The sequence below is a fragment of the Hydra vulgaris genome, chromosome 04 (genome assembly GCF_038396675.1).
Source record: "Hydra vulgaris chromosome 04, alternate assembly HydraT2T_AEP".
NCBI lineage: Eukaryota > Metazoa > Cnidaria > Hydrozoa > Anthoathecata > Hydridae > Hydra > Hydra vulgaris.
The window spans coordinates 4793366-4865454 of record NC_088923.1 but is presented as its reverse complement, the minus strand read 5'-3'; the positions used below and the strand labels follow the sequence as shown (position 1 = coordinate 4865454).

Below are 72089 nucleotides of genomic sequence, written 5' to 3'. Positions count from 1 at the left end.
ACTCTAATACGTCAAGACATTTCAATAATTAAAGTTAATAATTGAAGTATTTTCTCTGCGAAATACATATTTTTTCATGTTTTCTGGCAAAAGTCTGTTTCTTTCATTTGAAAGAATTTCTCCAGTTAAAAACAACCTTTTAACTTCGGCAGATGTTGGTGGAGGTCTAAGGAATCTCTTTGCTACTTTTGCCAAACCAAACTTTGCTTTTAATGTTGTTTTCTAATATAAACCTATGAAACTTTTTTTTATTGTTATTTAGGTGCCCCAAGAAGACCTATAGGTCTTGTCACAGAGCACTGCGGAAGTGCATTTAACCAGGAAGTTCACGCCTCCTTCATTACCGTGACGCAAAAATATATCCGAAGCTCGTTTTGAGCCTGGATCTCCTGCTTAAAAGGCAAACGCTCTAACCACTGCGCCACGGTCGAACAAGAAACTGCAGACCTTCTTTGAACTTTGAATCAATTTTTGAAATTTATAAGACAGCTGGTATTGTTTTTTCAGTTAAGAAATTTTTTAGAGTAAACCACTTCTTAAATGTGATGAAAGTCCGCTAAGTGATTGAAGTTTTGGATTGCGCGATCCACGAGATATTTTCAAATTGCAAGTTCCATATTTGAAATCACTAACTGTCACGGTAAAATGATTCCATAAACCAGTTTTCATCGATTATTTTCCGTTGTTAAATTTAGCACTGAGAAACTTTTGATGAAACTATTGGTTTGGGTTGCTTTACTTAAATGTTAATTTATTTTAAGAATGATTTGAGAATAGTAACTTAAAACTATTATGTAACGTGATTTCAATTAAAATTTTTACAATTGTTATAATTAAAAATTGATTTACAACAAACGATTACATTAAGGAAACTGTCATGATCCCACTCTATATTAAAACTTAAAAAAAATCTTTTAAAAGTTTCGGTTCATTTCGGTTGCGGTTTGAACCGAAATTTCGGCCGAAACAGGAAAAGTAAAAAAATTGTTGAAACAGAAATTTCGGTTTCGGTTTCGGTCGAAGCCGAAAGTTTCCGTTCAATTTTAAATCCAAATTTATGGAATCACGGTGAAGAAGTTATGGCAGATAGAGGTTTAACTAAAAGCTCTTCCAAATTGATTCCATTAATTTGGATTTAAAGTCACTTAATGTTAATTCTTTATCTGATATAATCCTAGGGTAAGCAGCAGATATAAAAGTAAAACCACCTCCTAGGGCAATGCCAACTAAAATCTTTACAGTTGTGTGACTTTTATAGTCAGAATTGAGCAATTTATGTACAATCAATGATTGAGGCACGGCTACTTTTATTTCGACACAATCAATGATACATTTAACATTGGGAAATTTATCCTTCATTGACTGAGGCATATTTTGTTTTATTTGAGTTAACGAAGGCCATATGCTAAGGCTACCCAGCTTTATGTACATAAAGTTCAGCTTTATGTACATAAAGTTATAACAGTGTTACTTACAGTTCCTTCACTTATTGAAAAAAGAAATGCTAAATGTCTAATACCATAATTTTTTCTTAATCGCACTAATGTTAATAAATATGCTTCTAAAGGTAACATAATTCGATTTCTCTAGAACCTGGTGATTTTCTTTCTTTTTCACTAGCTTTGAAATTATTCCAGCTATGAAGTGATGGTTTAGCACCTTTTCTTAAACTGCATCTAGTACCTCCAGCAGCTTTTAAAATGTCCTGCGCTTTAAAATGAGAGCAGCATACATATGATGAGCTAGTAACATTAAAACTATCTAAACCATTTTTACGCCTTATCAAGTTGCACCAAAGAGAAATTTCATTTTTATCTTTCGGAAAATGAAAGAATTTAATGCCAGAAGCCTTTCGTTCTCCAAATTCGATAATATAGCTTCGATTGAAGCAATTATAGGCAGCACATTGTTTGCCAGATGATTTTCTTAAAGGTTTTTTATTAGAAGACATTTTTTGTTTACAAACGGTACAACGTAAGCCTCGTTTTGGAATTATGCGGACATTTATTTATGAAAAGGTCTATTACATATTTTATTATTAAAATTATTGAAATATTGGCTTGAGTCCCATCATGAAATTTGTCGCTTGGCCTTAGCCCAACCCGGGAAAATTCAATAAGCGTTTAAAAATACTAAAAAAAAAAAAAATCTTAACAAAAAAAAAATATCCTTAATATAAGTATAAAAAAAAAATAATAATAAAAATTTAAATACATAAACAATAATTAATATAATAATTTATAAACTATAGAAAGATTTCGAATATTTTAAGTACTTATGATCTTTTTCAAGAGTTTAAAGTTCGTTTGAAAGTTATTTTGTCGAACTTCAGAAATTCCACGCTTATGATGAGTCTCAAGGAAGTTTGAGATCGGTAAAAACGTTTTAAAAAGCAAACAAACGCAACTACAAAAACTAAAGAATGGATTGTTTTGTGAACGTTCGCTTAGTTTTTTTTTCTTGCGTTCAGAATTGATAACTTTGGCAGTACTATTTTTATTAATTATTTATAAGTCTTTTCCATCAATTAAAAAAATTAAAATTTTAAAGAAACTTAATTTGTTCGACAGCACATTGACTTTTAAGTAGTAATAGGTATGTGACATGAAATTTTCGAACTAATCACTAGATTGTTATCAGGGCCGTTCCGAAGTAGTCTCACATGGGGGAGGGGGTGTTGTATGTATATTTTGCCAACTAGAGACACACACACACACACAATCCTCAATATTTGCAATTTGCCAACTATAGTTCAAAACTTGCTAAATGTGCCAACTCTAATGCTTATATGAAAGCTTTAGGTAGGGGGGGGGGGGAAGGGGCACCTCCTACACCCCCTGTTTGGGACGGCTCTGATTGTTATATATATTTTTGGTTAAAATATGAAGTTAAAAACAATCTTTTTTATTTAAAATACTATTTATAGAACACAAACACAAACTTTATTTACAAACACAAACTTAATTTAGAAACCAATTATAAAACAAATTAATGTAAATGTTATAAAACAAATAAACAACTAAATAAAAAAATTTAATATGCAAAATAGCTATATACAAATACAAACTTAAAAAAAAAACTATACATATACACATTATGCATACACCTACCAATAGGTGTATCTAGATACACCTTTAAGTGTATCTAGATACACCTACCAGTAGGTGTATCTAGATACACCTACCAATAGGTGTATCTAGATACACCTACCAATAGGTGTATCTAGATACACCTACCAATAGGTGTATCTAGATACACCTTTAAGTGTATACAACTGCTATTAAGTGTATGTATAGTAGTTTACAACAAGGTTCGTTCTCTTGTCTCTTCTTCTACCCCTTCTGCCACCAGGAGGCTGAAATTTAAAATAAAGTAAGTCTTTGCCTCTATTCTGGGCTCATATACAAAAGGCCAGATTTGATTTAGGCCCGGGTGGCTTTGGTGCCAAATAAGAAAATCACTCTTCGACAAATCTATATTTTATAAAAAAAAAATTAAGTAAATAATCAAAAAAAGGAAATAAATAAAAAATTTACTTTGGAGATTTTCTTCATAATTGTTGGCGCCAGATGGCAGTGATGGTGATGGCGCCATTGAAGCTGGTAAATCTAAAAAAAGTCAGTAACTTTAGTAAAATTACTAAAATTTCAAAATGACCTGTCTATATGTCTATTTTAAAAAACAAATAAAGTAAGATACTAATTAAATACCGCAACTATTTTTTTCTGCAGCAGCTAAATTAAACAAAGTTTTTTTAGCTCTATTAAAAACTTATCATTCTAATGAATTCAATTAAATTATTAAAATTCTACCGAGTACTTCTTTTCTTTAGCTCAAAATAAAAGTTCCTATTTTAAACTATTTTTATTTTGTGTAATGCAAGAAAATCAGTGTTATAATTTTATAAAGATATATCGACCAAGTTCCCTTTTGCGAGCTAAAATATATATACTTTTATAAAACATTACAGCATGTCACAGCTTTTTAATTGCAAATTAATTTTAAAGTAAATTAAATAATTTATACCAATCTCCTCCTTTATACCAACCTCCTCCTTTATCTTCACTAATAAAAAATTACTTTAACTAATTCAAATATCTTTTTATCATTAAAAATTTAGAAGTATTTAGTTATAGCATTCTTGTTAAATAATTTTTGAACAAATTGAAGTAACTTTTTTTAATTCCAACTCCTTTTTTTTTGTTAAATGATGAACATGTATTTCAATAAGTTTCATAAAAAACGTTTTTAAAAATGTAAAGCAAATTTTTAAATTTGATTTATAGTATAAACCAAATTAAAAAATCTGCTTTAGATTTTTAAAAAAATGTTTTTTATGAAAGTTATTGAAATACTTGTTTATGAAACTATGTTAGTGTATTCTACAAACAGTGTGCTCAAAGTTCTAAAAGAACAGAGCAATAATAGTAGTAAAAACACTTATCTAATTTTTGATTACTTCTACACTGTGTTTCACCATCAGTAGGTTCATCAGGAAGAGTGTCTAAATATAAAAAAGTTTTCAAATTATAGAAAAGTTATTTCACAGGAAGTTGGGAATTGTTAGAATTAATTATGTAATAACTGTAGTATTTTGCAACCAGGAAGTTGCAAAATACTACAGTTGCTAAAACAATACTAAATACTAAATTGCTAAAACAATTAATTTAGATGCTAGAATTGAATCAGTCGCACCAGCGTAAGCGTTTATCACACTAAAAGATCATAAACCAAATTTTCAAAATAAACTCCCTTGTAGGCTACTAGTACCTTCAAAAAGTAAACTAGGGCACGTTAGTAAAATTAAATTAAACGAAACAAATAATATTATTTGAAAAAAATTAAATTTGCAACAGTGGAAAAACACCACTGATGTTATAAATTGGTTTTCTAAAATTAGTAATAAAAATGAATGCACATTTATACAATTTGATATTAATGATTTTTACCCCTCAATTACAGCAGAAATTTTAGATAAATCAATAGAATTTAGAAAAACCACACCAAAATTACAGACGACACTATTCGTCTAATTAAACATTGCAGAAAAACTTTACTCTATTTTAATAACGAGACGTGGAAGAGAGAAACCTTGCACGAATGCTTTGATGTAACAATGGGAAGTACGACGGAGCAGAAATTTGCGAATTTGTAGGCTTATATATTATAAATTCCCTAGCTAAAATAGTTAATTTTAATCAATTAGGCTTGTACCGCGATGATGGCTTAATAATGCAAAAAAAAAATCAGAGCCTCAACTTGACAAAGTCAGAAAAAACATTATAGAAATTTTCAAAAACATTGGCTTCCAAATTGAGATAAACATTAATTTAAAAATTGTGAATTTTCTTGATGTCACATTTAACCTCTCGGAAAAATCTTAAAGGCCTTATAAAAAACCTAATGATGAATTATCGTATATTAATATAAATTCGAATCATCCCCTTCAAATCTTAAAACAAGTTCCCATTTCAATTAACAATAGACTTAATCAAAACTCCTCTAATGAAAATTTTTTTAACTCTTCCAAACGCGTGTATGAAGATGCTCTTATAAAAAGCGAATTTAAAAATTTCGAGCTAAAATTTGAAACTATAATTGCAAAAAAGCGAAATAGAAATAGAAATATAATTTGGTTCAACCCTCCATACAGCATAAATGTTTCAACAAACATTGGAAAAACGTTTTTAAAATTAGTTGACAAACATTTCCCTCCCTCTAATAAATTGCACAAAATTTTTAACAGAAACACTATTTAAGTAAGCTATAGCTGTACAAAAAATATTGAAAGAATTTTAAAAGGCCATAATTTTGCAATGATTAATAAAAATGAATTTCTAAAAGAAAAAAATGCTGAAAATTGTAACTGCAAGCAAAAGCTTGACTGCCCTATGAATGACAAATGCTTATCAAAAATTTTTATTTACAAATGCATTGTTTCCTCGCAAAACAACCTTGATAAACATTATATTGGCTTAACCGAGGGCAAATGGAAAAAAACGTTATGCCAATCACAAACAATCTTTTAAACATAAAAAATACTCAAAAGAGACTATACTGTCTAAATATATATGGCAACTAAAAGAAAAAAATATTAATTTTAAATTAAACTGGTCTATCCTAAAAACTGCACCTGCCTATAATAACATTTCCAAAAAATATATACTATGTTTACAAGAAAAGTTTGAAATTATTAATCATATAGATCAAGAAAATTTACTGAATAAAAAATCAGAATTAGTTTCTAAATGCAGACATGAAAATAAGTTACTTTTAAAAATTATAAAAACAAATGACCAGTCCAAATTTATCCTAATTCTAAAGAATTCTTTTCATGATTTTTTAATTATCTAATGTAGTTGATGCAACTTCCTGGTTGCAAAATACTACAGTTATTACATAATTAATTCTAACAATTCCCAACTACCTGTGAAATAACTTTTCTATAATTTGAAAACTTTTTTATGTTTAGACACTCTTCCTGATGAACCTACTGATGGTGAAACACAGTGTAGAAGTAATCAAAAATTAGATAAGTGTTTTTACTACTATTATTGCTCTGTTCTTTTAGAACTTTGAGCACACTGTTTGAAGAATACACTATCATAGTTTATATATATATATATATATATATATATATATATATATATATATATATATATATATATATATATATATATATATATATATATATATATATATATATATATATATATATATATATATATATATACTTATCAAATTTAAAATACAACAGAAACTATAATTAAAATTATAAAAAACTATTAGGGTCACCTTCTAAAAAATTCACTATCCGCATCATTATCTACGAGGTCATTAAAAAAAGTTATTTTCAATTTGAAACCAACTTTTTTTTAGGAAACAAATTTAGATAAAGCTTGATAAAATATTTTTAAAAAAATGAAAAATTTACCCACAAAATAAAGAGAATTAAAAAAAAAATGTCTTAGATAAAACAACTCAGTAACTATATATATAACCTTATTAATAGCTTTCTGATATATAATAAAATGACAGTTAGTAGGTAACATTTTTTTTTTCCTTATCTAATCTAAATTTAATTTCAACATCAAATATTTTAACATAAACAATATAACTTGGGCAATCTATACTGCGTCTGCTGCATAATATGTGTTTGTGTATGCGTGTGTGTGTGTTTGTGTGTGTGTGTGTAGTAATGTAATGTGTGTGTGGGTGTGTTTAACATGTACACATAATATGTGTGAGTGTGTGCGTAAAACTAATCCTTCCTATATCAACAAATTGATTTTATATTGCAACTGATGATCAATTGTTAACTTTAAAAAACCCATTAATTTTTCTTTTTTTATTTATACTGGTTTATCTACACTGGTTTACATGAAAAAAAACTACAAGCAAAGCAATATGAATTTCTGATAAAATGATAAACTTTGATGTGCTTGGTTTGTGTGTGTTACGTCAGGTTTCTGATAAAATGATAAACTTTGATGTGCTTGGTTTGTGTGTGTGTTACGTTAAGTTTTTGAGAAAATCTCAAACGTTTGTTTACTAAGTTTATGCTTATATCATAAGTTTGCTTTTGTCCTTATTTTATCATGAAAATGTTGTATGACTAATTTTGTCGCAATCCTGGACATGGAGTGTAGCCAATATTTAGTAAAAGTATACAATATAAACACCGAACATGATATGCGATTATATCAATATGTGGTATGTCATGGGCGGACGCAGGTTTTTAATTTACCCCGTCAAAAAAAGCGCCATGCGCCATGTTATAAGTGACGCAACTACGTCTATACGGCAAATGGATAAAAAAAAGGAACGGGGGGCCGAGAGCCAGGGCGGATCCGGACCAGGTGTAAAGGAGGAAAGGGGCAACTTTTTGATTCGGGCGATCCAGACCGTCTATTAAAGTGAGATTTGCAGGTTTAATAATTTAAAAAAAGGCGTATAAAGCAGGCAAGCCCAAAAAATAGAATTTGCACTTCACAAAAAATAGAATTTGAAAAAATAAAATCACTACACAAAGAATAGAATTTCAATTTTCATGCTACTTTGAAACAGCCTCCCAAATTTACTTACGTTTTTAAACAATGTGTTCAATATTTCAAAGGACATCTAGAGGGCGGGGGAGGGTAATCGCCCTAATAGCTTCCCCCCTTTGTATCCATTTAAATCGAGCATTTAAAAAGGATTTTCTTTCTATTGCAGTGAGAAGCTCGTATCTTTTAGTTGGAAACTTTTTTTAACAAAATTTGTTTCTTATTAAAAGAGCTGTAGATTCTTTTCTACCATTTTGGCTCAATACATTACAATAATAAATAAATAAAACAACAAATGATTGTTTCGCCCAATATTAGGGCTCATCAGCATGTCAAGGAACAAATTTTTTTCCAGACATGGACAATCGGAAAAAATTAAGAACAGAAAGAGAAAGACACAAATACAAACAGATTTATATACATAGTCAAAGAAAAGGTTATATGTATTTTTATATTACAAGATTTTATAAAAAAAGTTAAACCAAGTTAAACCTTAACAACAAGATCATTTTTAATCAAACGAAAAGAAAGGTAATGGTTTTTGACAATTACAGTAAAATAACTGATTTATATGGCACAAAAACTTGAGAGTATTGTTACGTTGATTGAGAGAAAATTTATTTAAAATTATTTTTATTGTTTTTTTTATTTTGTAGCTAAATTAGAAAATGATAGAAAAAGATTGTCAATGTCAGAAAGAGATGATCAATGTTGGCCCAAAGTATGACCACTAATCATATAGCTAATCCCAAACAAAAGTATGAGGTTCAGCGTGGAAAATAAGAAATCAAAGGCGAGCGGTCAAACTGACCGGCTAATACATAAAATTGACGGTGAGTTGTTTTTTTTGGGCGGTCAAAATTTTAATTTTTTTTTTGTTTTAAATTTTTATCGTAGCAATTATTCTGCATGACGAAACTTTGTAAATAAAACTATAACTTGATACTTTAAAATGAACGAAGTCGTATTCCTTTTTTATTTTATTCTATTTTTTAAAATAATAAAAAATACAAATTTTTATGTTATATCAAAAAAATTTAAACTGAATACTTAATCAAGTATCGTTTTATGTAATACTACTATAATAAATGCCTAAGTTACAAAAAACAAAGTTTTATATAACTTAAAAATGTTTTTTTAAAGATACGTTTCATCTGATTTATTATCCAAAGTTTCATCGAAAGACGATTTTAAATCTAAAGACTCGTCTGATGATGTTTCTAAATCAATTAATGTTTTTATAGTTGTTTTTTTTTTCGTAGAACTTGAAAAAATTTGATACCATACTTTACGGTACTCAGTTTTATCTGGTGCCAAATATTTAAAAGTGTAATCAACTAAGTTATGCGAAGCATCTAACATATTATTTAAACTCCCAGTGAAGCCAGCATAACGTAACGACATATTATAAAAACCATACAATTTTTAGATGTTATCATCAGCAAATGAATTATTAGTGTTATTTTAAAATCAGCCACCAGTGTTTAACGGGTGATGCGGAAGTTATCGGACAAAATAAAAACGTCAATAACTTATTTATAAATAAAAAAACAAACTACTATTATATTTTTTTTAAATAAAGCATTTATCTTTTAATAAAAATATATTATTTTTTATATGAAAAAACACCACCATCTGCAATTGATCTCAATTTTGCTCTGACGCCTTTCATATGCGACTGTAAAAAGTTTAAATCAATTTCTTGTAGTTTTAGTTTAATGCGATCAATCAAAACTTGCTCTGTTGAAGCTTGCCAATCTCCCTCGTAAACCTTCTGTGCCAAATGTCCCCAAAAATTTTCAATTGGTCGTGCTTGAGGTACATTTATGGGATTGGATTCTTTATCAACGTAATAGACATATTGGTCCATCCAATTTAGAGAATCTTTAGAATAATGAGAACTTGCTAAATCTGGCCAAAATAAATAGTTGAAGTCTCCATGATACTTGTGAATAAATGGAAGAAGTCGTTTTTCTAAACATTCATTAATATAGATTGATGAATTGATCGCTACAGCCTGGAAAGTGCGAAACAATGGCTCGGACATACCACGGTCAGATATGGCTATCCACATTAATAATTTTTTTGGAAATTTCTTTTTTCCTATAAAATGAACACTTTCTGGGCATGTCTTTTTGTTGTTTGTGTAGTATCCAGAATTTCGAGGCATGTTGTCCCCTGCAAAACAAAAGTATTTTTCGTCATCGATGATTAGAAGCGATTTTGTGTTATAGAGTTTGTGTTAACTAGTTTCCTGCTTCTTTTCTTTGCCTTTATTTGTTGTTCTATAATGTATTTTGGAGTCTTTTCGCGTTTTCTATATTTAATATTCATTTTTTTTAACTGACGATCAATTGTTGATTGATTTACACCGAATTTAATACCTATTTTTCTCTGACTGACCCCTTTTCGATTGTTGACAAGTCTCGTTAATTCGGCTTTCTTTTCTCTAGTCCAGGATGTCGGACGACAAGGCTGCTTTCTATCAGAAAACAATTGAACAGTTCCAAGTCTTTTTAGGTTATCATATATTGTACTTGGAGCAAATCCTTCCTTTTCAAAATGATTTACGATTTTTTTTTTTTATATTAGGTTTATTTACAAAAAACATTTTTAGTCGCTTTCGAAAAGATTCTCGTTCAGCTGCATTTGACCTCATTTTAAATAATTGTGTTTCAAATAATAAATTTTATATTTTATAGAACGTTTATGCCTACGCATAAAACCACAAAAACTAATTATTATGCTCAAATAATGAAATTAGGATTTGTCCGATAACTTCCGCATTACCCGTTAGGATTAACATTCCATACAAATCAGGAACTGTATTTTGTGTTTCCAAACGCTTTTCTATGAATTAACGCTACAATCATTGATTTCGAATTCTTAACTAAAGTTAGTGCGTTTGTAAAGTCATGAAGCTCAACATCCTGGAATGAATACTTTCCAGTGTTGTTTGTTACTTTTGCAAGGAAACGTTTGACTGTTGGTAAATCATTAAACTCTTTTTTCTTCAAGCGACTTAACTGTTTTTTAGTTTGTTCAATAAATCCAGATGATGCTACGGAAACAATTTCTTTGCTTTAAAAAGATAAAGATAACAACTTTGCTGGCGATAAAACTTCTATAAATAATGCTATATAAAGAAGTATTCGTCCATGATTCCACTGCTGATGATACCCTTTAAACTTTGCTCTTTCTGCTTGGTAAAACTTAAATCTGCAGTCATGTTTTCGAGATGTTTCATATATACTCCATATTTGTCTAAGATCATCTCAAGTGCTTGAATTTTATGTGCAATCCACCGTGTTCCTATTTATTATTGCACAAGTATTTTATTTTATAAAAAGTTTTTATTACTCAAAACACTGTTTTATAAAAAACTTTTGTACTTTTGTATAAAAATTGTATAAAAAACCAGCATGTAAAAAAGTATATTACTTTATAAAATATTTTTTATAGATAAAATGCTACCTCAAATTTTTTTCTTGTTAAATTTAGATTTTTCGTGGTCATGGTTTTCAGACCCGATAAAATATCATTTTGCCGTATTTCTTTGTTCAGGTTGCTTAATTTATCATTTCGTTCGCTTACATTCATTCCTTTACTTTTCATTGCTAATTCATAGGCTCTTTGATGTGGCAAACCATTTGCATGTTCAACTGCGGCACTATGCTGTATCCTACAACTACCTTCATCGCTTCCCCATTTTAGCGTATATCCTTTATAAATATCAATTTGTTTAGTATACCGACGACATATAGTGCATTTTAATGCTGTAACACAATTTCCATTATATAATATCTCTAGCCATTCATTTGCATTATATTTTGCTAGAGTAGTGTTTACCCATTTTTGAGCTGTTGTTAGCTGTAATTTTCTACTATTAAGTTTTTTCTTCTTTTCAACAGGTGGTTTTAATTCCGATTCGGCTTGTGTTAAAAATGAAAGTGTTGTTTGCCTCTTTTTAGTCGCCTCCATTTTGAAGTTGTGATGTTTGACGATTCTCTTACAATTTAATAATATAAAAAATGTTCAAATTGTTAATTTGAAATTTATTTAAAGTTAACTCATTTATTGCTATGACTTCAGAAATTGCGGGAAAAGGTTACGAGAAAAATAAATGAAAAAAAAGGAGAAAATGTTCTTCGTTACATACATTAATTTTAAATAATAGTTAAATAAGAACTTCAATCGTTACTGACGTTGAAAAAGAAAATGATTGCACATTTTATATCTCATTTGCATCATTTTATATCTTTCATTCATTTCATTTCATTTAAAATCATTTTATAAACTACTAATGTTAATTAGTTGATAATGATGTTAATGTCTCTCGCCGGCAGATGCTCGACTATTATTTAATAAAATCATGACAATCGTTTTATGAAATACTATCAAAATTATTTATGTTACTTAAAACGAAGCTTTATACTACAATATATATATTTTTAAGATTTCAATAGTAGAAAAAAAAAGCAAATGCGCATTTGGTAATTTTAAATTTATCTAAATATTAAAGTTAACTTCTCAGTCACTCAATGCAACTAAGCTCTGGTATACGTTTTTCCGAACAAAAATATATATTTTTTCAACTACAATATATGTAAGTTTTTTCATCAAAAAGTATGACATATTTGGTATGCATGGAAAGATTATTTTAGCCACTATTATAATCTGGTAAAAGTTATGTAACTACATCAAATTGTCAAGCGTAGTTTTATTTAGAAAAGATGTAGTTTTCAACATAAAGAGCCTTGGGGGTCGGCTATAGATAAGTCTATGGATTTGATTTTTTCATAAAAGCACGTATTGGTGTTTGTTTTTAATGAATGTAACTTGACATTTATAATCAGACATGTTTTGGAAAAATTATCCATGAAAAACCAATTTTTTATGAAAATTGAAGTTATTATTTTCAATACCACACCTAAATGAGTATGTTTAACAATAATGTCACGTTAGATTCAGATAAACTTTTGTAGTGTTAATTTTTCTACCAGAGCCGTCTTTGCATAAATAATCATAACTTTTAGCCTTATTCAAAAAACCGTTTTCGGTATCCAGTACCATTTTTTGAAATACTCTGGTCTTATTCGGCCTTATTGAAAAAATAATTTATTCCATTCAGAATGCGTAAACAATGAAAAAACAGAGGCGGTAAACTTTATAAACAAGTTACTTTCATTTTCACACTCGTTTCGTTTTTATATCAGTAGTAAACTTTAATGCTAATGGAATTTAAAAAAGTAGATTTTTTATATATATTTGTTAAAAGAACACACAGGGGAAGCCATGGTAAATAAAGCATGGAAAATAGATAAATAATGTTCAAGAAAAGTGTTTAAACCATCTATACGCTCAATCCATCTAGTTCTACAGACATCCTTCAACTTTTTTTTATTTGTTTGAGGTTCAAGCTCTAAAATGCTAGCTTCTAAAACCCTTTGTCTATTTTCTGAATAATTAAAAAATAAGAAAGTTCACAAGCTTTATCAAAAACCTCTGAGACTAATTGGACATTACACGATTCACAAACAGATAAGTTTAGTCAATGGCTATGACAATGTGTATACAGAGCCTTTGAATTTATATTTAGAACTTAAACAAAAAGACCATTTATATACCCAGAAACAAAACCAGCTCCGTCATATCTTTGACCCCTACAGTTTTTTATATCAAGATTCAAGTTGCTTACACAATTTAAAAGAACATTAAATAAATCTTTTACTTTAGTCCCTTCACTACAATAAATAAATTGAATAAAGTCTTCTCTGATATTAAAATCACTATCAACAAATCGTAAAACTAGTGACATTCGATAAGTCACAAGCTTCATCTGCAATAATTGATAAAAAAACATTTTTGCAAACTTTAGATAAAATAGATTCACTAACTTCTTCACTACAGCATTTTTTCGTTGACTCATGCTTTGAAAATGATCAAAATAGCATCAGACCATTTATTGAAAGGTTCCAAATACAAATGTGTTAACTTACGTGATCTTAGTTGAATTTATTGCCAAATAATACACAAGTTAAACAAAAAACCCCATCAGTACTTTTAGAATACCTCAGCCAAGAAAACTCTTTCAACCAAAGAAATCTAAACTGATGACCAGAATCTTTTAGTATAATCTCTATCAGGTATAAACATATTTTTAGTTAATAAAAAAAATTTATTGTCAGATAAAAATTCAATCATTTGTCTAAAGAAAGCAACATCCTTTTGCTCAAAAGATTGCACAGAATTTGGTACTTCTATAGGTGGTAAAATAACGTTTTTATTAAAATTAGGTACATTCCCGATGCTGGAAGATTGTGGGAAAAAAAAAGATTTTGATAGAACACTGTCCTTAGATGTTCTTGGGTAAGAAGAAAAATCTTTTTTTGATGTTAATGATTGAGAAGATGTTGCTGATTGAGAAGAAGACATTACTGATTGAAAAGAAAATTTGATTTTAGAATACAAGATGTATTTTGAAAAACTACACTAACAGTTTTCAAGCCTGGGTTTGTTTTATGAAAGAATCTAAGGATAGATTAAGGTAAAAAATATTTTTTATTTTTTAACACCAAAATCTGGGTAACAGGAAACAATATTACATGAAAGAACCGATGATAAACCTAGCAAACATAAAAAACCAGCCCATTTTTCTGTGCTCTTACAGTTTGCGATTGCTTCAGCTTTAATAATATTACTATTTTCAAAGCTAGAATCTAATGCAGAATGAGATACTGACATGCATAATAAACTTTTGAGATTAATAAAGTGAGAACTATTATTAAAAAATATTTCAGAAAATAAAGGATGCTTACAGTAAAAATCAGCATGTATATAAATTTAAAGGGATGTTAAAACTCTCAATACATCTATCAGTGTATTGTCAGCAACAAAAAATAATGAGGCAGAACTGTTCATACGACTTCCAGATGCTTCCGACCTAAAGACAATTCTATCAAAAAAGTATTTCTTTAAAATTTTTATGTAAATATTAAATACCTACATGTCAATATCATTTGCTGGTTTTGACGCTTTTTAATTAGTCAACGAGTCAAATTTTTTTTAGATTAATACGATATTAACATTAAATATTTTTACCAAAAAAGTATAAAATTTTAGATCAAAACAATTAACTTATTGTATTAAAATATAGTAAGATAATTATTTTTATAAAAAAAATTTAAGTGACTTATCTTAGAGCAATACAATGCTTTTTATTGTCTTTTAAGTAAGACGGTATACAAACTTCTCCACACATATTTCTTCTTAATGTGCCATCAACAAAACGACTTTAAAGATTTTCATTAGTGACCATTTTTTTTTTGTTGCTAATGAATTTATCCAATAAGGTTTCATAAAACATATTTAAACTTACAAGATCATCAGTTTTTAATCTTTTTAAACATCCTCAATTAAGTTATAAGCCATGCTAAACATTAAAATTCAAAAATCCCTCTATAATGACTAAAAGGAAATACATGTTAATGGGACGGAGTATATTTGCAACAATCAAATAACTACTGCAAATGCTGCAAAGTATAGTTTACACTTAGATTTTTAAAAAAGTTTTATTTTTTAAACGAATCAGATTTCTCTTTTTAATAGTGTGAACCTATTAGCTTATTCAATTTTCTCATATCCTGCAAAGTATAGTGTCCATTGACAATTTTTATAAAGCAATTTTTGCAACCTCTGCAAAGCATAGTTTTTACTGTAAACTTTTATCTTATTAAATTTCTAACAAAATATATCAAAAATATAAAGATCGGCAACTAGTACTAAGCGGGTGTTAGACGTCATAATATCAATATTTATATTTATTTTTTTACCCCGTCACTTGCAGCACTTTTCTGCAATCTTAGTGTATGCAGTGAAGAGCAGTGTGAAATTTTCCATCAGAAAATTTGTGCAATGGAGAGTTGATACAAAGATCAATGAAATGTCAATATGATGGTAGACTATTTCTTGTCATTGAAACATCATAATCCTGGTGCTGCTCATGGACGAAATAATAAGATTTTTTTAACTTCCAATAGTTTTCTGCATGATTGAAGTTTATTATCCATCGTATATTTTTTTGATGGTTTATTGATTTGTTCCTATATTATTAAACGTTAAACTGCAAAAAACCTTGATGTGGTACAAAAATTTAGATTACATATTTAGAATGAGCATGAAAGTTTGTGTAAGAAATACCTATTTAAATGTCTGCAGTTTTCATAAAACTGATTAGTGTTAGAAGAGAAAATCTATTCATGTTATCAAAAATTTTGACAAACTGAATGGTTTGCTTTAGACAAATCTTGAGTAACAGCGATGGTCATCGAAAAATATAGATGCTAAATTAATATCATTGATAATTTTTCTTTTTAAAATTTTTGTCAAACAACAAATAATTTTACTTTGAATTTAAAGGGAAAAATAATTAACATGCCCATGAGACGAAGATATCACTCCTTTCAAAACACTATCATATTTCTGACAAAAAAATACCACTATAAATGTCGCAAAGTGAACCATCGAAAACAGTTTTTAGCTAATCTCAATGTTATAGTAAGTCTTAATATAAATAAAAAAAATCTTAATAAACATAAAAATTCAGGTTTTTCTTTCTCAAAGATGAAAAAGGACATAATGCAAAGTGTAAGAAGTGCGCAAAAATTGTATTTCAAAACTATATGGAATAGTCTGTTAGTTCGAACTTTTTTACAAATTCAAATAATTCAAAAATCAGATATAAATTCAAAACTTAGTATAAATTTTATAGAAACCAATTTTAAAACAGTTTTAGATATTATCTCAACACTTTTGCTGGTAAAATTAGCCGTTTAGTCACTTTGTTACAAAGATGCTTTCTGCGGATGTAGCAATGAAATTTATTTTTGACATGCTGAGAGTCATCATTAAGCAAAGAATTTCTCAGTGCGTTAAAACGGAGTTGTCCGATTTAATTTATTATCTGCACAAAGGCCTAGATAATCATATTAGAAACTAAAACTTTTTAGTTTTGGTTTTCCACGCGTATCGAAAGCGAGTAATCTCAATTCACTTTTGGGTATTGTAAATCAGAAAAGACTTTGGGTTTGAAGTACTGCTGTTGAGTCTAGGAAATTTTTCACTTTTTTAGTTAGAGAAGTTGAGATTGATAAAGGAGTTAATTCTGAGAAATCAATGAAAAAAGAGAGGTACAAAGCCATTTGTAATTAAATGAACTATAAGCTTGTCGGTAAACAACAAGAATCTTTGAAAATGGCAGTGCGCAGGAACAATATCTCCAACAATTTTATGATCTTCTTTTTCGGTTCTGCCAACTAGCGTTGAATAAAAAAAAGTATTCTCTGCAGCTGGTGTTACTGTAAACAAGTTGCGGTGCAGAATAGACAAAGCTTTGCATGGTCTTTGTTTTTTTAATACCGGTTTTAATCTCGGTATTTTATAACACCGAAACATTGGTATTGATTTTTGTCTGGTATTGGATACCCAAGTCAGGATCAAACACTGTTTTGAAGTCAGTTTTTACTTTTCTCTGTTTGTTAATCTAAGAGTACAAGATTTTTGAATTTTTTTTTGCGTGCATTGACTTTTTTTATATTATAAAACTGCTCATTTTTATTTATTATTTTTTAATTAATTTTTAATTAATTTATTAGTTTGTATTGTTTGATGAATTCAGTTTTAAGATTAGGTTTATTTGATTTAGATCCTATGATCGTTGTTTTAAATAGACATTTTTAAATATATTTATTTTTTCCAACTGGATACTGATTTGGATAAGTTAAGAAAGATCTGAAAAAAGTTTTAGTTGGTACAAATCTCTTAATTAGTTGATTATAAAAGTCAATAAAAATATTGTAGCACTAGTTAGGATTTTACCATAGAAGTTCTCGATCTATTATTATTATTATTATTATTATTATTATTATTATTATTATTATTATTTTATTTTATTTTGCCGTTTAACAAATTTGACAGTTTCCATAAATTTACAAATAAGTTAATGGCCGGAGCAAGAAGAAGGCATAATTTGCCTTATCGCTAAGCACCGTGTTACAATTTATAATTTTTACAAAGTTGCTTCAAAAATATATAACATATAAGAAAAATTAAATGAATGTTTACAAAAGATATATAATAAATAAATTAAAATATCGTTTAATACATAATATAATAAATAGATTGAGTAAAAGTAAGAGTTAATATATAAAACTTTATATATATTTTAAGTAAAATATATAAAAGATAAAGTAAAATATCATAACTAGATTAGGTAAAAGTAAAAGTGAATATATAATAACTTTATATATATATAAATACGCACAAAAAATAAAATAAAAAGCGAGAAAATGTGATTTTTGATAATGATTATTGTCAAAAAATTTTAACCTTTTTTTTTTTTTTTTTTTTCTTCTTTCGGATAATTACGAAAATACGAATAATTAACTTGTTTTTCAGTTTTTAAATTATATATCTGATCTATTTTTAAAAGAAAGACTTATAATAATATAAATCAAAATCTGCGTTTAAAAAAAAACTGTTTTGAATCAGTTTTAAACTGATGAAGAGATTTTTTTTTTCCGGAAACAATGTTTGGAAAATTTTCCACAAAAGCGGTCCGCGATTCTGAATTGAGTAAGAAACTTGTTTAGAATAAGATTTTGGTATAACAAAGTTGTTAGCGGAAAATCTTGTAGCATATTTATGGTGTATTACTTTAAAATAAGTTTCAAATATTTTGGGGGACAGTCCATATTTTGTTTTATACATGAACAGTAGAACAAGATGGATATTAAGTTTGAAAATATTCAGGGCACCAATTACACGTAAAAGAGGTTCACAAGGAACCACTCTACCAGATCCAAATATGATTCTAGCAGCATGTTTTTGCTTGCTATAAAGTTTTTTTTAGCTTAGTGTAATTAGTACTTGCCCACATGATGTTGCCGTAAGTTAAGTAACTATGTATAAAGGAAAAATATAAACTTTTTAAGGACTTAAAATTTAAAAGTGGCTTAACTCTATAGATCATGCCAATGCTTTTTGAAATTTTTTTTCTATAGAATTTAAATGCACTTTCCAAGATAGCTTTTCATCAAAGTTCACACCTAAAAAATTTACAGATATTTGCCTTTTGATGTTAGTTTTATTCATCAAAAGATTGGGAAGAATAAATGGTATTTCCATTGTTTTGCTTGGTTTGTGGAAAAGAGAAAATTTAGTTTTTTGAACATTCAAAGACAATTTGTTGCATATAAACCATTCATTTACTTTTTTTAATTCTTCATTTACTACTGTAAAAAGTGTTTCAATATTTTTGTGAGAATAAAAAAGATTTGAGTCATCTGCGAATAAAATAAAATTTAATAGGTTTGATGTTGAAGACAAATCATTTATGTATAGTAAAAAAAGTATGGGTCCAAGTATAGAACCCTGTGGGACTCCGCAATTTACAGTTTTTTTGGTCGTTTCTAAATTTTCAAATTGTACATATTGTTTTCTGTTTGAAAGGTAACTTTCAAACCAGAGTAAGGTTTGTCTCCTTTATTCCGTAATATTCCAGTTTTTTTATTAGAATGGAATGATTCACCGTATCAAAAGCTTTCGACAGATCAATGAAAACTCCTAACGTATAATAGTCTTCTTTAAAAGCATTAGATAAGTGATTAACTAACTCTACTATTGCATGATCTGTTGAGTGTTGCTTTTTGAAACCAAATTGCTTACTGTATAACATGTTGTTTTCAGTTAAATGATTATACAGCTTATTGTACACTATACGTTCAAGCAATTTCGAGAAACAAGATAAAACAGATATAGGCCTGTAATTAGAGGGTTCTGACTCATCTCCAGACTTAAATACTGAAGTTACTCTAGCAATTTTTAATTTATCCGGAACTTTACCTGATTTAAGTGACTGATTGAATATATGAAACAAAGATGGTTCAATTATATCATAGACTAATTTTAATATATTAACGCTAACTTTATCCGATCCTGCACTTTTGTTACTTTTTAAGCTTAGTAATGCAGTCCGCAACTCTATATAATATCCTTAAGTGCTTCATGTAGAGCTTCATAATCACCACGTTTGTAATCTCGATAATTTCTTTCAGTGTTTTTTGAACAGGCAAAAAAACTCTAAATCGATAATCCCACAAAAATGTCTTATCAAACAAATTTAGCTCAGTAAAACCAATATGGTGATCTATTTTTACTGCATAAAAACAATCAGGATCATCAAATAAAGTTAGATCAAGAAAGTTACCATAGTAATAACCTTAATTTAATAGTAATAATAATAATGATAATAATAATGATAATAATAATGATAAAATTATATCTTAAGAAAAAGGAAGAGACTTTATGCCATCTGAGCAACCAACTCTTGGTGCTTTTCTTTTAAAGCTATACTTGTTAAAGAGTTGTCAGAAAATAAAGTCCATTGGATGATTTGGTCAGAAAACAAGATTGGAAGTTGTTAAACAATGGTAAAAAGCTAACTTAGACTTTTCATCGACTGTTAGATATACCTAGCCACAAATGTGAAAAGTCTTCGAGAGGAAGGGGAGGAAGGATGGGAAATTGACCCTGGCGCCAAGTTTGAAGCAACGCTGGACGACCAGTTGTTGTTTTTCATATACAATAGACAGATAACATTTTAATGACTGACAATGTGAAATCTACTTTTTTGTATTTCATGTTGAAACTTCAGTATTCAGAATAAAAAAGTACATAAAAAAAAATTTCAATTTTGAATTCTTTTATTATAATTTTTATAAACTATTTTTCATCATAAAAATAGGATTGTGGTTGAATTAAACAGAACTGGGTGTATTCCGTAAGCCCATGAACAATTAGCCATGCTAAATTGTGCTCATTTGCACGGAAAATGATGCGCTGCATTAATTAAAATGGTAGCTAATCAAATTTTGTTTTGAAGCTGCCGACATTGATATGACTGACAACTTCATTATGTTGTGCGTTCCATGGGTGAGCAACGCAGTTGTTGATGAAGTTGAAGCAAAAAAAATGTATGTTGACAATTTTACGAGCAAAAAAGAGAATCATAGCGTTGCATTTATTAAGAAAATAAGCCGCCTTGCCTCTACCAGGACCCAGCAAGCTATTAAGTATGCGTCGTAAGTTTATGCATCGGGTTTAAAGTAGACGGAATGCCTATTTAAAGCCAATTAGAAAAAAACATTTTTTTTCTCAAATCTTTGGTGGAAATGTTGAGATTTTAATTTGATGCGTCGGTGAAACTTACTGAAGTAAGGCTCTTAGTTTACGGTTAGGATAAGTGTTGATGTTGATTATATAAGTATTTAGTTGAATAAGTTGATTGATAAACACGGAGTTTTATTTTGTTTTATAATTAATAATTAAAGGTTAAACAAGTTGGTTAATAATTTAAAAAGAATTTTGAAAGTTTTATAGATTTTTTTTTTAGATATAGGTAGCGCGCTTGTCTTAGACGCATGAGATCGGTGATTCAAAGCTATCTCTGTATAAGTTTTGCGAGTTCGGTTAGGAATAAGGTGCTCTGTGATAAGACTGTATGAATTTCTTGGGGCACCTAAAAAAAATTTAAAAAAATTATAAAATTACAAAACATTTTAGGTGTTTCTGAAAAATGCTTTGAAAGAAATCTTATGGTGGTCAAAACCGTCCTAAAGCTACTAAAAAAGTAGCAGAGAAAGCAAAAAAGAGACAGACTTTAGAGGATATGGGATTTATAAACGTAGCACAGACTAAGAAGGAAGCCACTTCTCTAAACAATCAATTAAGCACTCCAGTAAGTTAACTGTTTTTTGTATCATATTTTTTTTCTGGAGAAATTAGAAAAAATAAGGAAATGGGAACTCTAGCTCCCATTTCCTCAAACATACAATCCTCATCTTAACCTGTATGCAATCATGGAAAGTTAACAACATGGAAAGTTAACAACATGGAAAGTTAACAACATAGAAAGTTAACAACATGGAAAGTTAACAACATGGAAAGTTAACAACACGGAAAGTTAACAACATGGAAAGTTAACAACATGGAAAGTTAACAACATGGAAAGTTAACAACATGGAAAGTTAACAACATGGAAAGTTAACAACATGGAAAGTTAACAACATAGAAAGTTAACAACATGGAAAGTTAACAACATGGAAAGTTAACAACATGGAAAGTTAACAACATGGAAAGTTAACAACATGGAAAGTTAACAACATGGAAAGTTAACAACATGGAAAGTTAACAACATGGAAAGTTAACAACATGGAAAGTTAACAACATGGAAAGTTAACAACATGGAAAGTTAACAACATGGAAAGTTAACAACATGGAAAGTTAACAACATGGAAAGTTAACAACATGGAAAGTTAACAACATGGAAAGTTAACAACATGGAAAGTTAACAACATGGAAAGTTAACAACATGGAAGGTGGCCTATAAACTTATCTTAACCTGTCAAATGAACATTAATGAGCTAAAAATAATTTTGTATTGTCCTATGGTAGTTCCGTATTTCCCTGTTCACACACAAGGAGTTAAGAGGGCAGTTAAAGAGATAAAATTAACTTTCCCTATCCTCAATAATATGTTAGCTGTTAAAAGAGTCAAAAAAATTTTACTATCGTAAAAACACTTTTAAAAACAAATTGATTTTTTAGGTAATAGCAGATACTAATATAGCCTTTGGTTTTGAGAGATGAGATTTATCCGTGTAAGAGCAAAAAATAGATCAATAATGTCTTGTTTCAATAGAATGAAGAACCTCATTTAAATTTAGCATTCACTTTTAGTACCTCTTATAGAATAAATTGTAAAGATTGAGAAATGAGTTTCATTTTTGCTTTTTAACTTTTGTAACCTTCATATTTTTTAAATAACCATTTATAAAACCAGGTACGAATATAAAAGGGTTGAGTGGGGAAGGGAAAGATTCTAAACATTTTAAAACTTTTCTATATTTATTGACATTTATAAAAAATTTTTTTTACCATCTATCAAGGATAATCTTAAACATGGTTTTGGTCCACCTCCCCATTGGAGTTAATTTTAAATTAGTTAAAATAAACTTAAAGTCTATTTTTGCAAACGTTGCCTTTATTCTGATATATTTACTTATTACTACGGGAAGTACGGGATGCCGTAATGCGCATAGCACTTTTCTTTGAATTTACACAATCTATAGAAGAACTGCAAGCCGATTTTTTTTAAACATTAAAAGAATTGTTCCAGTAATTAAAATAAAAAGAGCAAAGAGCAATTTTTAAATTTTTGATGGTGAAGAATATTCCTAAAACACTGAAAAAAATAAAACATACCGTCTAGTTGTTAGTATTTAAGGATAATAACTTAAACGCCGCATTGTTTTATTGCCCTTAATTTATTTAGAAACTTTTTTTCGTATAATTTATTTTACCAGTAATTTCATTTCCTGGGTGGTAAAGAAAATTTATAATAATATAATCTTACGAAAATTTGTTTTTGAAACGGAAAAAAAATCTGAATAGAGAATATATATATATATATATATATATATATATATATATATATATATATATATATATATATATATATATATATATATATATATATATATATATATTTATATTAAGAGGATATATAATTACATATATATTTATTCGAAATTAAATATATAAAGTATTGGACAAAACATTTGCAACCAACATCGAACAATGCTAAAAAGTGTTCCTAATTTTACATGTCTTAAAAACGTTACGAACTATACTACCACAGCAATCAGTTTAGGAGTCTGGAGTCATAGCATGCCATGACATGAACAATCAGCTGACAGGTGACAGCACACAGGCAGAATTTCGTTGACAAGTGCCATTTTGCAGCGGACAAAATGTTTCATTTTCTTAAGTCTGGTCCGTGTCAACGTCACGGAAGTTTTTTAATAATTAAAGGAAGTATTCAGAAGTTTCCAGAAGTTTCCAGAAGCATGCAGAAGCTTCCAGAAGTTTCCAGAAGAAGCATCTGGAAGCATCCAGTAGCATCCAGAAATATCCAGAAACATTCAGAAGCATCCAGACGCATCCAGAAGCTTTCAGAAGCAGAAAAAGCATCTAGAATCTTCCAGAACAGGTTCACACAGGTTCCTTTTACTATATAAGACATGTAAATCAACATGAAATTCAGTCAGTATATGGAAGTCAATCAGTCAGTATTATCAAGACAGTTTATCAAAGTGAGTTTTATCAAAGTGTTTTATTGAAGAACATCAATACAAGAAGTGAAATACAACAAGTGTTTCATTACATCAATACAGTCCACATCCAACCAAGACGTTGTGTTCCACAGAGCATTATTGTATCATCACAAGGTAAATGTAACACGGTAAGCCTTGAGAAGCATGATTATTTATTTTTATTATTTTTATGACTTCAAGTGCAAAAATGGCTCCCGACAGTCTTGGATTGGAACTAAGAAAGAAAATTATTGACGTTTACGTAAGTGGAATGTCACAAAAAAGTATTTGTGATAAATATCGCGTGAAAAAATGGACCGTATCAAGACTATGTTCCAAATATCGTTCTATGAGAAAGTTGGCAGCAGATGACAAAGGTGGAAGACCGCGTTCCACCACTTCTAGAGAGGATCCTATGATCGTCAGATCTGTCAAGAAGGATCCCTGGATATCATCAGTCGAGATACAAAAGCAACTAGAGCTGTCTGTATCGGACCGAACAATCAGACGATGTGCTGTTGAAGCCGGATTGTTTTCTCAACGCCCTGCAAAGAAACCGCTGATTTCACTAAAAAACCAGAAGAAAAGACTCCTGTTTGCTACATCTCATATTGACTGGAATGTGCAGAAATGGCGAATTGTCATGTTCAGTGATGAATCGAAGTTCAACATCATTGGGAGCGATGGCATTAGCCATGTACGTCGACCGGCCGGAAAACGCCCAGATTTACGTTACTGCCATAAGACCGTGAAGCATGGTGGAGGCAATGTAATGGTCTGGGGGTGTTTTTCTGCTAACGGTCTAGGTCCAATACATCGAAACGATGGAATAATAGACCGTTTCATATATAAAAATATCCTGAAAGATGTTATGTTACCTCATGCTGAATGGAATATGCCAATAAAATGGGTTTTTCAGCAAGACAACGATCAGAAACACACTGCAAAAGTAGTCAAGCAGTGGTTTCAAGACAACCACCTATCGGTGATGGATTGGCCGCCTCAATCTCTGGATCTCAACCCTATCGAGAACCTGTGGGAGATCGTCAACCGCAGAATTAATCTTGAAGGTGTTCGTAATAAGGATCAACTGTTTGAACAAATCCAAAAGGCCTGGCCAGCGATTCCACAAAGTTTCATTAATCACTTGATCGAATCTATGCCTCGAAGATGCAAGGCTGTGATCGACAACAAAGGATTCGCCACGAAATATTGATAGCGAATTACAGCTTGGTCAACATTTTGTCGAGTTGCACTTGTTTTGTCCAGAAGAAAATCAACTTTTTTTAATACTTTTGATTAATTTATTAAATTTCGTGTACAAATAATGAACTTTGTGATGAATAAAACTTAAAGAACTTTGTCTCTAAACAGTTACATAGTTATTTCTCTAAATTGAAAAAATGCAGCACTTTTACATAAAGAAACTAAATTAGCATTATTTGGTTGCACTTGTTTTGTCCGATACTGTATATATTTAATTTCAAATATATTCTATTTTTTTCTTTTGACCACCCAGACAATGTTTGCTTCGGAATGCCATATTTCTTTGATATAGATACAGATGATACTCCTTTGACGAATTCTTTTAGTATTATGTGTTTTTCTATTATAGTTCTATTTTTTAGCTTTCTTTTAGCAATCTCGACATTTTTATTAAATAAAGTTTAATCGAAAATTAACCGAATAAAAGAAAGTGAAAATGTTTAGTTAAATTATATTTGACGCTAAAGTATTTAACTTTTGAACGTTTTAAGTTTTAAATTTCTATTGATGTTTTTGAATTAATCATATAATACGGTTGAATCCCGTTAACTTGGACCCTGGATAATTCGGACTATTGCTAAGTAGGGCGAAATTTCAATCCCCTTGAACTTTCTCTATCAACTTATCATAAAATCATCCGCTTAAGTTGCACACTGGTTAAGTTGGACCATTGGCTAAATCATACTGCTTTTTGGGGTCCCTTCAGCAGAAAACTTCGCTAAACAAGGACTTTTATTTTGAATTACATGTAAATGCATATAATAATTAAAGGTTAATCAAGTAATATTTTCACTGATATCTTTAATTCGGTTAATTCGATTCAATACAGTTAAGCTTCAGTTCGATTCAGTTAAGCTTCGATAAAGTTCTATTTACTAATAACTATTATATTAAAAAATCTAAGAACGTTCAAAAGTTAAATACCTTTTTGTTAAATATAATTTAACAAGCTAAATATTTTTACTGATTTGGTTTTACTAACTGATTTTATTCGAACTGATTAACTTTTGATTAAATTTGTTATATTAAAAATGTCAAAGGTTGCTAAAAGAAAGCTAACAAGTAGAATTATAACATAAAAATACATAATACTATCAATTTGACAAAGGAGAATCATGGTCAAACGAATATATATATATATATATATATATATATATATATATATATATATATATATATATATATATATATATATATGTATATATATATATATATATATAATATACATATATATATATATATATATATATATATATATATATATATATATATATATATATATATATAATTCTATATGATATATATATATATGTATATATATATATATATATATATATATATATATATATAATTCTATATGATATATATATAATATATATAATATATATATATCATATAATATTTTATATATTATATTATAGAGTGCTATAAAGTTGCAAAAGTTTCAGTTAAAACAGTTACTAATGAAAACGTTATGTTAAAGCTAAGAGCAAAAAATTAATTAAGCTAAAAAAGTAACATACGTTAAAGCTAGAAAGTTAAATACGTTAAAGTTACATACGTTAAAGCTAAGAGCTAAAAATTTAACTAAGCTAAAAAATTAACTAAGCTAAAAAATTAACTAAGCTAAAAAAGTAACTAAGCTAAAAAATTAAGAATCATATATATATTATATATATAGTTCACAAGTCTTTTTTGTTTTACAAAAACAAAAAAGACTTGTGAATGAATGGTATTAGCATTCCTGTGCAGAACCCAAAGTTGTTGCATTACCAAAGTTACACTAGCATCATAAATCAGGCTACAATGTTTCTTCTTACAACATGACTATCATATAGCTCTGGCAAAGAGCTATATGATAGTCAATATAATTTGCTCTGGCAAAGAGTTCCAGTGTTTCACTATACGGTTTGTGAAAAAATACCACCAGCCAGTCCATTGCAAAGAAAGGATGAAAGAGACATCGGTTAGCGATGCCAGTTAATGACATCAATCTGATTTATTGTTTTAAAATTCTGTATCATATTACATCTGATCTTTCTCTCAGTCAGGCTGATAAATCCTAGTTTTTTAAGCCTTTCATTGTATTGTTCACGAATATATATATATATATATATATATATATATATATATATATATATATATATATATATATATATATATATATGTATATATATATATATATATATATATATATATATACATATATATATATATATATACATATATATATATATATATATATATATATATATATATATATATATATATATATATATATATATATATATATATATATATATATATATATATACATATATATATATATATATATATATATATATATATATATATATATATATATATATATATATATTTAAAAGTCAAAAAAATAATTAATCTTCTGCGAAAGAGTGAAGATGCGAGTCTCTCTAAATGAAGTACTTGACACCAAAAAATTCCTGCGTCATTCTGTGTCGATAAATCTCGAAATCTTGATAATTCGGACATTTTCAGAAAGTCCGACATAACGAGAGCTTTGCCTTATTTGAACATTCGCTAAGTCGTTGCAAAATATATATACTCCTTCAGAGTCCGAGTTAACGGGATTATACTGTAGTCATTGATGAACAGAATTGAATTGAAGCTTAACTGAATCGATGATTTCAATGAAAATATTTAGATTATATTTGACGTAAATATAATAGTAAATGCTTAGTTATATTTGAGGCATGATGTATTTTTTTGAGCGTTCAAAGTTTGGAATTTTTATTCAAGTATTAGAATATCAAACCTAAATTGGAAGAGCCGCAGTGGAGTATACATATATCAACTAAGGGTATATGTTTAGCTAGGCACTCTTTTCAAAACAAAGGTTTTTCTAGATTTAAAGCTAAAAAAAAAAATATTGCATCTCAAAATTAGATAACCCTCCCACCTGCAGCAGGCCATCACAAAATCACTAATCCGTTCTCTCTTTCTCCTCCCCCTATTGCTTAACGCAATTTGTGGACAACCACAATAACTCTAAAACTGAGAGGGAACACAAATTTAAGTAATGAAATTAGTAAATTTAAAGAAGTTACAGGTACATCAATGGTTTAAATATTATGTGAAATACAGAAGTTATAATATTAATTAGAAATCGAAAATAAAAATCGAAGTTAAATTTAAAAAATTGAATATACTGAATTAAGAGTAGGAAAACTTAGACAAGTTGATCAGGTTTTCAAGTTTTCAATAAATTGGTCATTTAAACAACAATTTCAATTTTCGGCGGATGATAGTGTGCGCAGGCTTGTTCAAGGTACCCTTGTTGATAATTTTTTTCGCACCATTTTTTATTTGAAGGATTATACTTTTGATATTTTGGCATTAATACAGGATCAAATGCAAAAATAGGAGTACTGTATGTTTGCATAACACATTCGCATGGAGACGTATCCTTCCATGATGTTGTCCAATCTACTTCCCAAGATTTTTTATATCCTAGAGAGTAAGGAAATTCAAATTGATTTCCATTATTAAACCCTTTGCACGAAATTGTTTTTGGTAGACCAGTGTTAAATGGAGTATTAAAGTATTTTGTAAACCATCTAAAAGCTTTAATTCGACGATTTTCTCCTCCACCGCCTGGAACATCAGGATCCTCGCCACTACAATCGAAGTTTATTACCAATGAAGTTGGACCAAACACGCTTCCTATATAAAAACGAAAAATTAACTATTGCTTATTCTAATTATAATTATTAATTATTTATATTTTTTTATATTTATTCATTGGAAAAATAGTAAACAAAAAAAATGGTAATAAAGCAGACAAAAACCCTACATGTAAAAAGCAACAAAGTTTTAAAAAGTAATTAAGTCTATTACGCTGCAGAGATAACTAATTAACTAAATCAAACGGAAAATTGTTAGTGCTCGGTAAAGTTAAGGCGATTTTATAATATAACAGCATCTGTATAATATATTGCTGACCACGACATATTTCCATTACATGATCAGATGATTAGGTCTCTGAATTATGACAAGACAAAAAAAAAAATTAAAATGATAGAAATTTCAAAATTTTGCCGTAACATAGTGTAAATTTATTTGTGGCGAAAAAACCCAGAACAAAGATTCTTTTTTATTCAAATCTCCTAAAAATCACGATTGTCCAGAAATGAATAATATTTTAAGTAAATACGTTTTATAGGTGAAATGAACATCATAGTATAATAGTATGATCTGTTATGATCGTTTATTGGAATTTTTTTTGTTTATAAGCTCTTTCTTGGCCGGAATTCTTAAACTTTTTGTGAAAGTTGATAGAAAAAGTTGATAGTATTTTAACAATTATATCTAACTAATTTTTTTTTCGTTGTTCTTTACAAAAGATAATAAATTAATATAAAATACAGAAATGTACTAAAAATTTACAATAACATTATTGAGAAATAGAAGAACGTGGGGACTCGTAGAAGACCGTAAGGTCTTGTCGTCGAGAACCACTAAAAAGATTATGCGTTAAAAGACAATCCAAAAAGACATTGTTTTGTCCTTGTTGATAATAGATAATTTTTTATCTTTAGTCTACTGAAACTATTCTCATCATAAGCAGATGTAAAAGGAAGAGTAGAGTATAGACAAGTTAGGAAAACATGATGTCTTCTATTTTTCTATTAAAAATGGAAGTACGTCTTTCATTTGGAGTTCAGTTGTCATTGCTGGAGATATTGATACCGACACATTTTTGAAAGTAAGGTTGGTGCGAGTAGGTTTTAAGTGGGTAGAGGATTTAAATTATATGAGGGAAATCAGACATAAAAACAAATCTAAATTGCCCCACACGGTTGAAATCTGTTAATTTTTTTTTTTTTTTTTTCTTTTTTAAAAAAATAGTCGTTTACTTTTTCCAAGGTCATTGCAGTTTTATGAACATCTGTATGAACAGATGTTGATACACCGAACTATGTTAAAAATCCATTGACTGCGTACATTATGGTTATAAGAGATTTTTCTTTAAACAAAACGACTCCGTTTTGTTTTCTGCCATATATGCAGGCAAATTTGAAAAGCAGGTACATGAAATAAACATATATGAAAACTATTATCTAAGAGCAAATAACTCATATAAACTGCCTCAAAACTTTAATAAATATGCTGAATATAGCATTGCATATCGAGGACCAAATATATGGAATAGTTATCAAAAAGAATTCAAGTGTATAGCAAAGTCATTAAGTTCATTTAAGTTTCTAATAAAAAAGGAAATTTTTAAAATTTAAGAATCATTTGTGCTTAAAGGGAACACTAAGTAATTTTAATTATTTTAGTATTTATTTTATTTGATCTTTTTTAAGATTTACTGATAAGCGCAGCAGTTTTAGGGTTTTTAATTTAGTATCTATATTCTTAAAAATGTATAAAGGGGCTCTATCAAAAGATTGCGATGACGTTTTGTCATTTTCATCTTCTTTGAGTCCCTGTCTGTTTAACTCTATATTTTATAAAGATCATTGTAAAAAAGAAAAGTTTTTATTTTTTATAGTATATACAAAAACGGTGCTTGTTGACAAGATTTTACTGTTTTCTTTGTTCTACGGACATATTTTTTTTTCTTGTAAATACAAGTTGATTATTTATTGTTAAACAGTAAAATAAATGTAAGAAAAAAAGGTATGTAAACGATGGTTTCTTGTTACCTAGTTTACTATTTCCGTTTAAAATAAACGTAGAATTTTGTAACGAGAAACTAATATTTTAGTTGACCTGTTTAGGGAGCGTGGGGTGGGGCAGTTTGCCCCATTAAAGTTCGCAGTTTATTTGAAAATAGATGAGTGTTTAATATAGTTTAAATAAAGTTTATTTAGAAAACTTTTTGCTTTATATAACATTTCTATACTATTTGATACTTTACCACTCAAATTTCTTATGTGATATCTCAGATTTTCATCAATATTAGAACCAAGGGATTTGGTAAGGAAGTTGGTAACTGTTACTTTTTTTAAAAATTATATTATAAATAAAAAGAGGTGACATGTTATCAGGTATAAAATGTTTTTTGTGATTAGGAAGGAAAAAAAAAATATTTTTATTTGTCTTAAACCAATCAGAACTTACTAGTTCATTACTTATTCAAATTATGAGATAATATTATTGTGAGATAAGTATAAGTTCGTGTCTTCTGCAAACATAATCGTCATTAACTTTGAGGCTTCATGAAGATTGTTGATTTAGATAAGAAAAACAAGAGGACCTTATATTGATTGCTGAGTAATACACAAGTTATAACAAGCAAGTGTACTCATGATACTACATCAACGTATACAATTTGCTTTCGTTTATTTAAATAGCTTTTAAGCCAATTTCAATTATTACCGCCGATACCGTAAATCTTTAGTTTATTTTAAAGAGTTTTGTGATAAATTGTATTAAAAGTTTTAACAAAATTGATAAAAACCCCAACTGTATATTGGAAACTTTCAAAAGAGTTAGTTATACCTCTAGTAAGCTGGAGAACTGCGTGTTCTGTTAAGTTTTTTTTTTTTAAATCCGTATTGATTGCTACGTATTAAGTTGTTTATAGATAAATGATTGTAAGTTCTGTTATATAAAATTCTCTCAAAGATTTTTAAAAATACGGATAAAATAGATATAAAACAATAGTTGCTAACATTTGTTAAATGTACTCCTTTAAATATCGGAACCTTTGCTATTTTTAGTTGGTTAAGAAAAATTCCTTGCCTAATAGAACAAGAAAAAATCCTTAAAAGTATATCTTTTATTACATAAAATGATTTAGTAACAATATTTACATTGATACCATCCGCACCAACAGATTTATTTGGTTTTTAGCATTGTAAAGACGCATTCAAACTTTTTAAAAGTTAGTTCAAATATATTAAATTGTGACGTATTAGAAATTATTACTTTTTTTTTTTTAAACATCTTTGCTTCCAAAAAGGCTGCAAGCAACCACTAATTAAAGCTGGAAGTTACTGGAAGTGAAAAGATGAAGCTTGTAGAGCAAGATAACGATTGACGGACGACTTAAAAGATTGCAAATTATATCAATCAGGAAAGCAAGATAAAGAAAGCGAATTCCAAAGATGTGATGTTCGAGAAAAAAACTAAAGAAATAAGAGTTTTTGGAGCACTTAGGAACATTCACAGAATAAGGAAGAGGCTTAATTGAATTACGAGTAACACAAGAATAAATTTTAGTAGATGGCATAAGAGACACTAGCTTTTTAAAGCAATGCCCATTATAGTATTTGTAGAAAAGAGAAAGAGAAGCAACGTTACGACGATGTGATAATGGTTGGAGGTTGGCTGCAAGAGCAGGTCTAACTATGTTTACAATGCCTTTTTGCACCTTGTCTAAAAGAGAAAGGGCATCATTAGAAGATCCGCCCCAGATATGGCAACAGTATTCCATACAAGGCCGGATTATAGATTTAAAGAGATAGAGAATAGAATCCGAAGTAAGAAAGTGTCGAGCTCGATAAAGAGGTGTAACCTTAGCAGATGCTAATTTTGCAACGGATTTGATATATGGTTTCCAAGAAAGATCGGAAGTAAGAGTTAATCCTAGAAGTTGAAGGGTAGATGACAAGTACATTACTTTTGAAGATCTAAATTATTGCGATAACGATTTGCTGAAACAAAAATTGGGTTTTTTATCTGAATTAAAGTTCACCAGCCACTGTGAGCCTCATGCTGTAGCAGAAATGAGATCTTTTTCAAGCTCAAATGTCCCCTTCAAGCAATCAGAGAGTGTTGGCTTCTTATCATAACAAGAATAAATGGTAGTCATCAGCGAACAATGCCACCTTAGGTGTGAGAATATCTGGAAGACCGTTAATGTAAATTAAAAAAAGTGTAGGGCTAAGAATTGAACCTTGAGGAACCCCTGAAGTTACAGAATAAGAAGAAGAGTGCTGTCCATCGAGAATAACTTTTATACAACGATTGAAAAGGAAGGATTCAATAATATTAAAGATGCTATCAGATACACTGTAAGAAGAAAGCTTATGGAGAAAACCAGCGTGCCAAACTTTATTAAAAGCTTTAGAAATATCAAGAGCGATGGCCTTAACCTCTTCACCTTTATCTAATGCTCGATAAAACCTATTGGTTGTTACTGTAAGCAAATCAGCTGTAGAACGAGAAGATCAAAAAACCCTGACATTATCTAATGGATTAAATGCTTGAGAAAATTTCTTTGGGTAAATTTTGTCCAACAGAAACAAAATACTTGTTCATTCCATGATCTCTTCTTGATCATGCAAAAGTTTATCATTTATTTTAATGGTTTTGGGCAATGTGAATGTTTTCATTTTGAAGCTATACCAGATGTACCGAATGTAATATGTACCAGAACAGATTAGAACAAGGATTTATTGTGGGTTGAAGTACTTAGTTAACGCTGAGGTTGAATGGAATTGATCTAAAGAAAATGGTTTTGTTTTGGTTCGCTGTTAATAAAAAAAATTTTAATTGTAAAAAAAGAGAAAAGTTTCTTAAGATATTAAAAAAACCTGAAGCAAAAAAAGGTGATAATATATAGTATAAAAAGTTTATAGTATAAAAAGTTTATAGTATAAAATATGTAGTATAATATATAGTATAAAAAGTTATAATATATAATATAAAAGTTATAATTATAGTATAAAGCTCTTGTTTGGACATATTACGCTGACAAAGTTATGCTAATTCCAAATAAATGAATTAGAATAAAATTGTCTTAACTACACCAGTAGTTAAAATAAACTAATTGGAATTTTTATTTTTTTGTTTCTGTTTTCGCTCTCGTTGAATTTCAGAAAAATAAATAATTTGTTTCTTTTTTTTGTGGAGTTTTGTAAAAATGATTATACTCAGAAGGTCAACAAATTCTGAATCCTCAGATAAGTAAAGTTGTAGATATATTCAAAAATAAGCTTAGAATCTTAAACGATTATAACCAAAAAAGCTCATGAGTATTAATTATCTATTAGGAAAGAAGAGCGTTTGAACATTAGGCACACAATTAAAAAGTATAAAATAAAGGTTAAAACCCATTCTCCGTTTCTGGAAGTACCGCGTTTAACCACGTTCGACCTCTGGAAATTCGAAACCTTAACTTGTAAAATGTTGTAATTTTTGTTTGTTTGTTTCATTTATACTATATTTATTTTTGATTTATAGAGAATAAATAAACAAAATAAAAAATTGTGTTGCGAAAGTTTGAAATTAAATGTTCCTCTGAATATCATGGAATATCTTGGAGTATCTTGGAATAAGAAAGAATTGAATGAAAACTGAAATTTCTAGAATGAGACGTGTATTGAGAAAACTTATTCAAAAAATTGCTGCTTTTTGATGATTCAACTATGGTAAATCTTCAAGATCATCAGAGAGACGATAAGTTTAAACTTTTTATTTTTCATAAAAGATGTTTTCTACCAGTAATAAAAATGTGTTGGCAAACTTGATGTAAAGATAACGGTATTAATATAACAAATTATGGTCATATAGAGTCAGGGCCGCCGAGACCTTTCATGACGCCCGGGGCAAGGCATTAATTAGGCACCCCTATAAACTTACATATTTTTAAATTAAAAACATGTACAATTATACGAGTTAATGACTGTTTTTTTATTTGTAATACTGTTAATTAACATATTTTCAAGAACTGCATCTGGATTAATAAAAATTATGCAATACATTCACTAATTAGGATTAATAAAGAGATTTTATGAAACTAATATTGAAAACACTTCTTGCTTTTTTACTCGCTAAATTTGAACTAAAAAGATTGGAAAATAGGCTATAGACCCTTTGAAAATATTTGGTTGAGAAAACCTAAAGTATATCTTATAAATATTTACTACATATATTTGGCATGCTTATTTAAACAGCATGTTTATTTTAACGTTGTTTGACCAAAATTTTTTAATTTATATTGCAACAAAGTTTTAATGTATAATCCTCTCGTTTCACAAAAAATAGCTGTAAATTGTTAAAGGGGTTCTATAAAAAGATTGCGTTGACACCTGTTACCTGTATCTTCTTTGAGCCCCTGTCTGTTTTTTATTTATTCATTGTGTAAAGTAAAAGTTTAATTGTAATTTTATTATTTATTTTTTTATGAACAGCGAAATATGCATTTTACTAAAGTAAAAATTTCCACAAGTGAAAATGAAGATTCCTCAAACTATTAAGATGCGAAATATCTTCCATAAATTTGTCTTCTATTTCACAAGCTTTAATTTCAACCGGTTCTTGATCTTTCAACCAGAAGAATGAGAACCTTAAAGAAACAGTTTTCACAGTCTTAATTTTAAATGTAAATGATAAACAGTTGTGTATTGCAGAATAAAGTCACTGCGAGTGTAGTTAAGTTCCTGCTTCTACACGTTCGTTGTTAGATTTCAGTAATCCACGTCAAGCTCAACTCGTGTTGGAATTAGATTGCTTCCGTTACCATCATTGTCAACCATAGTATTGTTAATTAGTTTTTGTGATAACCAACATATATTACTTTGCACTTCTCGACGTTGAAATTCACAAGGCAGTTGTGAGACTAATTTACAGCTCTGTCAATGTCTGCTTGCAGTTTTTCATTATGGTTATAAATGCAGTCTGGTAAGTCATTGGTGATGATCACAAATAACTGATTCTTGAGGGACACCACTCGTCACTCTTTTCCACTCGGATGTTTATTCTCCCATTATTACACGTTATTGTCCATTAGCTAGCCAACTAGAGATCCAGTTAAACAGATGGCTTCAAGTGTCATAGGCACGAGTCTTATGATAAAAGTCATTGTGCTAAAGCTTTGGCAAAGTCATTTATTTTTAATTATTATTAAGTATTATGTCATTTATGCGTCCTCGGTAAACTGCTTCCTTTAAAATGTTACGGGGTTCAATCATGTTTGTAAGCGATCTTTGTAATGAACAAATCCATGTTGAGACTTTGACATTAGATTGCGAACAGTGTTTCATAATCCAATCTATGATATTTCTTTTCGTCACCTTGCGCAATATTTGTGAGCGACGCCAGTTTGTAGATATAAATTTTGACTTTGTTTTCTTTTTATATGAAGGCGTGGTATTTGATTTGCGTTAAGATTTTAACACTACTTAGGGAGTTGTTAAACAAAGAAAATATAAGCAAATAAAGTTAATTAATTTAGTTTTTTTTTAACTTTGCTATTTAAAATCGCTAATAAATTTTCTTTCAGAATAAGCATTTATGAGATTTATGGATAAAATGTTTTATTTTGGATAAGTCTTAGTGTCTTCTTCAATAATGTCAATATAGAAAAAAAAATTTTTTTTGGTACCTACCAACCAAAGTTAGGAGATAAATTATCTATACCATAAATCCCCTCAATTTAAGGTCTATTTGTGGTCATTATTTTCGAACGCTAAAAGATTATTCTATAAAATTTAAAAGTTATCAATGAATATATATTTAGTAGAGAATAGTATAAAAAATATTTTATTAACTTGTTGCTCTCAAGTTTTAGGACGGGGATGTGAAAATTTTATATTTTATTCGTATCCAGGCTCCAATCATTTCAACTTTTTTTTAATGCAGACTTTATTGACAAATTATAAACATATAAATGCTTGTAGTTTGCTCCATGCCTAGAGGTTGCCATAGTTATTTAGTTATTTCAATCACCAAAAAATGCTGCATCCGTTCTTGTGATAGATTGTTTTTACACTTAATAGAGGCTTGGCATGGATAAATCGATCCTTGAAATTAATAAGGGGTGCAATATGTTTCAGTGAGTAATATAGTTTAAGTAAAGTGTGCTTATTTAGAAAATTTATTGCTTTGTATAAAATTCCTATGCTTTTATATATTTTACTACTCAAATGACATTACATTATCAATAAATAGAGTTGACATGTTATGTGGTACAAGACATGTCAACTCTATTATTTATTTTTTTTATATAAGGATGGAAAAATGTTTTGTTTTATTAATATTAAGAGACCATATATTTTTCTTAAAAATAATCAGAAACTTTAACTAGTTTATTGTTCATATTCTCAAATAGTAATATAACACTATTGCGAGATAAAGATAAGTTTTTTTTTATATGCAAACATAATCGTCATTAGATTTGAGGCTTTATGAGGTTTATGTAAATAAAAAAGAGAAGAAGCCTAATATTGATCTCTAAGGAACTCCACAAGTTATATCAAGCAAGTTTATTGGTGATACTACATCAACATATAAGAATTAAAAAACGTATACAAATTTAAACTTAATAACAGATGATACTAGAGTATCATTTTATGTATGATTATGTTATTAAGTTTAAATTTGTATACATTTTTAATTTGTATATGTTGATGTAGTATCGCCAATAAACTTGCTTGATATAACTTGTGAAGCTTCTTTGAGATCAATCTTAGAAACAATGAATAGTTTAACACAATATAAACCATACAAATAAATGTAATACCTAATTTATATCTATTTAAATAATATATATACATAATTCTTTTTCACCAACATATCTAAACACTGCAAGTAACAACAGTACAGTGTGATCTTGAAAACTAAGAAAGTGCTCATTATGAAAAAGAATTAGAAAAAATTAAACCACACTTTATAACTCAAGCCGATCTTTACAACCTTGTAAGTGGCTTTCAACTATCCAAACAAAAGGCAGAGATTTTAAGGTTCCACCTTCAGCAATAGAAGATTATGGCTGCCTAGAACCAAAATGAGTCATTTCACAACTAGACATGCAACACTGTCCACATTTTATTCTAAGTAAGACAATATATGTTCCTGACTCTAATTTAAATAAAGAAGTTGATTAAATAAGAAAATTAAAAAAGTTTGTATCCAGTTATATTGAACGATTTAATTTCTCATGCTTAAAACATTATTTTCAGGTTTATTTACTCAAATTATTGCAATTAAATTAATTTATGTTTATATTTACCCAAGTGAAAAATTGTCATTAGTTTTTTTTTTAAATAAACTTTGTTTAAAAACCAATCCGGAAATGATCTTAAAATCATACATTTTTTCATTTCCTAAATTATAGATATATTTAATTTTAATTTAAGGTATACTTTATTCTTTAGAGACTTTATAAATTTTGGTAAATTAGAGTTCTTAAATTAATATTAAAAAAATAGGCTTAAAAAACAATAGATTTTTTAAAAAACGCTATTTTATTTAACAATTGTCATGGCGCAAAATTTTAAATCAAACCGATCTTAACACGCAATATTTTAAAATAGAAGCAGTTAGTGCTCTACGAAAATTCTGTAAAGAAACTTTTGTCTTACAGAAACAAATGTATTGACAAAAAGATTGTGTACTGACTGAAAATACTATTTTTAATTCGCATCCAAATATAAACTATTAAATAGGAAAAATAAATTACCAAAATAATCATTATCTGGTGAGACCCAATCACCAATTATAATGTCATGCATAGCAGGTTTTGGTGGTTGTGGCGTCATGTAAAACCATAGTGATGCCATAATACTTAAAGGAGGATCAATTTTTGTCATTAACAAATTAGGATTTTCAAGAAGATTGATTGGTGCACCATTGTGCATAATACCTTGGTCTAGAAGCCATTTAGAAAACATTCCATAGTTATAATTGTAGGATATTTGGATTGCACCACGACCGAAGTAACATTTCTAAATAAAAATTAAAATCTCTAATTAAAACTGTCCATCTACAATAATTATAACAAATGATTATAGATGTAACATCTATAATAATTATAATAAAAATGTTTGTAATAATTATAAAATTTTTTAAAAATACAAAGTAAAGTTCAGTTTTAACTAAAAAGTAAAATGTATAAAATATTAATATATAAATTTTTATTACATTTTCAAATAGTCTTTTTTAACTAAATTATTACCTATTTAAATCAAACTAAATTAAATTTATTTTGTGGAGGTATACAACATTTTAGGTTTTTATAATATTATTTAGTTTTTTGTTTTCTGATGTAATACTAAGTTAAGCTTGGTTTATAACTGATATAATAGAATACCTACTTTATATATAATTATAGAAATTGGAATAAAATATATAAAAATATTTTAACATTTAGGAGGGGATGACCATTCTTAGGTTCTTACTCAGATAGATCTTTTAGCGAGAAAAATTACCTTATGCATTAAAAAATAAACCATTTTGTCGATAAAATAAGCTTCAAAACGGCATTTAAATATTTTCAAACAGTTTCAATTAAAGTCAAATATGCAAGAACAAAAAAATAATAAAGAAAGAAAATTTGAAATGCTCCATAAATTATATTTGTAAAAAATAATTTTTATATTTGACATAGTAAGTATAGCTTTTTAGCTCACATATCTCTTCCAGTTCCGATAATTTTGTGTGCGCGCATATTTAATAGCGCGTCATGGCCCAGTGAAAAATAAAACCGCGTCCCACATGGGTTACGCGTGGGTTCCGTGTGGGATTGATGGAATTTACTTGGGACGGTTTTCCCATGTGGTATCCGTATGGAAATTTGTCACCTTACAATGTGTTACATGTAACATGTTGGTTGTGGTTACATGGTTACATGTGGGAACCATATGGTATTTACACACATGAGAAATCCCACGTAGGTTTCCTGTGGGATTTGCATGGGAATTAATTTGAAAGCTAGAAACTAAAAAAAAAAAAATTTTTCAAAAACTAAAAAAAAATTTTTTAAATCGACATTGCATTGCGTTACGTTTATATTGTGTGAAAATATTTTATATTAGTATAGAGAATGGCAAGCAAGTATGTAAGTACCACGAATAATGTTTATCTTTCTTTGTAGAAATAAGATTAAGATTTGTGCAAATAGACTTATTATTAGGATAATATAATAGTTATCTGAATATAGATCTTGAGTAAATTATTTGCAAACAACTGATGCAAGTTGAAATGTTGTCAAAAACCAATCTTGCATGCATGGGACACTGCAGTGTCCCACAAAGAAATGCAGATTTAAAAGTCGAAGAATTTCCAATTTTCTTTATTAAAATAAGAAAAAAATAGGTTGGAGATGGGTTTCTGTAACTTTTTTTATGCTCCAAAACTTTTAACTTTAGATATAATAAGGTCCTTAAGACTTAAGGGACTTACGAACTACATTGAGGAACAAAAACAGGATATTTACAGAAACTTTTCAATTTTTAATCTGGAGTACCACAGTGTTATTGAGAATAAAGCCTCAGGGTCCAGTTTTCAAAGTAATATGATCTAAAGTAATGTTTGAATAAAATAATATGCTTTAAAATGCATATAGTTATACATATAACTCCTGATAGTTAACTATAAGTATAACTAGTTATACATATAATTTGTTATAAAAACTTATTTTTTAAGGTTATGCTTGAACAAATTAGTACCAATTAATTCAAATTCAAGATTTAGTTAAAGTTCAAGTTAAAATTCTTATTTATTCATTGTTTTTGTTAATTTTATATTTATTTGTTCAAATTTATCAGTTAGTACTATTTTTTACTACAGTAAAAATGTTTATCATTGTTGAACGTGATTTTATTAGTAACTTAATTTTATTTTCAACATATTTTGACAACACCCTTTATATTTTAAATGATGACAGCTTTACTTTTCTATTGATGTTAAATTTATTACGTTTCAATAACTCAGATTGAATCTTAACTGAATTTTTGTAAGCTTTGTAGGGGTTTGTTGTATATCAAATGGTGTTGTAAATAAAGTAAAAATAATATATATATATATATATATATATATATATATATATATATATATATATAATATATATATATATTTATATATATATAACATTAAAACAATAAAATTGATACAAAATTTCACTTTAAAACGAATACCATTAACATTGTGATGATAATAGCATTAGGAAACTAGTATTTATGTATTATTATTATACTATAAATAAATAGTTTTTTAATTCATTTTATAAAATAGAAACTGACAACTGATAATTAATGGAAATAAATACAAATTATAAAAATTATGTAAACTTCATTTATTGTTTCTAAATACTATATTAATGTTAGTCTGCAAAGTTAAAATCAATTTAGAGCATTGTTATTAGTTCTTTTGTGATTCGCACTTCCACTTCTGTCTCTCAAATTTATAAAATAGGTGGCCAAAGCTTGCTTAATAGGTAGGTTCTCAGCATAACAATGCTTTTTTCTTACACTTTCTAAAGAGAAATATGGCAAATTGATTACTTATTTTACCTAAATCATAGGGTCATCTATGCATAATGATGTCAGATGATGACCCGGTTTATTGAACACCTTCACCCTTTATCAAACTCAGTCAATTTTTTTGCCATCTCCCATTGAAAATGGTGTCAGTTTTTGTTATCATATTATGATGGTATATCTGAATTGTTAATATAATATAAAAAATGCACATACCATCAATTTTTTTCTGGTTCAATTATACATTTATTCTTAACAGTACTAAAAGTAAAAAAAACAAACATAAATTGTTTATTCAGATAAGCAAACTAATTTCTGAATTTAAATTGTTTTTCCTATGATACACTACAGTTTTAAGCAATAAAAGCAAGAAGTTTTTAGACCACATTGTTGGTGTAAATACCTCTAAAACCTGCTCATAGCTAGCATAAATTGTTTTTCTTTTTTTTTAAATAAAATATTTTACTTTTTTTTTTTAATTCCATTTTTTAATTGACATTATTTTGGTCTCACACTGCCCCTCTATCTACTGGCATTATTTATGGATGATCCCATAGCCTAAATACTATATATATATATATATATATATATATATGTGTGTGTGTATATATATATATATATATATATATATATATATATATATATATATATATATATATATATATATATATATATATATTATTTTTACTTTATTTACAACACCATTTGATATACAACAAACCCCTACAAAGCTTACAAAAATTCAGTTTATATTCAATCTGAGTTATTGAAACGTAGTAAATTTAACATCAATAGAAAAGTAAAGCTGTCATCATTTAAAATGTTAAGGGTGTTGTCAAAATATGTTGAAAGTAAAATTAAGTTACTAATAAAATCACGTTCAACAATGATAAATATTCTTACTGTAGTAAGAATTAGTACTAGTTAACAAATTTGAACAAATAAATATAAAATAGTGAAAAAACAATGAACAAATAAAAACTTGAACCTGAACTAAATCTTGAATTTGAATTAGTTGGTACTAATTTGTTCAAGCATAACCTTAAAAAATAAGTTTATATAATAAATTTTATGTATAACTAGTTATACTTATAGTTAACTATCAGGAGTTATATGTATAACTGCATGCATTTTAAAGCATTTTTTTAAATTTATATATTACTTTAGATCGTATTACTTTGAATACTGGACCCAGAGACTTTTTTCCAGGGATGTGGAGTCCCAAAAAGGATTCCAGATTTGAAAGTCACAAAAAGATTACTTTATCCTAGTTTTTAAAATCCAGGAGCTCTAAAAATATAAATAAGTCTATGGGCTACTATTAGGAAAAAAAATTAGGACTTTTAGGTTAGAGGAACAATTGTTTTTTGAGCCCGGAGTCCTTAGGCATAATGGCGGCAAGGACTCCAGGACTCCGGGCTTAAAAACAATAAGTTTCAAGTCATTGAATCTCATGAATTTTTTTATTATAGTAGATAATAAGTCAACAAACATGTTTAGAGCTTCTGGACACTACAGACTTGGAAAAAGTAAAGATATAAAGCCGGAGTCCTTTTGGGACTCCGCACCCCTGCTTTTTTCCCAATTACACTGTGGTACTCCAGATTAAAAATTAAAAAGTTTATGTAAATATCCTATTTTTGTTTCTTAATGTACTTCGTAAGTCCCTTAAGTTTTATGAACCTTATTATATATAAAGTTAAAAGTTTTGGAGCCTAAAAAAGTTACAGAAACCTTCCTATCTCCCCCCTATTTTAATATTTTTTTTTTAATAAAGAAAATTTGACTTTCAAACCAGCATTTCTTTGTGGGACACTGCAGTGTCCCATGCATGCATGCTTGGTTTTTGACAACATTTGAACTTGCATCAGTCAATTGTTTGCAGATAATATACTCAAGAACTATATTCAAATATCATATGAACATGTTAGAGAATGTTCATATGATATTTGAACATCACAAATTTAATAATATTGTTGTGATATGTTATATAAATAATACCATAATAGATTATGATATGAAAATAAGATAGGATATGAAGGTAATGATCAAAGAATAAATTTACTTATAGAAATTTAGATGTTTGTTTATTAGTTTCAGAATATTATATTATGTGTCACCGCGACCTTCTATAATAACAGACCTTGACATCGCGCAACAAAGTTGTTAAACTGAAGGCCAATTCCTAATACTGTGTTTACATTTTCATCTTTTAACATTAGATGAAAGTTTGTGTTCACGCTTTTTTAATAAATCTTTAAAATTTGATTGGTTTATAAATTAGATAGCGCAACTTCAAGACGGTAACGTTGTAAGGTTCAAGGGGTTAACATTGTAAGGTAATAATATTGTCTAACTAACGATAAGTTTTTTTAATAATTAAAATGCCTTTAAAATGCTGTGTAACTTTTGCAAGTCGAACTATTTCAACTACAACAAAAATATCAATTTATACAACTACAACTACATTACCAATTGCAACTACAACAAAAATATCAATACTCAACTACAACAAAAATATCAATTTATAAATTCCCGAAGAATCTAGAAGAGAGAAAAAGATGTAGTGAAGCTATCCCAAGAACTGGTTTTATTGTTACAGACTATACAGCAGTATGTCAACTGCATTGGCCAAATGAAGCACCTTTTGAAAGCAAATATGGGAAGCAACGACCTTTAAACCCACCATCTGTTTTTAAAAGTATTCCGCCTAGTTGTTTAGCCACACCAGCAAGTAAAGTTAGAAAAACTGTAACTTCAAGCAGTTTTCGAAGCATTTTACCTGATGAGTTAAATGATTTTCTAAAAGAGGATGAACTTATATTTGACGATATTCAAGCTTTGTTAAGTGATAATAATGATGTTATTGTTTTCCAGCTTAATAAAAAAAGTTTACACATACAATCAAAAATGTACAAACTTGGTGTTCCATTATTTATTTTAGTAATTTTCAATGATTATTCATTTGTAGCTAACCATAATGGCACAACTTGTAATATTTCATCTTTAGCTGTAAACAAATTAAAGTTAATAAAAATAAAATCAGCTTTATTTGAAGCAGTTAGATTTTTAAAAAATAAAGAAAGTTCACTTCAGTCAAATATTCTATTCGAACACCTTAATGCTATGAGAAAAGTTAATGTTGGTGAAGTTTTATATACTTCAGATATTATATGTAGAGCATATGACTATTTTGCTATGCGACGAAGTTTATATGATTGTTTGTGTATTGACTACAAGTTACCAAGTATAAGGATTTTAACACGATTGAGTTCAAAAATAAGCTCAATGGAGGACCTAAGTTTCATAAGTAGTATTTTTATGAATTTAAATCCATTGAAAAGAACTTCCATACTACTAATTGATTAGGTCTATGTCAAAGCTTCATTACTTTACCAAAGAGGTGCTTTGTTTGGTCAAGTAGTAAACTTCCCTGAAAAGTTAGCTAAAACAATTTTATCATTTATGATTAAATGTCTTTTTGGAGGTCCAGAATTTATATGTAGAGCTCAACCTGTTTCAAGTTTTTCCTCTGAATTTCAGTTTGCTCAATGTCAACAAATTGTTGATACGATAAATAATATTGAAAGTAGTAAGACACTGGTAATAATTACTGATGGTAACGATGTAAATCAAAGATTTTTTGGAATGTTTAAAACAGTTAAATAGTAAACCATGGTTATCAACATCAGGTATATATTTATTGTATGATTATGTGCATCTCTTAAAATCTATATGAAACAATTGGTTGACAAAAAAGACTGGCGAACTTCACTTTTTGAACAATAAAGAACTGGCTTTGGCTAAGTGGAGTGATTTAGAAACTTTATATAAAACTGAGTGCAATAGCCTTTTTAAACTCTCTAAACTTACAGCTAAATCAGTTTATCCAAAACCAATAGAGAGACAATCTGTAAAGTTTTATTTGTCTGTTTTTTGCGAAGAAACATTAAGAATGCATCCAGAGATTGAAAATAAAGCATTTGAAGGTACTGCTGTATTTATTGAAAAAATAATTTTTTTTCGAATGTTGTTAATGTCAAAGCACCTGGTGCTGGCATTCAGTTTAGAAATGAATTATGCGGATAAATCCACTCAGTTGGTGATCAACAGTTACAACTGCTACGAGATATTGCTGAACTGTCAAATTTTATGAAACCTACAGGTAAGCGTGTAAAACAGCTTACGCTAGATACTAGCAATGCAATAGCCCATTCATGTTATGGCTTTATTGATCTCGTAGAAACTTTGTTGAGTAATGGAGCAAAGTATGTCTTATTAGGTTGGTTTTCAACAGATCCACTTGAAAAAGCTTTTTCTAAGCTTCAATAGGGATCTGGAGGTACTTACTTTATAAACGCTAAATCTGTAATTAAAAAAAATAATATTCAACATACTAAATTGATATTACAACTTGACATTCCTGTTGATGGTATCGATGGTCATACTTGTGACATATGTTTTAGAGATATTTCTACTGATGAAAAAGAACTTCTGGATAATATACATGATCTTGAAAGCTCAGTTAATAAATCTACATTAGTGGCTATAGTTTACATAGCTGGCTATGTGCAAAAAAGCGAAATGAAAATTTATGATAATTCTACCAATTATTATTATAAATATGGAAGTTATCTGTATAGCCTGAACAGAGGCGGACTTGAAATTCCTTCTGATACTCTTTTCTAATGGTCAATATTTTGCTTTTTTTTTTCAAGGTGCTACTGACCCTTTATGCAGAACATTTTGTGTTACTCAGTTTCAGTTCATTGCTGCTAAATAAATTTAAAATCACAAAAAAACAATGCAGAGTATATTCTAATATTCTGCTAAAGAATTACTCACTAATTACCACTCCCAAAATACTAAAGCTATCATAATTTATGTGAAAATTAGTTTTGTAATTTATTATGCTATTTACTTGTAATGTTTTTTTATTTTCTCATTAGCCTATATGTCTCTCAATATGTTTGTAAATATTTGTAAATATTTACCCTGTTGAGATATATTGATAAAACTTTTTTTCGCTTGAATCAACTTATGTTGGTGTTTTTTATTATTGGTGATTTTTATTGTTACCATTTTTAGCAAAAAAAAATTAAAAATACAGTTATCTTTCTAATATATAGATATATACTTTGATATGGTTCTGCTTGTTATTGATACTATTTAATATTACATAAACATTCTTAATGAAATTTAAAATACGAAAAATATGATTATCTTTTAACAATTTTTTGGTTTTCTTTTTATATTTCCGTCTTTACTAGAGATTATTATTAGAAAACATAGACTGCCATTACACCCTACCTAATATAAAAATATATCAATATAAGTAAAAGTGAAAGTTTAATCGGCCTTCAGTTTTTACGGCATTTTGCGCGATGTCAAGGCCTGTTATTATAGAAGGCCGTGTGTGTGACGAAAAAGTAAAGATACTTTTGCATCCAGTGGCTATTGCAGCCAACGTCTACATCAAAAAGTAGGCTTTTACATTTTTGTTTTTGTTTTTTTGTTTAACTACTTATCCTAATTGATCACTTTTTTTCAGGATTCTCCTGATGGGTTCAAGGTCATTACGCATAATATGTGTTCAATTACCCATAATACGTTAGTCATTGTAAGTAATAAATTAGGAAATAATTATTTGTGAAATATTGTAGTCATTAATGACTTCAACCTGGCTAATAATTAAAATTGCTCGACTAATAAGGTTCCTTATTAAAATTGCTCTCTCTCTCTCTCTCTCTCTCCCTTCCTCTCTCTCTCTCTCTCTCTCCTCTCTCTACTCTCTCCTCTCTCTCTCTATACTCTCTCTCTCTCTCTCCTATCTCTCTCTCTCCTCTCTCTCTCTCTCTCTCCTCTCTCTCCTCTCTCTCCTCTCTCTCTCTCTCCTCTCTCTCTCTCTCTCTCTCTCTCTCTCTCTCTCTCTCTCTCTCTCTCTCTCTCTCTCTCTCTCTCTCTCTCTCTCTCTCTCTCTCTCTCTCTCTCTCTCTCTCTCTCTCTCTCTCTCTCTCTCTCTCTCTCTCTCTCTATATATATATATATATATATATATATATATAGATATATATATATATATATATATATATATATAAATATAAAATATATATTTATATTTATGTATATTTGTATTTATATTTTTTTTTTAGAAAATGTTTGAAGAAAGTTAGAAGATACTAAAAACCTTGGTATTATGCAAGCCGAAGCGATTTAATTAATTCAATCGACTAAAAACGGCGTGTTAATCGCAAAAGAAAAAATAATATTTTTAATATTCATTTTGGATGTATTGATTAATAGCATTTATTTTAAAATAAATTCATTTTGCGACACGTTTTTTAATTTTATAAAATTTCGTCATAATAGTTTAAGGTAAATCCCACATAGGTTATAGGTGGAAAACATCACATGTAAAAGATCAAAAAAGCTACACATTTTGAATACCAAATGGGATAAAGTAGCAAATACCAGATTAAGTTAAGCCTCTCTGAAAGCTTTGATGATTAATTTTAAATAACTATTTAAGTAATTTTTAAATTAAAAGAATTTTAAAAATTATCATAGAAGCATTCGGACTTTCATTTGTCTAGTATTGACTACTTTTATACCATTTGGATTAAAATATGTGGCATTTAAGATCTATAACATGTAGTATTTTCCACCTATATTCCATGTAGGATTTACCACATAAAACCCATGTGGGATTTACCATATGAAACCCACATGGGACAAAATAATAATCCCCACATGGGTTACATATGGAAAAAATCCACGCTAATCCCATGTGCGCTTTTTCACTGGAGGTTTCTTAAGCGCAGAATTGCATGAATAAAACTATACACAGATATATTATGAAAACATTCTTGAAAGAAACAGTTGTTTACATGAGATTTTTTTCTTTTTTTCAAAATAAAGATATAGATTTTGCTTTATATAAGTTTATTTTAACCAATTTAAGTCTTAAATTCAGTTACGGATCCAGGATTTATGGTGTTTAAGCAAACTTCTAGACGTGGAGAAAACTCCAAACATTTTTATGTTTATACTTACGTCAAATAATGATGGATTGCAAAGAATTGCGATGATTAGAGGCTGGGAACAAAAAAGCTCTTGGACTTCATTGATTCAATAATAATCTCTCTCCTAAAAAACCTTAAAATTGAAATAAATAGAAACGAAAAATATTATCTAAGAGCAAATATAAGTAACACATATAAACTGCATCTAAACTTTAATAAATATACTGAATATAACATTGCATATATTCTGATAAATATTCCGTATATTTGGAATATTTATTTTCTGATAAATATTCCAAATATATGGAATATTTATCAGAAAGGGTTTAAATGTATGGCAAAGTCATTAAGTTTATTTAAGTTTCAAATCAAAAAAGAAATTCTTAAAATTTGAGATTCATTTGTGCTTGAGTAACTTTTAAGTTATTTGATTCTATTTTTTCAGGGTTTTTTTTTTTATCTTTATTTGATTTACTGATCAACGCAGCATTTTATGCTCATTAGGGTTATTAATATAATATATATATATATATATATATATATATATATATATATATATATATATATATATATATATATATATATATATATATATATATATATATATATATATATATTCTATTGAAAGTATATAGGGTTCAATGAAAAGATTGCGATGACATATTGTCATCTTCATCTTCTTTGAGCCCCTGTTTATTTAACTCTTTATCTCATAAAGATCATTATAAATAGAAAAGGTTATATTTTGTATTGTATATACAAAAACGGTGCTTGTTGACAATTTTACTGTCTCCTACGTTCTACGGACACATTTTTTTTTTCTTGTATATATGTATGTGGATTATTTTTTTAAACAGCAAAATAAATAAAAAATAAAATAAATAAAAAATAGGCAGTATAACTAATGACTTAATACGGTTAAAATAAAATTATATAAAGCTAAATCAATGTCTTTGTTATTAAAAAGAAAAAAAAATCTCAAGTAAACAACTGTTTCTTTCAAGGTTACCATCTAAATTTATATGCTTATTTACTTGTTTTTATGCGATTGTGCGCTTAAAGAACCATGACGTACTATTAATTATGCACGCGCGCGTGAAATTATCGGAACTGTGAAAACTGTGTTGATGTTAAATTTTATGTTACGTTTTGTTTACTTTTGTATGTTATTTTATTTTACACAATTTTAATGGAAAACACCAGATTTAAAAATTTCAAAATTAAAAATTGATTTTTTTAAACATTTTATATCGTCTTTTTGTTTTGTTATTACACAAATGCTTATGCGTAACAACATTTTAATTTAAACAGATTTGTAATGTATAACATAAAGATCTAAAAGAATCCCGCGATCAGTTCTGTAGACATTTTTATCAGTTTTGAATTTGTTGAGGGCAAATGTGTAATAAATAACCATTGCGATTAGTTTTATGTCCAAGACGACAAAAGAAAGTTGAAGAAGAGCTCATATCAAGTGAACTCCAATCAAGTATTTGTTGGCGTACATTAGTTAGGTGACCTAATTAACAGAACTTATTGCACCTTCTAACATCGTGTGCATTCCTGTCCGCTTTCTGTATGCTATCTTTCTAATACGAATTCTTCTATCTTTCACTCTAGTATATCTTCGTTCTTTCCAAACTCACCTTACTCTCGGTCCGTAGAGCGGGTTATGACGCTCCATTAGGAGCTGAACTACTTTTTGCGAGCCTATATGATGTGGCCTCTATATGCCAATTAGCCGCAATACCAGTTTTATGTCCAAGAATAAATTAATTTATAATATTTATAAAATATATAATAATTATATATAATATAATTATAAAAATAGAAAATTTATAATATTTAAGCGATAGTTTAACAGTAAAATTTAAAACCTCTTATAAGATATCTTAACAGTGAGATATCTTAACAGATATCTTAACAGATTTTACTGTTAAGATAATTTATAACGTTAAGAAAAGAAAAAAAAAAAAGGAAATTTTAAAATGAAAAAAAACAAACTATTTCTTAAATGAAATAATTGTGTATGAATAAAAAAAATTAACAGTAAGTTTTATAACTTTTTATAACTTTAAATTTTTTAACTTTTTTGCAATGCCTATTCATTGCTATGTTTTTTTCATTACTTATTTGATTACTTGTTTGATTACTTATTTGATTACTTGATTGATTACTTGATTGATTACTTGATTGATTACTTATTTGATTACTTAATTGATTACTTGTTTGATTACTTATTTGATTACTTAATTGATTACTTATTTGATTACTTGATTGATTACTTATTTGATTACTTGTTTGATTACTTATTTAGTGGGTCTACTTATTGTGCGTTTACGTTTTTCAAAAAAACGGTTTTTGTTTTAAAGTTCAAATCAAATGTAAACAAGTATTTCTTATTTTAAGTTTTTGTTGAATTTTTTGTATTTTCTTTGTATTCGCTGTAATTGTTGTTATTGTCGTTGTAGTTGCTATTATTGATGCTGTTTTGTTAAAGTTAGTTTATTAATTGGTTTTCTTCTTATTTTAACTTTTTTGTTTGGTTAGTTTATTATTGGTATGGTCTTGTTTTTATTTTTTGTTTTTATTTTTGTTTTTTTAATACCGTTACCTTTTGATAATTAATTTACATTTTTTTTCTTTTACCTATATTTTTATTTTTATGATTATTCTTATCATTCCTCTTTTTCTTATTCAAATTATCACTACTATAATTTTTTTTATTATTATTATTGTTGATATTGTTGTTGTTGTTGTTGTTGTTGTTGTTTTTGTTGTTGTTGTTGTTGTTGTTGTTGTTGTTGTTGTTGTTGTAGCTGTTGTTGTTGATATTGTTTTTCTTGTTGCATGTTTTTAATAAATAAAGTTGCTTCATGTGACTTTGTAAGTTACTTCGTTTTATTAATTTGTAACTTAAGCGTTTTAACTTTATTTAACTTATTTAACTTTACATATAGGGTAGAGCGGGGCAGGTTTGCCATACGGACTGGTTGGCCAGGAAATCTAGGTGAAGGTTGTTAGTAATGCAACCCTCTTTCTAAAGATCTTTATATAATGGATCATAGTTAGAAGTATGTGGCTATTTCAATGATTTTTGATACATCAAAGTAAACAACAGTTTATTTGAACAGTTTAGTAAAGAATAGTTTATTTGACGTTAATATGCTTACTAGTGTTTGACAGTAATGCATTATCTAAGTTCTAAAATTTAATAATAAAATTAAATAAACAAGAATTTTACGTTTTTAAATATTTAGAGAGTTTCATACTAAGGTCCAACACACTTCTCACACGATTCTTTTTAGGTTAAAATTTAAGTATGAATTGTTTTTTGTTTTGTTTTTTAATTAAAAAATGAAAAATAAAACAATGAATAAATTTTGATAGGCTAATGTAACCCGCTATCGGGCTAACTTACATCGATAGTGGGGTACATTAGCCCATCAAATATAACCTAATAAAATTAATTTAAAATGTATTAAAAACAATTATGAACTAATAATAACGTTATTTATCTATGTTCTGCATTATATATTATAAACTTTATATAAAAACAAGTATTAAGAAAAGCAAATTATTATTATTGTTGTTATTTTAGTTCTAATTTTATAAATGTTTTTGTTATTTTCATAACATAACGCAGTGGCTTTCAAAAATCACTCAAATGTTTTTTCACGGCTATTTAATTAACTCTAATTAATTAGTTAGTTTAATTTTTTTAATAAATTAATAGGGGAGAGTGGGGAAAAGTGGGACGCGGGAGAAGTGGAACAGCCTGAAATTTCTAATTAGGAGTGGTGCCTAAATACTTTTATTTACTGTAAACAATTACATTTCTTCCTCTCAATTTGGCAGAAATTACTTTCCATGCGTGCGCTAGAAGCCCTAATTTTGAAAAGTACCTTATAAAAGTGTTTAAATTAGGGTGAAGTGGAACAGAAAAAAAGAAATATATATGACTCGCTTTTACCGTCGCAATTTAATTATTTCGATTGGTGAAAGCTTTTGAACATTTTTATGTCGATTAGGTGATTTTATCAGTTTCTATTTAATAACTTGTGTTAAAATGTTTTTTTAAATCTTTTACTTAGTTATAGTTGCCTGGAAACCTACGGGGATTAAATTGGTGCCTGAAAAGAAGGTTTATTCGTAAAAATTTGTTAGGTTCGGTTTGTAGATCAAATAAAAAAAATATTGCAATTATCCAAAAAAAAATTTACGTGTCCCACTTCTCCCCACTCTCCTATTTAATCTATTTTTTATAATAATTAATAAAAAAATTATTTTTATTAAAAAAATTTTTATCACTTGATTACTTTTTTAAATGATAAATAGTTTTTGGACTTTTAAATATTAATTAATTAATTAGCTTTCAAATGATTCTATTGTTTTAACACTTTTTAATTTTTTTTGAAAACTTACTCACTTCTAACAAGACTGAAAGCAACCATTATTAAGTTTGGATTTACTAGACAATCAGGAATAGTGTTAACAACCAAAGAAACGGTTGACAGAAGACTTAAAAAGTTATATAAGTCTGGAAAACATGAAGATGAGAGAAAGTTATATTAAAATACACGTGAAAAAACTAGATAAATAAAAGTTTTTTTGACATGAAAGGACAGATTTAGTAAAAAGATGCAACTTTTTTGAATGGCGAGTCAAGCGATGAGTTTTGGTTGATGGAACTAGAGATATTAGCTCGTTTGAGCAGCAACGATTATAGTATTTGTAGAAAAAAGAAAAATGTGCAATACGACAATGAGAAAATGGCTCAAGCTTGGCAGATAGAGCAACTCCGACTACGCATACGTTGCATTCTCAGACCTTGTCTAAAAAATGCAACGTATTTCTAGACAAGGTCTAACAACGTATTTTTAGACATCGATTCTTCTCTTTTCAAGACCCTATCTTGAGAAAGAGAACCATCATTAGAAAAACCAAAATATGACAACAGTATTCCATAGAGAAGCAAATAAGAGATTTGTATAGAATGGAATCAGGAGCAAGATAATAGCACGAGCATGATAAAGAGAAGCTACTTTTTTTATCAGCAGATTAAAGTTAAACAGAATCAGCAGATTTAATTAATTTTTATAAAATGGTTAGAAAACCATGTTAATTTTTGTTTTTTAAAGGAAAAACGTATCAATAATTAAAATAATTTTGAAGTACAATATTCAAAAATTGTTAAATATAAACTTATATAACAATGGAGAAATTAACTGTGCTTATAATCATCAAAATCTTTCTCGCAAAAAAAATGGCGCAAATAAAAAAATTTTAGAACTTAAGCAAAAAGTACATTTTTATTATTTAGTTATGCATCTCTTTGCAAGAATAACTGCTTGCAGATGACGAGGCATCGATTTCACCAGAGATTTCGTTTCTTCTGTAGTCATTTTCTCCCATGCATTGACTATGGTTACTTTTAGATTACTTTGTCTTCTGTAAACTTGATCTTTAATTTCTGATTTAAAATGTGGCACAAATGCTTAACATAATTAATGTCAGGTAGGGTATATCAAAAAACAACAATTTTTAAAAATTACCTTGTCTGAGTTCTAAATATTCTTTATAATGAAATAACACTAGACTTAAGAATTTTTTGTGTTAAAAAATATTTTTAGAGGTGCCAAAAAACCCTTGAACATTAAAGAGTTCCTAACATATATGAAAAAAAAAGTTCTTCAATCGAATGTCAACCTGGTAAGTCGGTAGATAACCTGGTAGGTAACCTACTCGAAAGAAGCAAAATTATATAAAAATTTCGCTTCTTTCGAGCACAAAAAAAAAGAATAATTGATTTGTATAAAACCTTATTAAAAAAAATTTTCATTAATATGTTTTTTCTAAATCATATATGATTTTTTAAACTTTTACATAGTTTTGCTTATTTAGAGTACCAGGTTGACATATATATTAGGGACCCTTTAAACGTTCAATTTTTTTATTTTTTTTTTGTTAATTCACCTCCCCAAGGCCAAGAAGGCCACTACAGACAAGGAGGCTACTTAATTGTGGTTATAACCCTCTCTCAACTCTATAACTCCGAAACACGAAACTTGACGAACAAGCCCGCTGGGTGGAGAACGAGTTGAGCGCGGTACTACCAGGGACGTAGTGGGGATCAAACTCGGAACCTCTTGCTTATGAAGCGAGCGCTCTACCACTACACCACTACCGCATTTGTCTTGGGATACCTCTTAAAATATCTTTTATTCAAAAAATTTAAATCTAGTGTAATTTTATTATAAAGAACACTTTTAAAACTCAGACAAAGCAATTTTTATAAATTATTGTTTTTTGATACACTCTCGTCAGGGGACTTGGCAGGCCATTTTACTATATTAATATCATTATTTCAAGAATACTACTACGTTGAAATGGCACTATGTTTAAAGTTATTGTCCTTTTGAAACACACACCCTTTTGAATCACATATTTACAAGCAGAAAACTTTGGAACTTTGATTTAAAATGTTTATATACAAATTGTCTTTCATAGTTGATTCAAAAAATATCAATTTACTCGCGCCTCGCTAAGCCGTTGATCCCCACACCATGACATTTCCACCATCGTGTTTTACTGTTCCTCTCATGCAACTTAATTTGTATGCTTCACTTTGCTTCCACCAGACCTTTTGCTGACTATTGGATGAGGTTAAATTTAGACTCATTACTCCAAATTACTTTTTTCGTTGATCTAGTGTGTTACATAAATGTTTTTTGTGCGAGAGGCTGAATAAGTGCGAATTTCATAAGTACGAACTGACATAAGTGCGAACTTGAAAAAACTGGCATAAGTGTGAGCTGACATAAGTACAAATTGGCATAAGTACGCCAAACAAATTTGCAAACATTGGCATAAGTGCAAACTGCCATAAGTGCAAAGCAGTTACAAAAACTGGCATAAGGGCGAATTGGCATAAGTGAGAATTGGTATAAGTACGCCAAATTAAATTGCAAGTATTTTTAAAATTTTACCAAAGTTTTTGTTTTTGTATTTTTGTGGTTGTCAACCTTATAACAAAACCTAAAAAATAGTCTTAGATACAGTGGAGAAAATAAAATTAGCCTCACCATGTACTGATCCAATATTTTGTTAATCGCTAAGCAAATTTGTGCAGTTCATCTTTTGTATCCACGTTTATATAATTATTGTTACAAGCAACAACTTTTTAGATTATAATATAGCATAATTAAGTTGCGGTACATTTGATAAAACCATAAATGTATAATACTTAATATTTACGGTAGCAAATAGACTTAGCCTCATTAATAATTATTTTCAGTTTACTAGTATATTTTGATCTGGTGATACGCATTTGTGACTTAGTTTTTTATTATTATTTGTAAGTTAAACAAAGAATGTGAAATCATGGCTCATAAAGTTTTTAACATTTGGTTTTTAATACCTCAATTTGAAATGGGACGTGGTAAGCGTTTAACGAATGAAGTATTAACAGTAATTAAAGCATGTAAAGATACAGACTTATTTAATCGGGAAACTACAAAGGAAATTAAAAGATCTACAAAAGGGGTTAATATTTACTTCAAAATTAGCGTTAATTACGGAGCTTATAAGGAAAGTGGTGGCAAACATAAAATTGATAATCGTACTAAACAAGTTATTGTACGTCGTGCTGCTGCTCAGCACATGACTGTATCTCAAATTCGTGTTGATTTACAATTACCTGCAACTGTGAGACAAATCTTACATGAAGATCCAAACAAAGTTCGGAAAAGCGTAAACAAAAACCAAAACTTATTTTCGTTATAATGAAGTTAGATTACAATTTGGAAAAGAACACATGTCTTTGCAGGAAGATTGGCATCAAGTTCTCTTTAGTGATGAAAAAAAATTCAATCTTGATGGTCCTGATGGCTATCAATATTACTGACACGATCTTCGAAAAGAAAAAGAAATTCGAATGAGTCGTAACTTTTGTGGTGAAGCTGTTATGGTTTGGGGGGCTTTTTCCTTTGCTGGAAAACAACCACTGGCATGGATTTCGACAAAAATGAATTCACCGGACTACATTAACTTATTAGAAATTAATTTGCTTGAACATGGTAAAGAATCAATGGGTGAAAGTTTTACTTTCTAACAAGAAAATGCTGCTATCCATAACTCAAAGCTTACAAAAGTTTGGTTTAGAGAGAAAAGTATTCACATAATAGAATGGCCCGCATGCAGTCTAGGTCTTGACCCATGTGAAAATCTATAGGGAATACTTTTTAGAAAGGTTTATGAAAATAATAAGCAATATGAATCCGCATTGGAGCTGAAAACTCGTATCAGAGAAGCTTGGAATGAAATATCTATAGAAACTATACAAAATCTTGTGACTAGTATGTCAAGTCGTATATTTGAAGTCATTAAAAATTCAGGAAGCAATACTAAATATTAAATGAGCGTAAAACAAAATATTTTCTGTATTTTCTTGTATATAACGTAAATGAGACTAATTCTATTTTCTCCACAAATTGAATACTTTTAATTTTTTTGTAATTAATTAAACATACCAATTTATAAACTTTTTAATTGAAGTAGAAGATAATAAGAAATAGGGTAGATTTAATAATTGTTTTATTGCCATTTTTGTTAAATTAGAACGAAAAATAAAGGTGAGGCTAATTCTATTTTCTCCGCTGTATAAACCATTGAATAGAAATTTTTAAACTTCTCATAAAAAATCATAAAAACAAAATATGAACATATATATATATATATATATATATATATATATATATATATATATATATATATATATATATATATATATATATAAATATATATATATATATATATATATATATATATATATATATATATATATATATATATATATATATATATATATATATATATATATATATAGCTTTAATCTTCGATAACAAAACTGTGTGAAGTTTTGTTACCGAGAACCCTTTTTACTAATTTTATGAAAAAATCATATATACATATATATACATATATATATACATATATATATATATATATATATATATATATATATATATATATATATATATATATATATATATATATATTTCAAATTTTCAAATTTTTCGTTTTTGATTCAAAGCTTGTTATATTTTCATAAAAGTAAGGGTTCGTCCATAAAGTACGTACGCTTTTTTTTGTCCACCCTCCCCAGCATTTGCAATACGCTTTTTTGAGTACCCTCCACCTACCACTTTTAACCTATGTATCTAACATTTTATGATATTTTTTTTAGTTCAAGGTATCCTTTCCTTTATATTTGACCCACTGCCCTCCCATCTCATTTACGCTATATTCAAACCCCCTCTTCCCCTCCGAGCGTACGTACTTTATGGATGATCCCTAAAGAAGCATAACAAATGATAACGCTTATTTGTATTTGGGCACATAAATGTTAATGTATGTAAATATATATATTTATATATATATATATGTAAATATATATATATATATATATATATATATATATATATATATATATATATATATATATATATATATATATATATATATATATATATATGATTTTTTCATAAAATTAGTAAAAAGGGTTCTCGGTAACAAAACTTCACACAGTTTTGTTATCGAAGACTAAAGCTGGCTAAAGCATTTTTTTGTTTTTCACAATACAAACTTTGTATGGGAGACCGGGGCTAGTTGTCAGTAAAGGTAAGTTTTCAAATTGCGTTTATCTTTAGAGCCTACCTTCAGGAAGTACCAAAAGTTGCATGGAACTTTACTACTTGACTATTTCATCTTTCACACCAATTTTTACGGTATTTTTTAAGCTAGAAAAAAAGTGAGTTACTGTTTGGCTTAACGAACTATTATTTGCTACTGTTCTTTCTTCAAAGCTACTGTTAGCTACTGTTTTGGCTTAAAGTACGAACTGTTATTTGCTATTAAAATTATATTAAATTTTTGGGTTATCTAAATTATTGCAATAATAAATAGTAAAAAAAAATAGTAAATAATGAATAGTAAAAAAAATTAGGTTTTTCAACTAATAATACAAAAATTAGATAACTTAAGTTATCAAATTTTTTTTTATTAAGAATGCAAGTTGAAAGAGTTACTGAATTTATACTCTTTAAGACTATGTTTTAATATTTATATAAAAAAAATGTGATGTTAGGGCTACAGAGCTCAAATAGTAAAAACGGAGGCAGCTAGCTCCGCTCTTCCCTACTTCAAATATAGCTTAAAAGTATTTTGATTTATCTTATTTTATTAAAAGTACCTTTGCATGCATTTGTTGTAAAAATATTATATATTGTTAAAACTTGTAAGTATTGTGTAGTTGTAAAAAATATTTGGGAAAAAATAAATAAATAAACCTTGGTCCATTCAGATTCCGTTTCATTGTTACATGGGTAAAACCAATGACTATCGGTATTAATGTCACAGTATTCTCCTGATTTTGCGCAAAATTCTCCATCATTAGGATCAAGTCCATTATTTTTTACCAAACTTGAAATAGGTCCTCCTTCAAACCAGTTATATAAACCACCTCTATAAAAACAGTTGTCTGCATCCTGCCGAGGTAACCTTTGATAAAGATAAATATCATTTTCTCCTGTTTCTTCAATTACATGTGCAAAAAATGCAGATACGTCTCTTTTATAAGTTTCATCGCGAGTATAATTTGTAGGTAATTTATTTCCAAGAGGATCGTGTTCAACGTATTCATTTCCAAACGTCGGAAAGTATCTTGTTGCAATTAAGAATGCTTTATAATTGTATGGACGACATTTTGAAACACCCCATCCAAGATTTGATTTAGGAAACAAGTCGTTAAAAACCGCTTCCGTAAACCATGATTCCAAAGGAGTTGGAGGCCTATTTTGTGGATCAAAAGGTTCAGAACAATTGGTAGGAGGTTCTTTTCCCGGCTTAAACGGAGGTGGACATTCAATGGCTTCGTAAATTACCACCATAAAAAAACCTATTAAATTAAAGATAGATTTAAAAAAAAAAAAAAAAACGTAGACTTAAACTATCAAGAAGAAAGCTCAATGAACTAATAACTTTGATGAAGTATTATTGTTGTATGATCAGACTAACTTTCTGATCAAATTTTCAAATATTCTCAACAATTTTAATGGTTCAGTTTACAAAAAATTTAATTAAAAAATGCCCATAAAAACCAGGGCTAAAGAAACAAGGAGGTGGAGGGGGCAGGCGGCAGGTGCCTCCCCTCCCCCATCTCTCCCCACCACCACTTTTTTTCTAAAGGACTTTTTATTATTTTAGAAAACTCTAGATATAGAGGACTTTTTTGTAAATTGACAATTGTGCCCCTCCACTTCTAAACCCTTATCGTCGGCCATGAAAACATACATTTAATCACAGAATAATTACGCCGTTAACAAAACTCTGACTACATAGCAATCCTATGTATATATCTTTGGTCCTTGGTAGAAAGGGCTTAAGTCAATTTTTCACAGAAAAAATTTTCATATTCATAGTATTTTTAAATATTCATAGTATCAAGAAATTTAATGGTTACATGTATTAGGAATGTAATATACACAATATTAAAAAAATCCTTAAATATGTAAGGATATAGTGAACTTACACGTAGGAATTTTCAAACATCGATACTGCTGTCACAAAAAGCTGGTCAAATTGACTTATGCCCTTTCTGTGGCGTTATTAACCCATTCCAGACTGGCGATATTGGCCAGAAATGTTTTATGTAAAACGGTTTTTTTTTTGTTTACATTGTGAACATTGCTTACTTTCAAAAATCAATTAATATATTGGGTACATGAATAAACAAAAATAACAATAAAACATTGATTGTTTTGAGCAAGTATAAACATTGATTGTTTTGAGCAAGTATATATATATATATATATATATATATATATATATATATATATATATATATATATATATATATATATATATATATATATACATATATATGTATATATATATATATATATATATATATATATATATATATATATATATATATATATATATATATATATATATATATATATATACTTGCTCAAAACAATCAATGTTTATACTTGCTCAAAACAATCAATGTTTTATTGTTATTTTTGTTTATTCATGTACCCAATATATTAATTGATTTTTGAAAGTAAGCAATGTTCACAATGTAAACAAAAAAAAAACCGTTTTACATAAAACATTTCTGGCCAATATCGCCAGTCTGGAATGGGTTAATAACGCCACATGTTTATTTTGCTTTCCGATATTAAGATTTTGTGCATATGTAATGTAATTGCACTCAAAGCTTGTAATTTAATGCTTTTGCTCTCAAATTTACTTTAAACTACTATAATTTAATGTTGAAGTTTAAAAAAATGAATACCTTTTCCTTTTAAATGTACTTTTGTTATTGTTATCTTTTAACAACCTCATTATTTTATTGTTTTAAACTTAAAGATGTTTATAAATGCTTTCGATGTCACTTGACAAATGCAATGTTGATTTTTCCATTAATTTAAAAAATTTTGTTAAAACAAGAATACAACTCAGAAAATATGCATATGAAATGTGTACCCAAAAAAAATCTGCCACATCGTTTCAAGAATGAAATTGCTGGTACTTATTTAAATAGTTTTTAATTTTTATTTTATATTCGAATTTAAAAAAATTATTCAAAATCAGTTTTGTCCATTTAAATGAAATAATAAAGTTAAAATAACTGTAATAATGAAATAAATAATTTCAGACAAAGATTGGCTTGCAGGATTTCTCAGGCGCTATCCTGATGTTGCTTCTAGGAAATGTGTAAGTTTAAGTTATGGTAGGCTAATGTGATTCAATGCTGAAACTGATCAAAACTTTTACAATCTTGTTGATAAAGTCTACGAAAAACTAAATTTGGCATCACCACACCAAGAAAAAATTCGAAACATGAGTACGGGGATAATTTTGTACTTTTTTGCGTTATTTTAACCTGCACTGATTACCAGGAAGTTCGTGACTACAATGTCTTCCAGTGCATTGTAGTCACGAACTTTAATCTCTGGACAAAAGCGTTTTCAAAACATTAAAAACTTAATAGTAATAGATAATTTCCGAAGAAACTTTCCTGGACGATCACTGTCAAAACTGCAATTTTCACTATTATTTACTGAAGCATAGTTGCGTACCACTACCCCAGCAAATGTCATATCAGGATTCAGATGAACAGGAGTCTATCTTTTCAACCCTAATATTATCCCCCAAGTAGCTTTTGCACTCAGTATAATTTCTAATCGCATAAACGTTAAAAATCCTACTGTTGACAAGTTTAGTGCTTTGGAACCTGGTTCTTCAGACCCTGCATCTAGTATTCGTTCAATATTCCATCACTTGAAATAGTTAGAAAAGTAAAACCTAGAAGATCATTAAATGTGCAAGTTGTTGTTGTTGTTGTTGCTGTTGTTGTTGTTATTGTTGTTGTTGTTGTTGTTTTTGTTGCTGTTGTTGTTATTGTTGTTGCTGTTGCTGTTGTTGTTGTTGCTGTTGTTGTCGACCGAAATTTAGTTGCGGATAAAATTACTGAAACGATCGGGCCAAGTCAAACAAAAATGGCCATGAAACATAATTTTAAAATAACTAGAAAATCATCGAAAAAGAGAAGTAAGAATGAAGAAGATACGCTTTGTGGTGATTGCGGACTCTTTTACAACGACAAAAAAAAAAAAAGATCATTGGAATACGTTGGAAGCAAAACTTGGTTGTGCAAAGTAGGGTGTACATCAAGTAGCGAAAGTGACCAAGTGATTAGATTTGTAATAAAAAGTTAAACAAATAATATGATTTTATGAATAACGATTCATTTTTTATTCGTTTCTTTAACGTAATCTGCTTTATGAATAACGAAATATAAAAAAAGTGTTGGTGGCGATATTGGACGCATGTGAGGCTTATATCACCATTCTTACCGTTTTAAGAAAAATATTTCTATAAAATCATTGCAATTGTTATGACTGGCTGGCACTTTGCAGTTTAAAAAAAAATATTTGTTGTTTTCTTTTGTTTTAACAAACTTGTCTTTAAAATATTTCTTCCTTAATGTCTGAAAATCCATATTGCACGATAATTGCACGATAAATGCACGATATTTATCTAGATCAATAGTATAATACTGATATTTAGGTTTTTTTTATTGTAGGACAATATTGATCATGCAAGATGTCATTAGTAACTAATGAATAATACCATAAATTTAAAAAGCATTGAACAATTCTTTTTTCAAAATTAATTTTATTAAATTTTTAAAATTTCTTTAAATTTAAAGCTTTTTATAAGTGTTAGGGATATTATATAGAAAAAACAAAACAAAAAACGAATCTTACCAAAATATAAAAAAATTATTAGGTTCATTCTTCCTCGTAAAAACTTTAAATTTGGCTGTGATGGAATTATTTTTTATTATTTATTGAACCAGTATCGAAACTAAAACTTCTCATTTCTGTGTTTAAATAAAACTAAGTATAAATATTAAGCTGCACAAAAGCTTTATAGTAACAACAATAAAACAATAACAGTAACAACAATAATAACAATAAAACAATAACAGTAACAAGAGACCCCGCTGATTAGCTAATAACAAGTTTATAATGTTAATTGAAAGTGTCTTACCTTTGAAACAGTTAATAACTTCCTTTAATTTTTTATTCATATCTATATATTTAAATTTTATTATATATAATCATATATCTGTATATAAAAAATTATCTATATCTGTATATAAAAAATTATCTATATCTGTATATAAAAAATTATCTGTATATAAAAAATTTATAAATTATTAGATTAAAATAAAAATAAGTTAGTATTATCATCAAATGTAATTGAATTTTGCAAATAAATACAAAACATTGAAAAATCAGTTAAAAGGATTACGAACAGGGTAAAACAAATGATGTTTGTGTATTCCACAGAATCGTGTATTCCTCAGAAAACCAATAACATTTTAGTGTTTTGATTGTTTGCATTTTAGTTAATTAGGTTAATTTTTAACCCAACATAAAATTTTGGTTGTTACATAGCGGTGCTTCATTTTTCTAAAAGTATCAAGTAATCTACTATCTCAAACACTCTTGACAAATTATTTGCATCTGCTGTCTGAACCCGTAATACCGTTCATCATTAACTATAGTCTCAAAAAGTTTATTTATAATCTAAGGAGGTTTCTAAAACAATAAATTATTACCCAAGCACTTGTTGTAAGTACAATATTTAAATCCTTTTATTAATGAACTTGATTTTGCAAGTTTTCTTAAAAATAACACAATCATTATTAAAAAACATTACATTAATTATAAAGCAGTGTTAAAAAGAGTAAACTTGTGTTGTATCTATTACACTAATTAAAGAAAATGTTATAATAGCAGTGCAAACAAACTTTTTTTAGTTTGTAACAAATGGTCAGGGACGGATCCAGGATTTTTTGGTGTTAGAGCTAACTTCCAGACATGAAGCAGACTCCAAACATTTGTATGTTTATACGTATGTCAAATAATGATGCTTCGTAAAAAAATGCCATGATTGGAGGCTGATAACAAAAAAGCTGATAACATAATTTTTGAATGCTGAGAGATATATTATGAAACTTAAAATTTATGGATGAATATAAGTCTTCTTGAGAATAATATAAAATATACTATTCTCAACTAGACTTAATGTTATAAAATATACTATTGTCAACTAGACTTAATTCATTAGCATAAAAATATAAAATATTTGATTTCATTATTTCAAATATTAACTTATTATGCTAGAGTAGTTTACAAGAAGATTTCAAACGAATTCTTCGAAATTTTTTTGATTTTTTTGATTTTTCTAAGATTTCGAAGATTCCCGAAATTTTCGAAAATAAAATTGACTATGAGGAGTTAATTTATTTCGTACTAAAAAATAAGGGATTACTAAAGGAATACCAAAAAGAAAGGGAGAAAAAATAATTTTATTAAAACTTGTAGAACCTTTCGCTAGTAATACTTTCGAAATTTAAATTTTCGTAAAGAAGCTTTTTTGCTACTTAAGCGAGTAGCGCTTTTGAATGATTCACTTGCAAAACCACCAATTTTGTATAACTACGTTTTGCAGTCTATAAATAAAAATAAAAAATTTGCCGAATGGCTAAAATTGTAAAAATAAAACATCTTTATAATACCAAAATGTTTGAAATCATTATCGTTAGGTTACTTATAATAATAATAATAAATAATAAAAACTTGTTTTGAAACGAAGACATTTGAAACTACAGTTTACGGAATATTGACTTATGTAAGAAAACTTAAGATACACGACATAACAAATACATTTAATTATGTGTTATAAACTAAATATGTTTACTTAACTAAATAACTAAACACTAGACGTAAGTTATTGATATTCTTAAGTGTCAGATGCGTAAACAAATGAACAAATGTAGGTTTTCATTAAATATTTTGCTAAAATTTTATTCAATGAACAAGAATTAGATAATAAAAATAACATGAACAACACTAACGTTTCCATTTTAGGGAAATGAGGGCGGGGGGGGGGGGAGAGAAAATTTAAAACAGCTTAAAATACTATGAGATCGTGTAGAAGCGTAAAGTATAACTTATAAATTTCTAATATGTCAACATTGCAAAACAAAGCAAACGGAGGAAAATATTCTTAAAAGTCTAGCCACTACTCAGTGAGCCAGAGTTTAGCAAAAAGGTCAAAACGAAAAGTCGTATATTTACTTTTTCAGTCATTTGCAATCAACATGAATACATAAATGGCAAAGAATGTTTGTTTTATAATACACTTGATAAATTTTTAAAAACCTTTAAAAGGCTCGACTTTAAATACAAAATTTACAAAACACTTTTATGTGTTTTGCAAATTTGTAAATTGTTTTGTAAAAGTATTTTGTAACTTTGTAAATTGTTTGGTAAATTGTTGTAATTAATAAAATGATTACAACAGTCCTTGAATTAAATTAAATCATGCCTTTAGGTTTAAATTTCAGAATTCGAATTAATGTATTTATGGCAAAGTTCAAGAATGTAGTTGAGGTTATGAGATACTTGGAGCGCGAAAATATCGAAAAACCAGAACCGAGAACATCAACGACAACGTATAACTGTTTTCTTGAGGCTTGATCAATTGAAGACCAAGATCGAAACGAACGATCACGAAAATACAATGAAAACACACAAAACCGAATAAGCGATTTCTTGATCGAAAATTAAAGGCAACAGTAACCCAGCTTTCTGCCAAACAAATTTTACCCAGAAGACTGTTCATAATATTTTACATTCACAAATTTTTCTTATCCCAAAACACGAGAAATTATATGAAAGAAACTTTAATCGTAGAGCCTAAACTGCCAAAGACGTATCGCCGCTTTTCGAGGACAATACTTAGGAAAACTTGACTTTTTTAATTCTGATGATTGCCACTTTTTGCGCATCATATGAGTTCATAAGCAGAACTGTCACACTGTTAAATTTGGAGTCAAGAAAAACCAATTACCGTGGAAGAATACGATCAACACAGTCCAAAAGTTAACGTTTGGTGCGCTATGTCTTCAAACTGGGTTGCAATAATAAATGTAATCAACTCAATTATTTGTGATACTTACCCTAACGCTTATCTGAAATTCAAAAAAAGGTGATTATGATTAAAGAACGAAACGGAGCACGTTAGAACCGTCCTTAGAAAATGTGAGGCCTGGAGAAGAACATTTTTACGAGTTCTTCTTGAACAATGATTACCAGGGAGTTAAATGGGTAAAGAATACGACTCAATGGAGCGTTGGGTGTAGGGGTTCTCCTCGGAAATTTGATATGAAAAAGTTTAACCTCTGGCTGTCAGAAAAGGGGTTGCGTGAGTGCAAAACTCCATTTCAGGTTGGTTTAATTTCGAGTTATTATTATTTTTTTAGGTTTATAAAAAAGACTGAGTGCATTATAAAACAACCTAGAATAATAACAATTAGGTTTATTCTTGAAGTTTTTATAGGCATAATAATGTAAAATAAATAATAACTGTAGTCTGAATGGAAATAGATAAATTAGAATAACAACTAAATTTTTCTTTGTTGGGTTTTTTGAATGAATAATCAATTATAAATAATATAATGTATTATTATAAAATATTAATGCTATTTGCACATATTATTACTGTACTTATAATGTTTTTGGCTATCAGTCAGGAGAGTGCTCATAGGTAGGTAGACGTTATGAAATAAGTGTTCACATCTGTGAAATAATAGAGAATAATTCTACAATAGAACACTTGTTAAATTTGAGTTATATATCAATTAATAAAAACAGGTAGTTTTTGTTAACCAATAAAAAAAATAGTAAAGTATTATTAATACAGTAAATGCAATTGTCCATGGTTAAATAATTTTTAAAACTGCGTTAAAAGGATTATAAACTCAAACTCAACTAATATGAAATATACTTTTCTTGTTATTATTCCAGCGAAGTTATCAATAATGTCATCAAAATTGTATTTGGCTGTTGTATCAAATTTGATTGATAGTATTACCAGGGATGATAGCCTTTCTTAAACCAGGAAGATCTTATATATGTCTTGATAAGTTTCAAGCAGAAAAAACTCCTTTCTGCGCTTGCCACAGTAACAGGTATATTCAGTAAAATGCGCAATAAATGCGTTGTGAAATGGGTTTTGACTACTGTTAATAAATCTCAAAACTCCCGTAGCTTTTTCTACCTCAGCCGGTTCGCGAAGAATTTGAAAAGTTCAGAAAAAAAATTAATTATTTTCTTCTTAAAAACTTTAAAACTAGAAAAATATTAAAATAATTTTTTTAAATCAGCATTTTTTTATGGATTATCAGACCTAATAATAATATGACCCCAAAAGATATTGCGCAAATATTAACTCAAAAAGTGTAATCCATAAAGTGTTGCAGTAACAAAATTTTAATGAAATTAATGAAATTTAGGTGAACATTACAAAAATTAAATTTGATCGTCTGGAAAAAAATTTGATTGTCTACTTTTGAATATTTTTCATTTCAGTCAATCAGAGTTGATCGGTAACCTTTAAATAACTATTTCCAGTGCTGTTTACCTGAAAGTCTTCTATTGATTTAAATGTATTGTTTACATTTACATTGACCACAATAAAATCATCTTCAACTTGATCAAGACAGGTCTTAACACTTTTGAAATAATTTGTCTTCTTTTACAGATTTTAGTTCTTTGACATTATGCAAAAATTCAAACATAGTATTGTAATTGGTGCTTTGTTTAACCTTTTTTTCTAAGATTGTACAGCAGTATCTGCAATAACAAAAAATATTAAACTTTAAAAGTTTTTTTCAGCGATTCTGCTTTAGGATAATCTTCTCCCTTGGACTCAAACATTCTTCTTTTCATTCTCTGCCTAACTTTGTTTGAAATTCAGCTTTACTTCCAGAGTTTCACATGTCCTCTGCCAAGATGCACCCAATCACTATAACTTTTGCAAGATAATTGAGACCCAGTATTGTTACCAAATAACTTACAGCAGAAGCAAAGCGCCTTGTCACTAGTTTTACAGTATACAAGTCATAGCCTATGCACCTCCTTTCCGTTGCTCGTGACTCTTTTGTAACACTTGTTTGTAAAATGTCTTTTTTCTAAGTTTTTAGGAAATCTAAAATAAGTTACTGGAAAAGGGCCTTTTTGGATGATTTTATCAAATTTAGCAGTTGAAAACGAAACAAGCCGGCTACCTGGATTGTTAATGTAAAAAACGATCCATTCATCTTCAGTACAAACTATTAGGTTTTGAGAATCAGGTTCTGAAGGATTGTTAAAATCAAACACTAACCCTCCAGGAGAAAACAAAAGGTTTTGAGGATCAGATGCTGAACGAATATCGGAATGCAAAAAATTAGTTCTTTATCATTACTTGTACTTGAAATAGATCTCAAGTTTTTCAGTTTTCTTACCCACGATACTCAAGCCCCCAACAGCAGCTCTTCCTTACCTTAATCTTGAAGTCCAGATTTTTTTATGTTTAAAAATTTGTTTTGCACCAGAATTGCTATAAAAAAGTGAACGTTAAGGGATCGTCCATAAATTACGTACGCTCGGAGGGGAAGAAGGGGTCTGCAAATAGCGTGTATGAGAGGAGGGCAGTGGGTCAATTATAAAAGAAAGGAGACACTAAATTAAAAAGATATCATAAAATGTTGGATAAATAGATTAAAAGTGTAGGTACTTTTAGGGAGGGTACTCAAAAAAGCATATTGCAAAATGCGGGAGGGGGGAGGGGGGTTGGTTGGACGAATAAAAAGCGTACGTACTTTATGGACGACCCCTAAGATAAATAATAGCTTTTCCATAACAATAAGAAAAAAATAGGTTTTCTAGATTAGTGTTTCTTCTATTGACTATGCTAAAATATAATCAACAGAACAACGTTACTACCATAGACGGCACTTGGAGTAATAAATTAAATAGTTAACCACATAAAACAAAATTAATTACGCGTTAATGTAAAAATGGATTGTTGCTACGCAAAATTAACTACCATAACAACCAAGTTAAAACAAATAAAATCTGAACGGGGATTTAAGGGGACCAGCAATCAATGGAAACTCGATTGAAGCATCATATAGTTCAAATAAATATAAGACAGAACACGGCAAATTGTGGTAATTATTAGTTAATGTGCGGCAAAAAAAATATTTCTTAAAGATTTTTTTTTTTTAATCCGTTATTTTCAAATTATAACTGAGATAACATGATATGACAAATTTTATTTCAAACAATTGTTTTCCTTATCTCTAAATACTCCAAAATAACATGTACTAATTTTTTGTTTTAAAAAGTTACTAATTTATATATATATATTTTTATTTATTTTAATTTCAATATTCAAATGCTCAGAGTCCTGGTAACTAAGGGATTTAATAAAAATAAATTCCCAATAAATTTCTCCTAATATATATAGATACTAAAATTATATAAGTTTTTAAGATTGAACAACTAAAATTTTTTCCATTTTGTCCACCTACTGGCCTACTGTGCAATGCCTGGAACAGCCACTCCACTCGCTCCACCCTAAGAACGGCACTGGAGCCACCATATCGAACAGTTATTTTAATTATTTTAACTAATTAATCAATATTGTAAATTTTTTAATTTTTTTTATTTAACTTTATAATTGACTGAGATATATAAGTTTACTTTTATGCATAGACTTATTGAACGCACTTTAGATTTATACAATAAATTCATGAATTTGTGAAAATATATGATTTTTCAAGTATATTTCGTCGGTATACAAGGGAAATGCAAGGGAGACAAGTCCAAAAACATCATTTTGTATAAATAACTACATACTGCCAAAAATGGATTTAGTGGATTTTCCTTGTATACAAAAGATTTATAGTCGAGCAAATAATTCTTACAAAAATCAAAGATCATAAACTTCAAAAAGCAGCCACGTACGAATAGTTGTATGAACACTAACACTTGTTATATTAATTATTATACATGTTCATCCTTTATCGTAACCCTTATCATCCTTTATCGTAACCTTTATCATCCTTTATCGTAACCTTTATTTTTTGTAACCTCTTTAATTGTAAAAATACTAGGTCATCAATGATATTGATCATATCAATATTTTAACTTTTCACCATATCATGCCTATTTCTATTTACTCTGATTCTTAAGAAAAATTCATAAATTGATCAATTAATAAAGTTTAAAATGTCTCAATTAGATTTATGTTCATATTTAAATCATTATTTTGTTTTATTATTTAATTATTCACTATTATTTAAATTAGGTTGTAGTTATTATAATATCATTGGACAGGTCTTACCTTCAATGTTTTAGAGGGCTATGTTTTGGGGAAACAGTCCATATTTTATTTTGTTGAGTTCCTTAAGAAAAAAAATTTTTTTTTTAAGGAACTCGACGTACTCGACGAATTCTTCAAAAATGAAGCACACAACGCGCTCAATATTTTATCAAAATTTAACACACTAAACCTAATAATAAGACTTTAAATTCCGATCTAGAGTTTAAGGCTAAGAAAATTATTTAGTTATCAAAAAGCTTTCAGCTCTATGGGTGCAAAGGTCCAGCAGGCCAGATCTGCCTTAGATTACTCCTAGATACGATCCAATAATAGTGCCAAATATTACCGAGCGAAATAATAAAATTTAACAACAATTTATTTTTGGTTTGGGGAAAATAAAACTTTTATAACAAGTTTGTGCTTTTTAATTATTAGTATGTTACGCCACGCCGATTCAGTGAAGAATAGGCTTTTTTTGAAATTTCAGAGACGAGCTTTACAGCACGCTCAACAGACTCTCTGTGTAATGGAAACTAAGATCTGGTTTGCATTCAGTTATATTATGAAGTTCCTGACGAGATAAGCTCTTAATAGCGTGGAGACTCATAGCTTAGTTGATAATCAGAAACTCTTTCCTTGTATCACACTCAATAATAAAATTTTCTATGCTAGGAATTTTGTTAACTCTAATACCACCATAGATTTTATCAACTGGGGCAGCAGGATAATCGTCTCGACATTTTAATATCATCTAACTGCTCTAGTTCTTTCATCTTCCAAATTATCTACAAAGAGGAATAAAAGAAAGTTTTCTGGAAGAAGGCAATAAATATTTTTTATAACAACAGGTAGTATAATGCCTTGCATAGGTTAGTTAAAAGTTTTTATTCTTTTCAATGTTGTGTGTAAAATATTTGGGCCTTCAGTAAAGCTTTTAGATTTCTTTATTTCAAACCATATAGGACATACTCTGTTTGTATGTAGTTTACAATTTCTTTTAGAACTGGAGTAGGTTGTTCTGTTCTTAAGTACAAAACTAAAATTCGTATCACTAATGTCAGCCACCTGGCATGATTAACCGGACCAACATTATAATTAGCATACATTAGGTTTATAGCACCTAAATTTACATAGATATTTTTCCTTTTTGACAACAAATTTAAATTAGAGTAACAAATAAGAGTAAGTATATGAATTTAAACTACAAATTAACTTTTATGTTTATTTATTTAAATTGTGCTTACCTGAACTTATACCACACATATATTCGAGTGATAACCTTTGATCAGAACTGTCATTGATCACACTCTGTTCCGGAACAACTAAACAAGTCAAAGCAGGTTCAAATTTGCCAATTGGTTTATTATGATGATCTTGTGCAATAGCTTTTCCTATTTCACCATAAAATGTTGTTGGAGTGTTTGTACTGCCATCGAGATGTTCTATAATATGGTGCAAAGGTAACTCATTCCTGTGAAGTGCACAACCAGCTTTATAAATTGTTATGCCAAGTTTTTATTCAAGACAAGCACAAAGTCCAGTTTTATAGCC

At 28.4% G+C, this 72089-nt stretch overlaps 2 protein-coding genes and 1 long non-coding RNA gene across 3 annotated transcripts; 1 reads left to right on the top strand and 2 right to left on the bottom strand.

Moving 5' to 3' along the window:
* Positions 1-9651: 9651 nt before the first annotated feature.
* On the bottom strand, positions 9652-10215 carry LOC136079133 (uncharacterized). The gene has a single exon (XM_065794851.1). It carries the CDS (start codon positions 10213-10215, stop codon positions 9652-9654), a length of 564 nt encoding a protein of 187 aa, XP_065650923.1.
* Positions 10216-28572: 18357 nt separating this feature from the next.
* LOC100199839 (uncharacterized) lies at positions 28573-63466 on the bottom strand. The gene is made up of 5 exons (XM_065795293.1): positions 63363-63466; positions 63077-63192; positions 59087-59694; positions 38919-39183; positions 28573-29224 (listed from the first exon to the last, which is right to left on the bottom strand). The coding sequence occupies exons 2-5, from the start codon at positions 63102-63104 to the stop codon at positions 28776-28778; spliced, it is 1350 nt and encodes a 449-aa protein (XP_065651365.1). The 5' UTR covers positions 63105-63192; positions 63363-63466; the 3' UTR covers positions 28573-28775.
* Positions 47204-48050, top strand: LOC136079527 (uncharacterized). Its single transcript, XR_010637986.1, has 2 exons — positions 47204-47335; positions 47868-48050. It is a non-coding gene; the product is annotated as an uncharacterized LOC136079527 (long non-coding RNA).
* Positions 63467-72089: the final 8623 nt, after the last annotated feature.

Excerpts from the sequence above, each read along its gene's own strand:
- LOC100199839 (XM_065795293.1), bottom strand. The coding sequence starts at position 63,104 with ATGAACCTAATAATTTTTTTATATTTTG. Across the intron at positions 59,695-63,076 it reads AATAATTTTTTTATATTTTG|GTTTTTTTATGGTGGTAATT; the intron begins GTAAGATTCGTT and ends TTAATTTAATAG. Across the intron at positions 39,184-59,086 it reads CGGAATCTGAATGGACCAAG|AAATGTTACTTCGGTCGTGG; the intron begins GTTTATTTATTT and ends ATTTTTATTTAG.
- LOC136079133 (XM_065794851.1), bottom strand. The coding sequence starts at position 10,215 with ATGCCTCGAAATTCTGGATACTACACAAACAACAAAAAGACATGCCCA.